A 72,089-nucleotide genomic window follows, 5' to 3' on the forward strand; every position below is an offset into this window, starting at 1 on the left:
GATTGCCTGTTTCTCTTACATAGACAACCGCCATTTGTAGAGTTCTCTTTTGCTTCACTTATATTTGTTAGAGCGTGGGCATATCTTTTGTAGAAAGAATTAAACTCTCGTGCTTCAGTTATATCTATTTAGAGAGATGACAGGAACTGGTCATTCACATGGTTAGTCATAAAATCCTACATAAAACTTGTAGATCACTGAATATGATATGTTTGATTCCTTGCAATAGTTTTGCGATATAAAGATGGTGATATTGGATTCATTCTAGTGGGTAGTTGTGGATTAGTAGAAATACTTGTGTTGAGGTTTGTGATTCCTGTAGCATGCACGTATGGTGAACTATTATGTAATGAAGTCGGAGCATGATTTATTTATTGATTGTCTTCCTTATGAGTGGCGGCCGGGGTTGAGCGATGGTCTTTTCCTACCAATCTATCCCCCTAGGAGCATGCGCGTAGTACTTTGTTTCGATGACTAATAGATTTTTGCAATAAGTATGTGAGTTCTTTATGACTAATGTTGAGTCCATGGATTATACGCACTCTCACCCTTCCATCATTGCTAGCCTCTTCTGTACCGTGCATTGCCCTTTCTCACCTCAAGAGTTGGTGCAAACTTCGCCGGTGCATCCAAACCCCATGATACGATACGCTCTGTCACACATAAGCCTCATTATATCTTCCTCAAAACAGCCACCATACCTACCTATCATGGCATTTCCATATCCATTCCGAGATATATTGCCATGCAACTTCCATCATCATCATATACATGACTTGAGCATTTATTGTCATATTTCTTTGCATGATCGTAAGATAGCTAGCATGATATTTTCATGGCTTGTTCGCTTTTTTTATATCTTTGCTACGCTAGATCATTGCACATCCCGGTACACCGCCGGAGGCATTCATATAGAGTCATATCTTTGTTCTAGATATCGAGTTGTAAGTAAATAAAAGTGTGATGATCATCATTATTAGAGCATTGCCCTAGTGAGGAAAGGATGATGGCGACGATGCTTCCCCCACAAGTCGGGATGAGACTCCGGACTTTATGAAAAATAAAAAGAGGCCAAAGAAGCCCAAATAAAAAAAGAGGCCAAAGAAGCCCACAAAAAAATTAAAAAAATAATAAAAAATGAGAGTACAAGAGAGAAGGGGCAATGTTACTATCCTTTTACCACACTTGTGCTTCAGAGTAGCACCATGTTCTTCATAGAGAGAGTATCATATGCTTTCACTTTCATATACTAGTGGGAATTTTCATTATAGAACTTGGCTTGTATATTCGTATGATGGGCTTCCTCAAACGCCCAAGGTCTTCATGAGCAAGCAAGTTGGATGCACACCCACTTAGTTTCCAGTTTGAGCTTTCATACACTTATAGCTCTTAGTGCATCCGTTGCATGGCAATCCCTACTCACTCACATTGGTATCTATTAATGGGCATCTCCATAGCCCATTGATACGCCTAGTTGATGTGAGACTTTCTCCTTTTTTGTCTTCTCCACATAACCCCCACCATCATATTCTATTCCACCTATAGTGCTATGTCCATGGCTCACGCTCATGTATTGCGTGAAAGTTGAAAAGGTTTGAGAACGTCAAAAGTATGAAACAATTGCTTGGCTTGTCATCGGGGTTGTGCATGATTTGAATATATTGTGTGGTGAAGATGGAGCATAGCCAGACTATATGATTTTGTACGGATAACTTTCTTTGGCCATGTTATTTTGAAAAGACATGATTGCTTTATTAGTAGGCTTGAAGTATTGTTGTTTTTATGTCAAATGATAGACTATTGCTTTGAATCACTCGTGTCTTAATATTCATGCCATGATTAGGCATACGATAAGATTATGCTAGGTAGCATTCCACATCAAAAATTATCTTTTTTACCATTTACCCACTCGAGGACGAGCAGGAATTAACCTTGGGGATGTTGATATGTCTCCGTCGTATCTATAATTTTTGATTGTTCCATGCCAATATTATTCAACTTTCATATACTTTTTGGCAACTTTTTATAGTATTTTTGGGACTAACATATTGATCCAGTGCCCAATGCCAGTTCCTGTGTGTTGCATGTTTTATGTTTCGCAGAATATCCATATCAAACGAAATTCAAACGGGATAAAAACGGAGGGAGCTTATTTTTGGAATATTTGGAAAATCCCGTAAGAAGAATCAACGCGAGACGGTGCCCGAGGTGGCCATGATGCAGGGGGCGCGCCTACCCCCCCTGGGCGCGCACCTGACCGTCGTGGGCCACCCGTAAGGCGGTTGATGCCCTTCTTCGGCCGCAAGAAAGCTAATTTTTGGTAAAAAAAATCACGGCGAAGGTTTCAGTCCAATCGGTGTTACGGATCTCCATATATATACGAAACGGTGAAAGGGCACCAGACGAGACCGCAGAAACAGAGAGAGACAGAGAAATAGATCCACTCTCGGAGGGGCTCTCGCCCCTCCCACGCCATGTAGGCCAAGGACCAGAGGGGAAACCCTTCTCCCATCTAGCGAGGAGCTCAAGGCAGAAGAAGACGAAGGGGCCCCCTCTCCCCTTCTCTTCCGGTGGCGCCGAAACGCTGCCGTGGCCATCAACATCACCGCAATCTTCACCGCCATCATCACCAACTCTTCCCCCCTCTATGCAGCGGTGTAACCTCTTTCTTACCCGCTGTAATCTCTACTTAAACATGGTTCTCAACGCTATATATTATTTCCCAATGATGTATGGCTATCCTATGATGTTTGAGTAGATCCGTTTTGACCTATGGGCTATTTGGTGATCGTGATTGGTTTGAGTTGCATGTTTTATTATTGGTGCTGTCCTATAGTGCTCTCCGTGTCGCGCAAGCGTGAGGGATCCCCGCTGTAGGGTTTGCAATATGTTCATGATTTGATTATGGTGGGTGGCGTGAGTGACAGAAGCACAGACCCGAGTAAGTAGGTTGTTTGCGTATGGGATAAAGAGGACTTGATGCTTTAATGCTATGGTTGGGTTTTACCTTAGTGATCTTTAGTAGTTGCAGATGCTTGCTAGAGTTCCAATCATAAGTGCATATGATCCAAGTAGAGAAAGTATGTTAGCTTATGCCTCTCCCTCAAATAAAATTGCAATAATGATTACCGGTCTAGTTATCGATTGCCTAGGGACAAATAACTTTCTCGTAACAAAAAGCTCTCTACTAAAACTAATTTAGTTGTGTCTTTATTTAAACAGCCCCTAGCTTTTACTTACGCTCTCTTTATATTCTTGCAAACCTATCCAAAAACACCTACAAAGTACTTCTAGTTTCATACTCGTTCTAGGTAAAGCAAACGTCGAGCGTGCGTAGAGTTGTATCGGTGGTCGATAGAACTTGAGGGAATATTTGTTCTACCTTTAGCTCCTCGTTGGGTTCGACACTCTTACTTATCAAAATAGGCTACAATTGATCCCCTATACTTGTGGGTTATCAAGGGCCTATCCCCGACGATTTCTGGGTCGTGTGGGAAGGACCCCCCTATCGCCCACACTCACTTGACGACGGTTCCAAATGCCGTCGCGGAAAGGGGTTAAAAGCCGTTTGTAGAGCACCGACGTGTACCAGTGTGTGTACACCACAGATTCTTGGTTAACCAACAATTTATAGGTCAAATTATGGAGATCATCCTTAAGGATCTTATGGCATTTCATAGCATCAAAGTCTAAATCTACGTGGGTAAAATAGGGTCATAGGGCAAAGGTGAAACACCGAGCTCTCTTGCTAAACATGTGGCATAAATTCCACCATAGAAATAGCCACTATTAGAGTTGTGTTGCAACCTGCGTGCAACAATCGCTCCAAGATTATAACTTCTGTCACCGGTGAGAGCAGTGAGTATGAGGCTCAATTCTGGAGCACAAAGTGTACTACAATCTTGTTTGCCTACTATACATTTTCCATTAAATAATGCAAAGTACTGAATTGCGGGAAAACGAATGCTCTTTATTCTACCTTGTGTCACTCCCCTAGTCTCACCATAGCAAAGGCTAGTAAAAAATGCTTGAAACTCAAACCTTGGTGGTTCGTCGAGCGAACCCCAGAATGGGATTTTGCAGTGGTGAGCAAATCCCTCTAGTGATATGGTAAATGAATTTTCATACAATTTAAATGACACCCTAGACTCACGGGGATGGAATTTAAATCCCTTGATAAACGATTCAGTGAGAGTGTGGTGTTGGTTGCACTTATCTGAAATATAGGGACCGAGACCGGCATTGTGAACATATTGCTCAAATTCCTCCTTAATGCCCACACGCACCATATAATCGTCGCATGGCCATAGGCATGTTTTGGTGGTGGCATCTCGTATGGAACTTTCACTTGGTTCAACATAAGAGCGATGAACGGAGCTGTCACTACAAGATGCCTCCAAAGATGTCCTCTTCGAACACCTCCTTCCAAAGAGGTTCATCATATTCGCATACAATTTTCTGAAAAGTTTTGGGTGACAAAAATTTATCAACAAAACTTTACAAGATTGATAACAACTACTCATAGGGATGCCTAGAGGCCATAGCAAGCATTCAACATGCAAGCTCATCTATAGATGCACCAAGAGTAGCTAATTATTCAAAATATAAACCATTAAAAGGAAAAACTAATTGGAAAAAGGGAGGAGTCACATACCAAGAAACAATCCCCCGAAATAGTTTAGAAAATGGAGCTTCAAGCAAAGAGATCGAAATCCGCGGGTTTGAGAGCAAGAACACGAGAGAGAGAGAGCAATGGTGATTTTTTTCTGGAGGTAGGGGATGATGTGGTATGAAGAGACAAGTGAGGGGGCCCACGTGGGGACCACAACCAATGAGGGCGCTCTTGGGGGTCCTGGCACGCCCAGGTGGGTTGTGCCCACCTGGTGCACCTCCCTCTGATGTTATTTTCACCAACAATTCTTAAATATTCAGAAAAAACTTGTATTAAATTTTCAGATCATTATGAGAACTTCTATTTTTGGGTCATTTTTTTATTGCATGGGAAATTCAGAAAACAGACAAAACATGGCATTTTATTTTATTTAACTAATAAAAATAGAAAACAAAAAGTAGGGACAGAAGGTAGTGCTTACTAAATTCATCAACTTCATACCTCTAAAAAATGATACATTAATAAGGTAGATCCAGTCTTATTAACAACCACTTTCGATTAGCATGAAACCGAAGAACTTTCGTAAATCACTAAGTTACCTCAATGGGGATATGAATATCCCCTACAATAAGCGTTTCATATTTCTTTTTAACAGTAGGTAGAGGTAGTTGAAAACTTTAGTGATTGTCGGAGATTTCTCAATAACATTAATACCATTCACTTGGAATTGTTTCTTTGGAAAGTGCACTGTATGCTCATTACCATTGATATGAAAAGTGACCTTTCTTTTATTGCAATCAATAACAGCCCCTGCAGTATTCAAGAAGGGTCTACCAAGCATAATCGACATGCTGTCGTCCTCGGGCATCTCAAGTATAACAAAGTCAGTCAAAATAGTAACATTAGCAACAACAATGGGCACATCCTCACAAATACTGATAGGTATGGTAGTTGATTTGTCAGCCATTTGCAAAGATATTTTAGTAGGTGTGAGTTTATTCAAATCAAGTCTTTTATATAACAAAGTTTTCAAATAATTTCTTTTGATGGTGCAAGGTATAGTTCGTGTTCCCGGATCTCCAAGTTTTTTAGGTACTCCATCTTCAAAAGTATAATTAGCAATCATAGTGGAGATTTAGGCTTCCGGTATTTTTCTCTTATTGATGATGTCTTTCATGTACTTTGCAAAAGGAGCTGGCATTCTTAAGATATCAGTCAAGCGAGTACGCAAAAAGACTGGCCTCAGCATTTCAGCAAAGCGTTCAAATTCTTCATCATCTTTCTTTTCAGTTGACTTAGGTGGAAAGGGCATATGTTTTTGAACCCGCGGTTCTCTTTCTTTACCGTGTTTTCTAGCAATAAATTCTCTTTTATCATATCGTGTATTCCTTGGTTGTGGGTTATCAAGATCAACTGCATGTTCTATCTCAACATCATTGTCTGCTTCTTTACTATTTGTTTGAGTGTTTTCACGAGCCTCATCATTATCTTTTTCATTATCAGAGTGTGAGTGTTCATTACCAGACTGAGTTTCAGCATCAGAGTTAGAAATTTCATTATCATTATCAGGAGGTTTTTCTACTGCAGGTTCACTACAGGCATGCAAAGTCCTATCATTTTTTTCTTCTTTTTCTTTTTAGAAGGACTACGTGCATTCGTGTTAACTCTTTGAGAGTCTTGTTCAATTCTTTTTGGATGTGCCTCAGGATAAAGTGGTTCCAGAGTCATTTTACCTCCTCTAGTTGCTACTCTAATAGCAAAGTCACTTATATTATTATTCATTTCATCAAGCAACTCTCTTTGATATTTAGCAACTTGTTCTAACTGAGTCTGAACCATAGAAGCATGCTTCCCCACACCTCTAACATCTTTTGAGATTCTAAATAACAAGTCACTCAAGCGAGTAATCATATCAGAATTGTATTTCAATTGTTTCATAACATTTGCATTGAAGTGATCTTGTTTTCTAATGTAGTTTTCAAACTCATAAAGGCATTGGCTAGGGTGCATATTGTGAGGATTGTCATTATCATTGAATTCCATTAGAGAATTTACCTCTATCATCTTAGGTGGTGGTGGTGTATCAAGCCCATGTATTTCTTCAATAGGGGGTAAATTTTTTACATCCTCAGCTTTAATACCTTTTTCCTTCATAGATTTCTTTGCCTCTTGCATATCTTCAGGATTGAGATATAATATACCCCTGTTCTTCGGAGTGGGTTTAGGCGGTGGTTCAGGAAGAGTCCAATCATCATAATTTTTCAATATTTTATTCAATAATTCTTCAGCTTGCCCAATAGTTCGTTCCTTGAAAACACAACCAGCACAACTCTCTAGGAAATTCTTAGAAGCATCGGTTAGTCCATTATAGAAGATATCAAGTATTTCATTTTCCTTAAGAGGATGATCAGGCAAAGAATTAAGTAATTGGCAAAGCCTCCCCCAAGCTTGTGGGAGACTCTCTTCTTCAATTTGCACAAAGTTAAATATTTCTTGTAAAGCAGCTTGTTTCTTATGAGCAGGGAAATATGTTTCAAAGAAGTAATAAATCATGCCCTGGGGACTACGGACACAACCAGGAGCAAGAGTATTGTACCAAGCTTTAGCATAACCCTTAAACGAGAACGGAAATAATCTGATAATATAGTAATAGCGAGTTTTCTCATCACGAGTAAAAAGGGTGGCTATGTCATTCAACTTAGTAATATGTGCTAGAACAGTTTCATTTTCATAACCATGGAAAGGACCAGATTCAACCAAAGTAATTAACTCTGGGTCGACAGAGAATTCATAATCCTTATCATCAATAAAGATAGGTGAGGTAGCAAACTTAGGATCGTATTGCATTCTACCATTCAAGGATTTTTCTTTATACTTGCATAATAATTTCTCTAGATCATCTCTATCCTTACAAGCAAGAATATCTCTAGTTGTCTCCTCATTCATAACATAACCTTCTGGTACTTTTGGCCATTCATATCTAGGAGGGCTAGTTATAGTAGGTGTTTCAAGATTTTCAGTTTCAAGCTCATCATCTGTTTCAACAATATCATGTTGTCTTATTCTAGCAATTTGTTCATCAAGAAAGTCACCTAATGGCACATCATCATCAAGCAAGGTACTAGCATCATCATAAGTATCATTCATAGCAGAAGTAGCATCATCAACAACTTGCAACATATCAGGATTAATAGCATGTGGTGGTGTTGCAAGTTTACTTATAACAGAAGGTGAATCTAAAGTAGAGCTAGATGGCAGTTCCTTACCTCCCCTCGTCTTAGAGGGATAAATCTTAGTCTTAGCATCCTTCAGATTATTCATAGTGATAAATTGATAATATCCCAAGTGACTCAACAAATATAGCTATGGTCCCCAGCAATGGCACTAGAAAAAGGTCTTGATAACCCGCAAGTATAGGGGATCACAACAGTTTTCGAGGGTAGAGTATTCAACCCAAATTTATAGATTCGACACAAGGGGGGCCAAAGAATATTTGCAAGTATTAACAGCTGAGTTGTCAATTCAACCACACCTGGAGATTAATTATCTGCAACAAAGTGATTAGTAGCAAAGTAATTAACTCTGGGTCGACAGAGAACTTGCATGAAATATTTTGTCCTACCCTCCGGTGGCAGCGGGGTCCAATTGGAAACTAAGGGATATTAAGGCCTCCTTTTAATAGAGAACCGGAACAAAGCATTAACACACGATGACTACATGAACTCCTCAAACTACGGTCATCACCAGGAGTGGTCCGACTATTGTCACTCCGGGGTTGTCGGATCATAACACATAGTAGGTGACTATAACTTCCAAGACCGGATCTAGAACATGGATCTAATGGTGATAACATAAACGGTTCAGATCTGAAATCATGGCACCCGGGCCCAAAGTGACAAGCATTAAGCATGGCAAAGTCATAGCAACATCAATCTCAGAACATAGAGGATAGTAGGGATCAAGCCCTAACAAAACTAACTAGATTACATGATTAATCTCATCCAACTCCTCACCGACCAGCGAGCCTACAAAGGAATTACTCACTCCCGGTGGGGAGCATCATGGAATTGGCGATGGAGAAGGGTTGGTGATGACGAAGATCGAAGATCCCCCTCTCTGGAGCCCCAAACAGACTCCAGATCTGGCCTCCCGATGAAGAACAGGAGGTGACGGCGGCTCCGTCTTGTGAAATGCGATAATTCTTTCTCTCTGATTTATTTCTGAAAAAATTTGATTTTATAAGGTCGGTGTCAGGGTCTGCGCGCCAACAGGTGGGGACAACCCACCTGGGCGTGCCTTGGTGGCAGGCGCGCCCTGGTGGGTTGTGCCCACACAGGTGCCCCCTCGATGGTTCTTGGCTCCAGAAATTCTAATATATTGCATAAAAATTCCTCGCGAAGTTTCGTTCCATTCCGAGAACTTTTATTTCTGCACAAAAACAACACCATGGTAGTTCTGCTGAAAACAGCGACAGTCCGGGGTTAGTTTCATTAAAATCATGCAAATTAGAGTCCAAAATAAGAGGAAAAGTGTTAGGAAAAGTAGATACGTTGGAGACGTATCAGCAGGCCCTGCCACCGGGGAGTGAAATTACCTCAGTGGCATGCCTGATGCAACCGTTTAAATCCTCAAAAATTTGTACGATGCCAGAATTCTTCTAGAGCTGGCAGGGTGTCAGCACACGGGCCTTGTAGGGGTAAAAGTTTGGGTGCACTTTGAATAAGGCTCCCCGGAGGCCGCTTGTAAACCGCATCATCTCCGATCCAGTCTTCGGGTGTCAAGAGGGAACTTATCTGGTTTGTGCAGCAAGTGCTGGTCCTGTTGCTCTATTAGCCTTGAAACTTGTCGTGCTCTCGAAGGAGGCCATCACATGACGCGTGTCAACCCCCCGGATTTGTTGGACTTGCATCCAATACTTGAGACATTTATTGCTTTGCTAGTGTTTCAGCACTGGAAATTACAGATCTGCAAGGCGACAAATGAAATCATGCATCCAATACTAGACATTTATTCCTATGTGATGTCCTTGCGACATGTGTAGGCCTTGTGTAGATGAGGAAGGGGTAGGCCCTACCACCGGGGCCGAAATTACCTCAGTGGCATGCCTGGTCCAACTGTTTAAATCCTTGAAAAATTGTAAGAAGCCGGAATTCCTCGAGAGCTGGCACAGTGTCATCACACGGCCCCTGTAGGGTGTGGTAAAAGTTTGGGTGCATTTCGAATAAGCCTCATCAGAGGGCGCTTGTGAACCGCACCATCTCCGAGCTAGTATCTGGGTATCGAAAGGGAATGTAGCCGGTTTGTGCAGGAAGTGCGGGTCCTATTGCTCCGTTGGCCCTGAAACCTCTCGTGCTCTCAAAGGAGGCCAACGCATGAAACGTGTCAGGCTCCGCATTATTGGACCCGCGTGCAATATTTGAGACATTTTTTGCTCTGTTAGGGTTTCAGCGCTGGAAATTAGATATCTGCAAGGCGGCACATGAAATCATGCCCGGAAGCGGCATCGAAACTCCTATGTGATGCAGGGTTAGATGAAAGAGGCACAAATGATGCTAACCACTCATTTTGCTGAGAGTAGCACTCGATACAGATCTCGTCTCCGAGTGGGGCACTTGGTAAAAGAGAAAACCTAGATCTAATTGAAGACCTTTTCTATGAGTTCCTCTTTGTCAGATTTGTATTTTCCGAGTGTGGCTCTTAGTAAAAATGAAAACCTAGATCTAGCTTGACCTCCTTTTTCGAGAGCCGCAACGACAGGCTCTCGGTAAAGATAGCGCCGGCCACTTAAGTGAATTCCCCTCTAGCTCTCTCCTTTTCATTTCTTCTTCGCCCCTCCCACTCCTCTACTCCCAGACACTCCCCCCCCCCCTCAGCTGCGCCCACCGACCGGCTCCCCTATGGCGTTCTCCCCCATGGGCGCCCCCAACAGTCGACGCCCCCACCCCGCGAGCGCCCCCACCCCACGGGCACCCCCACTCCCCCGAGCTCCTCCCCTCTAGTCTACTTGCTAAGCTCCCGCCCGGCTGCTATATGTATAGTTGCATAGATGGATGGATGAATAGATGTATGGATGGATAGATGGGTGGAAGCTATATAGATAAATTTTCATGATGTTGTATGGATGGATGCGATGGGCGGATGTATTTATGGATTTTGTTGTTTATATCTAGTAGTTATTATGTAGTAATTTTTATCTAGTAGTTTTTATGTATTAGTTTTTTTTCTAGTAGTTTTTTAGTAGTTTTTATCTTGAGCAAGTGTTGGCCATATTTGACAGATGAGATATGTTTTTAGAGGAATGGAACCGACAGTTATTGTAAGGGGTCGCGCTTCCTCTGCTCCTGCTCTGTGATCTTATTAAAGCAGCAGGAGGAAAGGAAGAGCGAGCACCATCGATAGTCGATAAGAGTTGTTCTTGGAGGAAAAGAAATCGAATTTTGATGATGGTTGTCAATCTAGGTGAGTTCGTCTTATGATATACCTTTGTCACGCACGATGGACTCGCACAGCTTGACTGTCACCGAAAGTCAAAATACCCGTGAGACAGTGTCCACCATATATAGAAGCACCAGAGAGAGTGTCCACCATATTTGACAGATGATAGATGTTACCGAATGTTGTCGTAAGGGGGTCTCTCTTCCTCTGCTCCTCCTCTGAGATCGTGGTAAAGTAGTAGGAGCAGAGAAAGAGTGACCATCACCGATAGTCGATGAGAGCTATTCCTGGAGGAAAGAAATCGACTTTGGACGACGACAGTCAATCTGCGTGATCTCGTCCTGTTATACCTTGATAACGCATGATGAGCTTGACCATCACGGAAAGTTGAAATACCCTTGAGAGTGTGTCCACCATATATACAACCACCAGAGAGAGTATCCACCATATTTGACAAATGAGAGCTGTTTCCGACTGTTGTTGTAGGGGGTCGCTCTTCCTCTGTTCTTCCTTTGAGATCTTGGTAAAGCAAGAGTAGAAGAGAAAGAGTGGCCATCACCGACAGTCGATGAGAGTTGTTCTCAGAGGAAGTAAATCGAATTTTGACAATGATAGTCGATCCGGGTGAGCTCTTCCTGTTATGTGTTGATGATGCACGATGGACTCATCCATCTTGACGATTACGGAAAGTTGAAATATCCGTGAGAGTGTCCACCATGATAAATTTTCTTAGAAGTAATCTTTGTTGTTAGATTCTTATGTTATTTTCATTGTGTGATGAAACGTGTTAGCACTGATCGATTTCGCGGTTATGGCTTCCTCCGACGATGCAGCTTCCATTAGGGTTGACTCCTCAGTCAAGGAGAAGCACATCGAGGACCGCTTGATGGTGCTCATTGAGGAGAACATGTGGTTGATCCTAATAAAGTATTTGGCGGATCTGGCCAATAAAAATCAGCCAACTAAGGAGAGCAAGGCCCCACCACGTAAGGAGAGTGACGACCCGGTGCCATTGAGTCCACCGACCATCATTCCCAACGACGCTTGGTCCTCCACTGTCGGGGATGCCCCCATGTGCTCTAACTCCACGATCACTGGTTTCACCAAGTATACCTTGGAGTAGTCCAGCTAGATAGCTTGACATTGATTGAGTGATATAGTTATGTAGCTGCTGAGGTGGACTTGGATTGCCACTTGCGATGCTTTTGGGCATATGAGTGATGAATGCTTACGTGGATTATGCACAATCTGTTATTTTAACCTTGTATTCCTTCTTTGACTCTTTTTCTTTTCTTTGTAGATGAAGCGGTATGCGGTGTACAGAGGTAGGGGTCCAGGAGTCTACTAATCATGGTCTACAGGCAATGAACAACTTCTTTGTTACCCAGGAATCTCCCACGACTCGTTCAATGGTAGAGAGGAGGCAAAGAATTACTACAATCAGTATGTGCTTTACCTAGTGTTTTTTATCATGTGGTTGCATGTAGACATGCCACTTTGTTGTTTTGTAAGTAGTCGCGTCACATGTGCTAAAGAACTACTTTGTGACTTCAAATGAAGCTAGTGTGGACTATTTATATAATGCTTATGTGAGTTTGTTGTTAGGCTTGAGTGGACCATATATAAGCCCTTTATGAGATTGTTGTTAACAATGTGACTTTATATAAAGCTTGTGTATTGTATATCTGTTTTTGCTGCAGCGGTCAATGAAAAAGAGGGAGAAACAATATTGGCAACGAATCTTTACCGAGAGCAGCACTGGGAAGACCTACCTTTACCGAGAGTGACACTCGCAAAGTGGCAGGCACTGGCAATTTGGTTGTGACTTTGCCGAGAATGACACTCGGTAAAAGGGAGGTGCTGGAACTTGTCTGTTATAGTTAAGCCGAGCGAGACACTCGGCAAAGACCTGATGGAACCAGCGGTCGTGAAAACGCTTTATTTTGCCCAGACGCACTGTTTGGCTCTCGGCAAAGTTCTGTTTTCCTGAGAGGTGTACGCCATGTGGTATTTGCCAAGAACAATCCTTTGTAAAGGCTTTGTCGAGTGTTTTAGGCCCTTTGTCGAGTATTTCTGGCACTCGGCACAGGGTTTGACTCCAGTAGTGCTTACAAGAACATCTCCCATTTCCCCTACTATTCTGGTTTTCCCATGTGTAACTAGATAGCAGAGAGATAAAATGAAGAGCTACCAAAATCGACTCACTCTAAGATGATTTGAGGGTGTCACTAGTGATGGTAATACCAGAGGCCTTGGCTTGCCATGGGTCATGGACCGAGGATATTAAGCTAGCAAATGTGAGTTGCATTGATAGCGTTGTCCAACCGCTAGGCGAACTGATGTACCATCTAACTTGTGTATATGGCAAGCCAAGGCTAGAAAAATGTCATCTTATGTGGACCTTGTTCTGGTATATAGCACGACACAGTGATCTCCAATTATTCAATTTAGAAGATAAAGACGATGATGACGAGTCGGAGGTAGAACTTGATTCCCTTGGCTCGTTTTTTGTACATATTATTGACAATGACTATTATCAGGATGAAGCGGAGGCCAGCAGTGCAGATGATGTAGAGGTAATTATTCTTTCCTCCGGCTCAGAAACTTTGCCAATACAGAAAACCCGACAAGCAAGCCGGAAAGTAAGATTTTCTCACCCTTTAGCTCACTTTGATCCCAAATTTCTTTTGAAGAAACAGCAACATGAAGCTCGCTGCACAACTCGACATAGTGGTGGTGAAATTTTATCTTCCGGCTTACCGAACACCCCAGCAATTCGCAAACATCGACTGGAGGTTTCAAAATTTTCTGACTTAAATTATCCCAAGGCGGGTCTTTTTCATCAACCTCTTAATCCGTCTGATTCAAATTATCAGGGAACATCTCATTCCTCCTCCGGCGACTCAACGGGAACTCAGATCCCAACTTTCAAGACTATGCCTAGGTAAGGGTATATTCAATCATTCAAACTTCATGCCTGATCAATATGCTGATATGTTTGTGTTTTTTGTTTTTTCAGTGGTATGGCCATGCCTAGCAAGAAGGCGAGACTGAATAAGCTGGTCGACGACTCCAACCCGTCTGAGCCAGAAAAACAACAGCCAGAATCCTCTCATCCAATTGCTGAGGCCACCATTGATGACCCGCCACCATAAGACTATGAAGTCTCCATAGACCATATGGATGTTGAGCCGGCTATTTCTAAGCCGCCAAGCCTAGCTAAGCCCGTTGAAGAGAAGACTGACGATGTCGTTGTGACCGGGTTTGGTTACACAGCACTGGGTAACCACACTTTCTTATCTAAGCACAGCGCCAAGGAAGAAATTTCCAGTGATGATAAAGGCAAGTGGAAGGTAGAGTTAGAGAGCTACGCCCAGTTCAATGCCCACGAAATCCACTCTGGTTATTTGAACCATCGATACACCAGCCGTGATTTTGAAGCCGGCTTAGTCAATTTGATGAAGGAACGCTATGAGCTAATCCAATCACTATTCTCTTCATAATTATACGTCTATCAACCGCCATGTCTATAGGATATGATAGAATTGAATATGCTGTAGACTTTCCAATAGCCAAAAAAACTGCACAGCATCACTAGTAGCCCCCAAGGGCCGGCTTAAATTATCAAGTTAAGCCGGGACTTTAAGTAGCTGTAATGAACTTCGCATCCATAGCCCCCAAGGATCGATTTAACTAGCATAGTTAAACCAGGACTTACCAACATTATTAAGTCAGCACTTCAATATGTAACCTTGGTAAACCGGAGCATATCATTCTACCCAAGTCATCGGATAAATTCGTCTTTGAAAAGAGCAATAGGCATTAGCCCCCAAGTGCCAAGGATAATACTTCTATTGTGCTTGGGACTTCCAAAAAGTTCTTAAGAGCAATAGACATTAGCCCCCAAGTGCCAAGGATAATACTTGTATTATGCTTGGGACTTCACAGATAATCATATTCATAATGCCTTCCATGTTTGTTTATGTCACAGGCTGAACTGATTGAGAAGGATTCGCAACTCAATGATCTGAAGGCCAACATTAAAACTCAGCAATCTGAGACATCCAAGGCCAAGTCAGAACTGAAGACGACATTAGAAAATATTGAGCATCTTAAAAAAAACTTCAACACTGATAAAAACGGCTGGGAGACCGAAAAGGCGGCTCTATTGAAGAGAGCAGAGGATGCTGAAGCCGCACTTAAACCGGTGACTGACGAGTTGTCCGGCTTAAGGCAATAGATCAATAACATTTCGTCAGCCATCTTCGATAAGTAGGAAACATGACTCCCTTGCATCTTAATAAACATATTATAAACATCTACCGGCTTATCAAAAAATGTACTGGTACAGGTTCTCGGAGCGCCAAGTTGGGCCCAGATATGCGCATCTGGCTTAAAGCTGTCTAAACCCTTGTAGAACAGTTATACACTGGCACCCAATGTACCATTGCTACTGCTATGCACAAGAAATCTCCACCCACTCTCATAAAGGATACACTTGAGAGGCTATCAGTGCTGCCCCAAAGGATTGATGATTTAAAACGAGCCTCTGCCAGAGCCGGCGCATTGACTGCCTTAAGTCGGGCAAAGGCATGGCAAGAAGATCTGGATCCAGAAGACTTGGCCAATGGTTGCCCCAGTGTCAAATAGAACGGATCTACCTTCAGTGCTGATGACTTCGCAGAAATAGCAAGAGCAATGCATCCATTAGCAAGTAAGTTGGCTGAAGAAACCAATCTATCCACATACCAGGCGGCTTATGACGCAGAGAACAAGAAAGTGAAGGCGCCGGTTCATCAGGAGACGAATCTCATCCCGCCGATTCGTAAGCACACCTTCGCTCCTGACATTGATCCATCCAACCTTATTGATGATGAAGCTGTGTTTAGAGCGTTGACCGGTATCAACTGTGCTACGCCTAACTTCCAGCTGATGGATAATCAAGGAGCTGGAGAAGAAGAAGAGGCGCAGGATGATTCGGAGGCTTCAACCCGCCAGGAGTCATGAGCCGTTTTATTAATCATAGCACTTTGTTGTTGACGTCTCAAAAACACTTATCCTATTTGGGCCATGGGATGCCTTGTAATAGGCTAATTAAACTCTGATCTGTCGTGCCATCGTGCACGTTTTGTTTGCATAACATTACTTCTCCGTCAATTGAAGATCTACCACTTATGCTCATGATATCATCAAGTATGCATATCAGATTTATTATTTTTCCTGCACACAAACAGATCACAAGGGCCCTGGCGGTTTACCCCAGGGCGGGTCACAATACCCCATATAAAAACCACTAGTGACTATAACAGTCCATAAGCAGGGCCGGTTTAATCACAACCTTATATACTCTTAACAAAATATCATACCTGTGATATTCACTCACACTGCCGGCTTATCATACCCATGCAGTAAGGGTTATAACCCAAAGATTAAGAGCACGACACCTTGTTCAATTGATTTATACCGCCGGCTTACAACGCCGCATGCAGCAAGGGGTAATATCCCAAAACTTAGAGCACAGCACTCTAAGCACATAAAATTATCATACACTGGCGACTTAAAGTCCAAAGCCAGGCCGGGTTGACAAACGCCGGATAAATTCATATATGAACCATAAGGCAACATAGCCCTCATCGGTTTTCAACAATGTATTAACATGTCATAAGAAATGAATCTCAAAAAAATGTTTAAATCAAATACAACTCAAAAAACAAAACAAGGCTTTCATAGGCTGCCAAGCCTTCAAGTCAAGTGCTTTTCAAGGGCCGCACAGCCACTGAGTTAAACCGTCATTCAACCTTGTAAGCCGGGCCTCACATGACCAATCGCCGTTTTAACTTTGACATGTTCAGGGTCTGTATAAGATTGACTGTCAAGAGTACGGCGAGTCATTTCAGGATTACCTGGGCGGAGTGGCAGACTCAAAAAGGCACGATAACCCATATTTTTTGGTGAATACACCTGGCGTCCAAGCCCATTACAAGGGTCAACAAAGCTCTTGTTCATTAACAAAGAGCCCCCAAGTAATGTTTCATTTCAGGCGTACAAGCCGGATCAACAGGATAGTCATAGCTATGCTCGATGAGCAGGAAGCCCCCAAGTATGGCGTACAAGCCGGAGCAAAAGGGTAGTCATAGCTATCCTCAATGAGCAGGAAGCCCCCAAGTGATCATATGAAGTGACAATAAAGACTCATTATTCTCATAAATGAAACAACAGAGGCCCTGAATTATCAGGGATGCTAGCTTTATTATATTCATCATAATATATACATTGTCAAAATATGTAGATCACAAGAGCTAGTGGCTCAGGTGTAATAAGGCCGGAGATGAGCAATATTCCACGACCGGCCGGTCTCCTCCTCCGACGTGCGTGAGTCCTTGTGGTCTCGAACATCGATAAGGAGGTATGACCCATTGTTCAGATTTTTGCGGACCACAAAGGGTCCTTTCCAAGGTGGGGATAGTTTGTGCATATCAGTTCGATCCTGGATAAGCTGGAGCACCAAATCGCCTTCTTGAAAGGTCCTGGTTTTAACCCGGCGGCTGTGATAACGGCGCAGATCTTGCTGGTAAATTGCCGAACGAGTTGCCGCAAGGTCACGCTCCTCATCCAATAGGTCAATAGCATCCTGACGTGTTTTTTCATTATCAGCTTCAACGTAAGCCGCCAAACGAGGCGAGTTGTGATGGATGTCACTAGGGAGAACCGCCTCTGCTCCGTAAACCATGAAGAAAGGGGTGTAACCCGTAGATCTGTTGGGGGTGGTATTGATGCTCCATAACACTGAGGGTAATTCCTCCACCCAACAACCCGGCGTCCTCTGCAGAGGGACCATAAGCCGGGGCTTGATGCCTCTCAAGATTTCTTGATTGGCTCTCTCAGCTTGACCACTGGAGTGGGGGTGAGCCATGATGTCTACTACGCAACCTTCTCCTTGTAGACATTGTTGGGCCTCCAAGTGCAGAGGTTTGTAGGATAGTAGCAAATTTCCCTCAAGTGGATGACCTAAGGTTTATAAATCCATGGGAGGTGTAGGATGAAGATGGTCTCTCTCAAACAACCCTGCAACCAAATAACATAGAGTCTCTTGTGTCCCCAACACATCCAATACAATGGTAAATTGTATAGGTGCACTAGTTCGGCGAAGAGATGATGATACAAGTGCAATATGGATGATAGATTTGAGTATTTGTAATCTGAAAATATAAAAACAGCAAGGTAACAAGTGGTAAAAGTGAGCGTAAATGGTATTGCAATGCTAGGAAACAAGGCCTAATGTTCATACTTTCACTAGTGCAAGTTCTCTCAACAATAATAACATAACTGGATCATATAACTATCCCTCAACATGCAACAAAGAGTCATTCCAAAGTCACTAATAGCAGAGAACAAATGAAGAGATTATGGTAGGGTACGAAACCACCTCAAAGTTATTCTTTCTGGTCGATCTATTCAAAAGTCCGTAGTAAAATAACACGAAGCTATTCTTTCTATTCGATCTATCCTAGAGTTCGTACTAGAATAACACCTTAAGACACAAATCAACCAAAACCCTAATGTCACCTAGATACTCCAATGTCACCTCAAGTATTCGTGGGTATGATTATATGATCTGCATCACACAATCTCAGATTCATGTAATTGTGTTATGATCATCTATATAAAGAGACGTGAGGCTGGATGTTAGCCACCCACGCAAAACCCTAAACCTACCTCTTCAATTGGTATCAACCAGGTCGGGCCGCCGCCGCCCGATCCCATCTTCCGCGTTGCCGCCGCTGCTTGCTAGCTAGCTACCGCATAGCCGCCGCTGCTTGCTAGCTAGCTACGCACATACGCAGGATCCATCCAGCTGCTTGCTAGCTAGCCACAGGGCCGCCAGGCGAACACTATGCGCCGGCCGATCCATCTGCCGCCGCCGCCGCCGCGAGTTTCTTCTCCGCCGTTATGCGCTGTCCTCCTCTGCGCCGCCATGATGTCATCCGCCGCCCTTTCGCTCTCCAACAATGCCGGCACCATCACCTCGCCCGCGGCTGCCACCATTCCCGCCGCCCTCGCCATCCCGGAGATCTATGTTCGCCTTGGCCGCCACAACTTCATGCTGTGGGGAGGCATCGCCGGCACCGTCTTAGCCGGCGCCAACCTCCATGGCTACCTGGATGGCACCACGGCGGCACCCGACAAGACCATCGCCGTCGGGACTGGCGACGCCGCGACGACCACCGCTAATCCGGCGTACCATCATTGGTGGACTCAGGATCAGAAGGTCAAGGGCCTCCTTCTTACCTCCATGGACGAGGACATCGCATGTCAGCTCATCAGCTGCAAGACGACGCAGGCGGTATGGACGGCCGTCGGTGCCATGTACGACGCGCAGAGTGGCGCCAACATCCGTCACATCCGGCGTCAACACCCGTCACATCCGGCGTCAACTCCAGATATTGCGGTAGGAGGAGATGTCCACGGCTGAGTACATGCACAAGATGAAGGCCCTCGCCGACACCATGGCTGCCGCCGGCTCTCTGATTTGTGGTGACGAGCTCATTGATCACATCCTCACGAGACTCGGCTCCGCCTACAACTCCATCGCCGCCTCCCCCGGTGTGAGTAACGCACCAATGCCCTACTCCAGCTTCTACTCGCCCGTCTTGTCGTTCGAAGCGTTGCAGGCTCAGCAGAGTGCGTTGGAGGGGTGGACTCCCTCCGCCAACGCCATGACTCGCTCGGGCCCCTACGGCCAGGGCAGGCGTTCCCTACTCGGAGCCCTACCCCTCCCAAGGTGGGGGTCGCTCGGCCGATGGCAACGGCCAGCCCGGACACGGCCGCCAAGGCGGCCCCAATGGTGGCCGTGACCGCAACCCCTCCTACGCTGGCAATGGTCGGCAAAGTGGTGGGGGTAACGGCGGCAACAACGAAGGTGGTGCCGTCGCAACAATCGGTGGCGCCCCCGGTGTCAAATTTGCAAAAACTGGGGGCATGAGGCCGATGAGTGTCGCAAGCGCTATGACCAGGACCACAACACTCGCTCCGCCAACTCGGCCTCCACCAACACTGTCGACTATCCTTGGGTACTGGACACCGGGGCTACGGATCACCTGACGAGTGATCTGGAATGTCTCCAGGTTCACGAGCGCTATGGTGGCAAGGACCAGGTTCAGGTGGCCAATGGTGCAGGTTTGTCTATTTCACACATTGGTCATTCCCGTTTACCCGGTTCATCTCTTAAACTGTGCAACATACTTCATGTTCCACACATCAGAGAGCATCTCCTTTCTGTCTACCGTCTTGTTTGTGATAATGAAGTGTTTGTTGAGTTTCACCGTCATATTTTCTTTGTTAAGGACAAAGCAACCAGGCCCGTCATTCTTCAAGGTAGCAGTCGCGGGGGGGGGGGGGGGGTCTACCCGATTCCTTTTGCTCGTGTGTCGTCCTCGTCATCTCGCCATGCTTCCTCCAGTGTTCGCTTTTCGTCGTCGCAATGGCATCAACGTCTAGGTCACCCTACCAATAATGTGGTCACCTCCATTGTTCGGAGCCATGACCTTCCTTGTTCTAGTTCAAATAATTCACCATTAGTGTGTGATGCATGTCAGCATGCTAAGAGTCATCAACTACCGTATTCTACGTCTTATCATGTCACTACTGTACCTCTTGAATTAATTCATTCAGATGTTTGGGGTCCCGCTATTGCGTCTTCGGGGGGGTACAAGTATTATGTTAGTTTTGTTGATGACCACACGCGCTTCACTTGGATGTATTTGCTTAAACATAAGTCTGATGTTGAGCAAGTCTTTTATAACTTTCAGGCTCATGTCGAACGCCTTCTAGATTGCAAAATCAAGGTTGTTCAGTCTGACTGGGGTGGTGAATTCCACAAGCTTGATCGCTACTTTCAACGCACGGGCATCTCCCACCGTGTGTCGTGTCCACATACGTCTCAGCAGAACGGTATTGCCGAGTGCAAACACCATCACCTGGTCGAGACCGGCCTCGCCTTACTGGCATATTCGTCTCTCCCACTCCGGTTTTGGGATGAGGCCTTTCTTACGGCATGTTATCTCATCAACCATATGCCCACTCCGGTTCTCAACAAGGACACGCCCCTGCTCCGTCTATTTCATGTTCAGCCCAACTATTCCTCTCTTAGGATTTTTTGGGTGTGCTTGCTGGCCTAGTCTCCGCAAGTATAATGCTCACAAGCTGGAGTTCCGCTCCAAGATATGTGTTTTCCTTGGTTATAGTTCTCTGCATAAGGGCTATAAGTGTCTTGATCGCACCTCGGGTAGGATCTACATTTCTCGTGATGTTGTTTTCGACGAGTCAGTTTTCCCTTACTCCAGCCCGGGTGTCTCGGTTGATATTGCTTCTATTGAGCACGCCCTCACTTTTCCATCTAATGAACCGGTTTTGGATGTCCATGTGCGGAAATACGACCTGTCATATTTGTCACCTGACCTGTTTTTTGCATATGCTGCTCTAATTTAATTTCTTCTCAGGAAACCATCGCCGCACCTGCATCCGCCGGCGTGATCGACGTGCATGCCCCGTCTCCCGAGGCTGCCTCATCGGCCTCGCCTGCTGGCACGACCGTGGGCCTGACTACGTCGCCCGCTGCGTCTCCCGTCTCGCCCGGGTCGGCCCAGCCCGCCTCTCCTGCGTCGGGCGTCGCCGGGTCGCCAGCTGCATCCCCTGGGCTGCCGTCCCCACCTGGCTTCCCCTCGTCGTCTAGTTCGGCCCAGCCCGACGTGTCTCCCCGGCCCGTGTCGCCTGTTGCTGAATATGGTTCAGCCGCGACACCACCGGTCGGGTTCCCGTCATCGCCGCCACCATCTACCGACGATGCAGCTCCCGGGCACACTATGGTCACTCATCACCACGATCATACGCGTAAGGCCAAGACTAACATGGATGGCACGGTGCGGTACGACACTCGTCGACGTGCATTCTTTGCCGCACCCACTTCTCATCGTGATGCTCTTGGTGAACCGGCTTGGCGTGCCGCCATGTCTGCGGAATTTGTTGCCCTTTGTCACACGAACACATGGGTGTTGGTGCCTCAACCTCCTGGTGTTAATGTTGTGAGCTGCAAATGGATATTTAAGACAAAGCATCGTCCGGATGGCTCTGTTGACAAGCACAACGCTCGCCTTGTTGCTCGTGGTTTTACTCAATAGCAAGGGATCGACTATGGAGATACTTTCAGCCCCGTGGTGAAGCCTGCCACGGTTCGTCTGGTCCTCTCTCTTGATGTCTCCCGCGGGTGGAGTCTTCGATAGATTGATGTGAGTAATGCTTTTCTCCGTGGTTTTCTGGCCGAAGATGTCTACATGCAGCAGCCCCCTGGTTTTGAGGATGCTCATTATCCCTCTCATGTCTGCAAACTCCAGAGGTCCATCTTTTCACGTGGTGCTATTCAGATATACATGCTGGTGTATGTTGATGATATTGTGATTGTTGGTTCTACACCTACTGCGGTGGATCGCCTTGTGCAGTCCTTGTCTATGAGTTTTCCAATCAAAGACTTGGGCCGGTTGGAGTACTTCCTTGGTTTGGAAGCGTCCTTTCATTCAGGGGGCATGACATTGACGCCGAAGAAGTATGCACTTGATCTCCTTCATCACGTCAACAAGGAGAACTGCAAGTCCACTTCCACTCCACTTGCTACATCCGAGAGCCTTTCGCGTCACAGTGGTGCATTGCTGAGAACTGAAGACTCTTTTAGGTATCGCAGTGTAGTTGGAGCACTTCAGTATCTGACACTCACTTGTCCGGATATCTCCTTTGCCGTGAACAAAGTGTGCCAGTTCCTGTCTCAGCCTATGGAGGTTCATTGGAGAGCAGTTAAGCGTATTCCGAGGTATGTCAAAGGTACGCTAGACATGGGACTACGGATTCATAAGTCCAGATTTACTGGAGTCAGTATATTCACCGATGCAGACTGGGCAGGCTGTGTTGATGACAGGTGTTCTACTGGTGGCTTTGCTATATTTGTTGGACCCAATCCTATATCTTGGAGTTCCAAGAAGCAGCCTACGGTCTCGAGGTCTAGCATAAGGCATTGGCCAATGGCGCGGCTGAAGCCATTGGATAGACACAGTTCTCATAGAATTTGGAGTCACACGGCAGCGCACAGCCATATTATGGTGTGATAACTTAGGGGCAACTTACCTGACGGCGAATCCAGTGTTTCATGCCCGGACCAAACACATTGAGATTGATTTCCATTTCGTGAGGAACGAGTAGCTGTTGGTAAACTGGAAGTCAGGTTTTTCTGAACTGATGATCAGCTAGCGGATGTATTTACTAAACCCCCTACTCGACAGATGCTAGACCGCTTTAGAACCAATCTGAATCTTGTATGTAGTTCAGATTGAGGGGGCATGTAAAATAGGGTCTAGCATATTGTACATGTACACGTATTTGTATACGTATGTAATTGTATTATAATCATCTATATAAAAAGACGTGAGGCTGGATGTTAGCCACCCACGCAAAACCCTAAACCTACCTCTTCAACTCGGCTCGCGATCTTTGAGATTTTGTCCAGCTTCAGCTCTGCGCCTCCTCTCTAGAACCCGATCTGCGATCAGGAGAGCTAAGGCATCTCTCTTCCTGTCCCCGCCTTCCTCGTTATGTGCTCTATTTCTGCGCTCCTCTCCTCCGTTCTGAACTTCCGATGTACAATACGTGTTGGCTTGTTGCTGTCATATGCTCTGCATGCTTTAATCCTTGTGCTAGTGGCCTCACCGTATGGTATTTTGATCTCTTCTCAGTAAATTATTGCTTTGTCTTCATTGCGTGCTATTAATTTATTGTTTATATGTATACTTGTCGTATCGCCATATTAGTGTTTCCAAACATCACCGTATTCTGTGTCACTGTATCTATATGGCCGTGTCGGTGTCCCGCTATCGGTGCTTCATAGGTCCGCTATTGGTGTTCTGTTTGTTTTGTCTGATAGCGTACATGATTCAACTTTGGAGGTTTTAGTCCAGTTTCCAAAATGGTGAAGCTAGTGATCACTCTTTGAGTCATGCAGAAATTATGACATACAGCCTCGTTAGTTTTTCTGAATTAATAGTATAAATTTGTTTGACTGATGGCATACCTCGATTGCTCCGCTGGTACATGGAGATGCAGAGATGGTTTCTTGGGTGTTGGCTCCTCCATTTTGTGTGCCCGTGGAAATTGGACCTCAATGTTACATGCACTAGTGAACGCGGTGATGTTGATTGTTGAACTTTATCTGATTCTGGCAAATATATGTTGAATGTTGTACTGTATCTGCCTGCTAGTGTTACTTTCCTTTTCTTTTCCTTTGGGATATGGTGACCGAAAGAAGAGTGTAAGCTCTGGTTCCTGTTGCTCTGAAACCAGTTGCCTGTGCTGTGTAATCAACTTCTACGTGCCACCCTAGAAGACAGTGTCCGTCCCTGTTTGTTTTGTTGTTAGGCAATGCTTGTTTCTTTGCTGCAAATCATTGTCGTGATGTTAGAGGCCATGTATGCTTCCATGCTGCAAATTGTTGGTGCACTATTGTTGGACTTGTTTCTATGGTGCAAATTGTTGCTGTATTGTCATGCAATGTCTATCTTTCCATGTGTCATTTGTTCGTTATCATCTGAGAAAAAAGTGTCATCCCACCGGGAAGATTCATCTGTTTGAAATGCTTAGCCCTACGTCGCGCTCCTGGCTGCTCGAAGCCCGTGTTCAAAGCCTCTGTGTTGATGAACTGCAAAAAGACCTGCCTTGTTCTTCCTCAGATCGCAAGCCTCGGTGGTGGCCAGAAGTGCAAATTTGGAGGTGGCGACAAAGGTGTGCGCGAGAGCACTCTGTTGGGCAACCCGTACAGGTTATCACAAGACACAATCATCCAGTTGAGGTTGTGAGCTAGCTGGCTGGTGGTGAGCTCTAACTTCTCCATCAAACGTTGCTGCTGCGCTGCTAGAGTGGTGCCGCCTTAAACACGTGTTGGTTGTCAACATAGGGCCTTTACGATACCTAAACCATTTTTAGGCCATTTGCATCTATGGCTTAACTGGGCCTGGCTGACTAGATAGAGGCTTTGGGTCATGTCCTGCAAGTAGTTTGGGTGCTTGCATCGTGCCGTAGAACTATTTTGTCTGCTATTTGTACGCTTGCATGTGTGGTTTAGGGGTGAACAGATGCAAGCCACACTTGTTTGGTTGCGTGCAATGTGTTGTTCTACTCACCCCTTTAAAAATCGGTGAAATTACCATTACAATGCACCACACTTCAAAAGCAAGGTACAATAAGCCAATAACACACAAACACGAAACATGCACACAATTAGCACAACAACACCTACATTGCCACTTCGACCACATCATCGGTTCAACTTACATGAGTTTAAAAATAGCAGGGGCATCTCGTGCTCCTACACAACATCAGAATGTTGTACTTCTACACAACATCAGAGTGTTGTACCCTGATCAGAATATGGACATTTTAATAGCAAAACATAAAGATCGGACTTCAAACCACTACTAACTAAATTTAGAACATCATATGGCCTAGGCCAGGTCAGAGGCACTTGACACATGCTTATGGCATTTGTAGCGGCAGATGGTGGAGTTCTTCATGTTGAAGATCTAGCCCTTCAGGCCTAGGTCGGAGAGCTTCATCGCTACAATGTCACCGGGCTTGATTTTGTGCTTTCGAGAGAAGTACTACCATCCTCGCCGCAACACGAGCTCATCGTTGAAGTCCTCTTGACCTACACGAAGAACTCACATCACTTGTTGGTGGGGAGCTTGACAACGCGTGAAAGGCAGATGTACATCCACCTTCACATTGTCGGCTGAAAAACCCGTAGGGACGAAAGCATGACTTGATCTTCAGCGTCCCAGATCTGCCGCTTCTACAACGCATGCCAAGTCCTCGGCGGGCAGAGGCTTCGCTGCCTTCTCCCTCGTCCTTGGCAAGTCGATCCTTGCTAGCCACCATTAATCGGGCATGAAGACCTCGATGCCCTTCGTGCCATCCACGACCTGACCCCAGCACTGACTCGATCCCACTCGGTCTTTATCACCTTGTCAGTTCAGAAGACAAGGATGAGTAACATCGTTGCATCGCACAACTATGCATTAATCGGTGCAATGCCTAATGCTACGATCTGTGCACTAATCATAACAATGGCCATCACCTTTGATCAGTGCAATGATCACAGTCATGCGCGGCCTTGGTCATCACACTAATCAGAGCAATGTCCATTGCTATGATCAGTGCACTAACCTAGGAAATGTGCACGACTATGATCAGTGCACTAAGCATAGCACTGGGCATTGCCATGTTAGTGCACTAATCATAGCAATGTGCATTGCCTTGATTAATGCACTAATCATCGCAATGGTCATTGCCTTGATCAGTGGGGAAGCAAACACAACATTCCTAGTAATCATGCAAACATAGCAAGCACAATGGACAAGCATACCATTCCTAGTAATCCTAACATTGGCGCTGACACATTTAGCAAGCACATTCAGGATTACTACACATTTAGCGGGAACACACAAATAGCCAGCACATTCAGCATGAACACGTTTCTAGGCTAGCATTCATAGTAATCGTACGTAATATTGTCACAGACACATTATAAGCACATAGCACAAATAAATTATAAGCGCGTAGCATGGTTCAAACCAATTTGACATGAATCAAAATCAATCAACTCGAACCGAATCAAATTGAATCTAATCAATTCGGATCAAAGCAACTCCCCAAAAAACCAAACTGCCCCAAAATTTGGATATGTAGACAAGAGATTTACTTATCGCATTCACCGCTGGTGCCGCCGAAGGTGGAGGTGGAGCAGACCACATGTGGAGGTGGAGGGGACAACGCCAGACCAAACCTGGATGGGAACATTGGCCCAACCCACCTCATACATGGTGACAACTGAAGCCGATAACCCCGCCATTGCCGCAACCCTCATCACCATGCTACATTGGAGGTCAGGCCGCTGTAGTCGAGATACCGACCAAAATGACGGTAGAAAACCCTGGCATGGGAATGAAAATCACCGCCGCGTCCACGACCGAGGTGTCGGCACCCGCAACATCCATCAAAAACATCGCCGCCTCAACAAAAGAACTACCGGCGGCCGCTTGCACACGACCAAAGCCTGACAAGAGCGATGGCCCCGGACCGTGACCTCCTACAAAAGGGGGACGAGGACATGATAGCCGCCAACAACCAATCGTGGTCAATGTCATCTACCATTAGGAATTCTAGCGCCTATGATTCTCGGGTCGGCGCAAATGGGATTGGAGTGGCACATTGGTGGGGTGGTCATCGGAGACACCAAAGCAGGTATGAGAGAGTGAGGTTTGAATGGGTTCGAGTAGTGAGGGAAGAGAGGAGTTGGAGGTAATGTGTGTTCAAGACGACATGAACTGTCTCCAGCACTTACCCAGGCGTGCAGGGGAGAGATACACGTGGCTTGCCAGGGCCTAGCTCTGGAAAATAGCCAATTCGGTCATTCCCCATCATCCTAGAACGGGAGTGCTTTAAACATCACGCGTGCCAGGAGAAAAATGCAGCCCAGGCAACCAAACAATCTTTTTTTGAACCGTGCAGGCCTGGTGGGGCTTCATACATGCTAACAAGGGCATCCATACATGCTAGCCTAATCTCGATAGGAGACAGAGAGCCGTCTGCCTTCTTCTAGGTTCACCATCATTTCCAGGTAATCACTCACCACCTGCAACATTGTGCGTTTCAGAGCCATTACCAAGGATAACGCCCACTATGTGCCATTGCTTCCGTGTCAACGACGTATGTTCCTTTCTTTGGGAAAATACTTGTATTACTCATGTAACAGCACTACGATCAATATTAAAAAAATTGATGGCTTCATTAGGGCCAGATCATAGCCACACGGGAACATGTCCCATACTCCTACCAAAGTTTTCCATAAATTGAATTACAGACATGAGTACATTTAATGTGAGTAATACTAGAATTTTGTTGTTCCCTGAGTGAACTAATCTCATGAACTCTAAAACAATTTCTCAATTTGCCCACATTCCCGTTCTTTATCAAATTCATAGCTTGTATGCAAATATCAATGGCAAGAGGTAATTGACTCCATTGAGAAGCAAACATAAAACTTTCTTTATAGCTAGCAGTTTAGGTTCCAAAGCATCATGGCAGTTGAAAAAAATGACGGCAACCAGAAAAACAATTGCTCCAGAATGTTTCCACAAAATCATACCACCGCTAGTAGTCATTAGCTTCCACAAAAGAGTCATCAGTCTTGAGCACGACCCATCCATTATCAGGTGCTAACCATCGATCATGAGTTGCATCTTGCAAACTGGATACGACTAGCTTGGAAGGACTAGTGCCTCGTCAACAATCACTTTTCCTTTAAGTCGATCCTTCTCAGGAGCTTGGACCAGCGCCAAAATGGACTTCACATAAATAGATAGGAAACTCTTGGAAACTTCTAGTGAAGGCCCGGGCTTAAAATGTACAATTTTGACATACCAAATCCTGCAAAGCAACATCGAGAAGTGAAGACGAAGTCATTCTGGCATAATACATGTGACTTCTGGTAACCATTCAGACCCTGTGTTGCGCATATCGCTGACTTCATGTGTATCTTACCTTGGATGTTTGGAGATGACATGTATGATGTGAACCTTGTTTGAGTAGTTTTCCTCTTTTGTGTCCCACTTTATGTTCTTTTTGTTCTTCATGATTTCCCCCAAATCCACCTCCAATCGTGAATATCGGGCCACACCTTAGGGTTTTCCCTACATCATCACCCGCTAGACAAATATACGAACCTTCGGTGGTGCTGGGGACTCCAGATAGCAGACCACGTAGTATGATTTCCATCTAGTGAGCTACTCTTGATGAACATTGCACTGATTGATGCAACTCCTCAAAGGCAAGCTTGTATGCATGGCGGACAGAAAAGACTCCTGATGATTCACCCACGCCTAGGTAATAAAATCCTCATGGTTCCATGCCGAAAGTTTGTTTTTTAGAATTTCTGAAGCTTGAAGTGGGAGATATTGCTGAACTATAGTAGCATCCAAATTACCATAAATATCTAGGAGCTCAGAGTCCATCTTAACTAGCATCGACCCTTAAGTGAAATTACTTTGAGTGAGGGCTTCCTCGATATCCACCTATCCCACCAGATATGAACCTGGGATCCATTCTCAATCCTCCAAATAAGCCATTTCTTGAGGCGGTCAAGACCATGCTTTATACCTTGCCAAGAAGCAGGGTTAGCTAAGAATATAGTATCCTCCAGCGACTATTTGGCTAGTCTTTGCACATAGCACATGAGCACCCAAGCTGTCAGATATGGTCAACATGTACCAAGCTTGGTGTGCAAGAAGCGCTTGGTTAAATAACCAGAAGTCCCGGAAACTAATTCCCACAATTCATTTTGGATTAATGATATCATCCCACGATCTCCAGTGACTTTCCTTTTGCCCTTCTAAGAGCCCCCAAGAAATTCCTAATCATTTGATTTAAGTCACGACACAACCTGAGAGGAAGCTTGAAGATACTCATACTATAAGTGGGAATGTACTGCACAATGGAATTAATGAGAACTTCTTACCACCTTGTGATGGGAAGCCCCATGACATCATGAGCATGGATAACTTGGACTGAATATATTGAAATTCCCCTTTTGTCATTCGACCATCCGGAGTGGGGATTCTCAAATAGTTTTTCCCCAAACTTATTATTTGTTTGAAGCACAAAATAAACATTAATTTGCTGGAAGGTAGGGCAAGGGCCTCCAAAAAGAATAGAATACTTTGCAAGATTGAGCAGCTGACCACTGGCAGATGCATAAGAATCCAAAATAGTTTTTTTACTTGAATTGACTGGTTTTAGTTCCAAGAACATCAAAGTATCATCAACTATTAGCAAGTGGGAGATCCCCGGGGCTCTTCGTCATACCTTAATGGGAGTAACATTACCAAGTGCAATTCCTCTATGGAAAAGAGCAGAAAGGCCATCAACAACGAAAAAGGAATAAATAGGTGGATAATGCATGGGTCACCTTTCCATAGCCCACACGACGGTGCAAATGAATCCAAGATAGTTCTATTTGTGAGCGAAACTCATATTTTGCATCACCTCCCTAAGGTAATTCTAGTGCACCTCATCCTATGCTTCGGACAAAACAAGCTTATAAGCGCAGAAACTTTTTGTGGGATCGTTTTCTTGCTTAATATAATGAGCAAGCTGTTGGGACCCCGATTCCAAGTCACATCGATCTAGCCTGTAACACCTCATATCACTTTGCGGCCTCACGCATGGTACTCCCACGGGTGTCGCCTTACCATGGCCCGGGACCGTTTGCGCCTTTTGGCTCACGTATATGACAATGTCGCTAGCATCCATATGACAGAGAACCCGGACCGACATGGCTAGTCGTGAACCCAAAGCGGCACTAACGTATGGGGACAGGCATACATGAATCAACATCGAACGTGTCGGTCCGCAGCGTGCGAATCCGGGCTGTAGCACTGGGCTAACAAGACTCCGGGAACCCGGGCTGTAGCAGGCTAGGCAGGACTCCGGATGTCACCGCGTGACATTTCCCCGAAGGGACAGACATAGGAACGATATGAAACACATGCCGGCCAGTCAAGTGTCCAGAGCAGTAGTGTTGGGCTAGCAGGACTCCGGTGAACCGGGCTGTAGCGGACTACTATGGCTCAAGGAGGCTCTAGACTACATTTCCCCATAAAAGAGGCTGCTAAGGATAGACAACTAGATTGTCGGATCCCACACATACCAAGCATTTCAATCATACACACGATATGCTCGATATATGCAAATACAACATGGCATCACAACAAGACTCTACGACTCAGAGTATTTATTCATTAGGCTCCGAAGAGCTGGATATTACAAACATGGGTCTCATGACCCAACATTCAGAGCATACAAGTCAAAGCACATGCGGAAGCTTAACATGTCTGAGTACAGACATCTACAAATGAAAAAGGCTGAGAAGCCTGACTATCTACCAGATCCTGCCGAGGGCACAAGATCGTAGCTGAGGTAACAAGCTAAACGTCGAAGTCCACACGGAACTACTAGCGAGACTGACGTCTCTCCGCAAAACATAAAATAAGCAAACGTGAGTACAAATGTACCCAGCAACACTTACATCAGAACTAGCTACATATGCATCGGTATCAACAAAGGGGGTAGTGGAGTTTAACTGCAGCAAGCCAGCTTTGACTCGGTGGCTATCCTGAACTACGACTGCAAGTAACTCTTTTGAGGTGGCGCACACGAGTCCACATATTCACCATATCAATACACCACTATGGATCCGCTCCCGTCTCCCTACGAGAACGCCATCCATAGCACTCACGCTTATCTTGCGCATTTTAGAGTATCCACTTTCACTTGTCTATGAACTGTTATAGGCAACCCAGAAGTCCTTTACCGCAGACACGGCTATTCGAATAGATCATATTAACCCTGCAGGGGTGTACTTCGTCACACACGCTCTCGCCACTTACCACCATGTACACGTCGTGTACCTTGGCAACCTTCAAGCGGAAGCCTGGCGAGGGAGTCGGCCACGACCTGACTAACCACACAAGTCTCTCGTTCGGGTTTATCGCCTATTCGGGTTCCATCCGCAAGGTGATCCGGCCGGGGTGTCGCTCACGGCCCCAAACGATGTGTGCAGGGTTCCCGAGCCCACCATCCGGGTGCCACTCGGTACACCAGGCCACGTGTGCCTAGTCTGTCCCAAGCCCACCTGTACCGGGTGCCACTTGGTAGACTACTAACACTACGTACAAACACCAGAAACTAGTTGCAACTCCTGGACAGAGATCAAGTTGACTAATAAGTCGAGAGGGGCACTTAAGCATTCCAATGTGTGGTAGTAACTGTTCATGGATCACAAACACAGAACTCAGTTCCTGAGGACGGTTTCAATGAGACAACCCACCATGTACTCCTACATGGCCTCTCACCGCTACCTTTACCAAACCGTGTTCACACACTTAGCTCTCAACAGTAAGACATGTTCACCACATTCCAATTCATTCCCAATGAATCAGACCTGACACAACTCTAAGCAATAGCAGGCAAGACAAACAAGCATGAATGAGTAGGCACATCAGGGCTCAAACAACTCCTACTCATGCTAGTGGGTTTCATCTATTTACTGTGACAATGACAGGTCATGCAGAGGAAAGGGGTTCAACTACCGCAGCAAGTAATAGATGAAACGTTGTTTCCCTAATGCAGTAAAATAGAGCAGGAGCGAGAGAGTGGGATTGTATCGGAATGAACAAGGGGGTTTTGCTTGCCTGACACTTCCGAAGATAGTATAGCTCTTCCTTGGTGTCATCGATCGCATCGTCGAAGCAACGTCTACTGAGAGGGGACAATACCGGCAAACAGAGAAGAAACACGATCAATGCAATGCACAATATGATGCATGCTATGACATGGCAATATGAATGTGTTTTGAGCTAATGCAACTAGCAACATATTAAATGGAGTTGGTTTGAATCCAAGATTCAAATTCAAACTCCATATGTGGAAATTCAAATGCCATTTACATGATTTGTCCTAAACAGCAAGGTTAAGTTGCTCTAACATGCATGAAACCAGTGCAGATGGATAGATTGGATTTTTCTGATCATTTTTCATATATAATTTGTTTCATTTGGAGCTACGGTTGAATTTCTATGAATTTTAGAAGTTTAGGGCATTTTCTGGAATTTCCTGAATTAAATTTAATCCAGAAAATGACTAATTGCATCAGCACTACGTCAGGATGACGTCAGCAAGTCAACAGCGGCTGGTCCAGGTCAAACCTGACCAGTGGGGTCCACTGGTCAGTCACACAGGGCTAATCCCGGTCAAACCCATCATTGACTGGGGTTTGACCAGTGGTTGGGCCCATTGTCAGTGCCTATTAGGGCGTGCTTAACTGGTAGCGGTTAGCACTAATGATGTCCACGTTGGTACGCCGGAGTTGGGTCGCCGGCAACCATCCAGTGCGGCGGCGACTCGCTGGGGTGGCGCTAGGGGCAGCGGCTGGTTGCGCTGAGGGCACCAGGAGGGAGCCCGTGCTCGACCGCATCCAACCGAAGAAGTTGGAGGGCGCGGGGTGGCCGGAAACTCGCCGGAGACGAGCTATGGCGGCGGCCGGAGATCGGGTGGGTGCGGGGTTAGCACTGCGGCATGCAAACGAGCTGGCTGTCGCGCTAGTGTTGCTCCACGGGGCGTTGCGAGTGCAACGGACGCACGCGCGGGGCCATTTGGTCACCGGGGCTTCGCCGGCGAAGAGACCGTGCGGCGATGGCTATGGTAAGCAAGGGGGCGACGGCTACGGCGACCGAACAAGGGCAGGGTTAGGGGGGAAATGACCGGGGGCTCACCGCAGTCACGAAGAGCTTCTCGCCGAGCTCGGGAAGGCACGGACGGCGTCGAATCGACGGTGGGGTTGCCGGCGGCCGAAGCTCGAAGACGATGACGATGTAGTCGTTGCATGGCGTCCGGAGTGGCTTCTCTCGGTGGAGAGGCGTAGCGCGAGATGGCGGAGCTGCTGGGCATCCTAGCTAGGCGAGGGGGGGCTCGGTGGCCACGGCAACGGCGAGTGGCGTCGACGAGCTCCACTCGGGCAAAGAGGGAGAGAGAGCAGAGGGCGAGGGAGAGAGCAGAGAGTGAGGGAGAGGAGCGAGGGGATCGAGGGGAGGTGCGTGGCGTTCACAGCCGCGTCGGGGAAGCGGCGGGAAGCAGGAGGTGGCGCGGGCGCGTGCCGGCGTGCGGCGAACACACGCCCAGCGTCCCTCTGGCGTCCTTCTGGCGCGAGGTGGGAGACGGTGGCGGCTCTGGTGGGCTGGGCCAGCTCCTGGGCCATGGTGGGGCGCCAGGTAAGTCCAGGTGAGGGGCCAGGTGAGTCCTTCTCTCTCTCTCCTTTCTAATTCTGTTTCTGCTTTCTATTTCTTTGATCTGTTTTGAATAGTAGAAATACTAACTCATTTTGGAAACTCCTGAAATAATTGTGGGCACTATTAGAATTATTTCCAACTGCCCCCAATTGCTTTCATAAGTATTGAAGCATTTAAAATATTTATAGGCATTAAATGCTTCAATTCAAATACAATATGATTTAACTAAAAATCCATAAATGGCCAAGAAATATGCTCATCATTTTTGGCAGAGGTTTTCACCTTTATCAGAAATCATGAACATTTTCAAAGGCATTTTGGGTTCTTTGAAAAAGATTTTATTTGAGCCTATTTGAGTTCTTTCTGGTGCTAGGGTTTGATCAATCCCCATTTCAGTTTTAAATAAAATTTAAACATGCTTTAACAGACATGTGCTAGCCTAGTGCAAGGTAAGGCTAGGGATGTGACAACTCACCCCCACTAAAACAAGAATCTCGTCCCGAGATTCAAGCATAGGGTAAGAGGAAAAGGGGACACAAAAGCTAACACAATCTTCTCGATCCAATACCCTCATCGAAGATGTTGACTCATTGCTTCAAATTGATCTTGTCGTCTTTGCTTTCGGGATCTTCATCCAACATGATGACGACAGAAGAAACTCTATAGGAATCGATCTTCTCGAAGATTGAGCATCTCACGATGAACTCACGGAATAGGACATAGTAACATCCCTTGAGCTGAGGCACAAATCATACATCCAGAGGGATGGAGTGAAACAGATGACGAAGGTTCACTGGGTAGGCAACAATTCCACACTTACGAAGGTGGTGAACGGTTGTCAACGTAGTGAGGAGTTGAGTTGCCATGATACCATAACGAGACATATTAAGGAAGATGACTCGCAGAATATCCCCTTAAGTGGCAAAAAGAATTACTTTTGATTCAAAGATCATTGAAACTCTTTAAACCAGCTTAAGGCAATCACAAACGATCGTGTGAACGAATTCGAAAGAATGGCATACTCATACCAGAAGGAATGATGTGGACTACCTTGTTGAAGACAACACCATGGATGATTTTGCTTATTGGGGATGGATGGGACCCATAGTAGGACCACTTTTGAAGCTGATCCTAAACAGTAATTACTGAGATGCAAGCTGGGAACAGAATGCAAATGATGGGAATGATTCTAGTAACTGGGGAGAAACCCAACAGTAGAGAGTGATTCCACTATTGGAAAGGTTATAACATAACCGAGGAAATTGGGGCCAATCCCAGTTAGTGCCGATGATGACACCTAATGCTTGCGCGTGCTCTCAAGAACTTGAGCATTTCCATGTTCATCAAGTTTTACCAATATCCGTGCCGAGGATCCTGGCATCATATCTTACTACCATGATGAATAGTGATGGACAATGCGGATACAAAGGAAGATAACATCTTGTCAGACTTCCCCTTAGCGAGGCTAAGGAAACAGAATCTGGATGATCGACCGAGAGACATTTAGCACTCCGCTTCTAATGCTCTCCTTGATGTGCTAGTGCAACCCATTTATTAAAATGGTTTGGTACATAGAACATCAAGTAAGAGGTCGGACTTCGGGAGCGCAAGAATCCATAAGGAATAACTACTGGACTAAATCCTGCGAAATCCTTATGGGGAGGTAGCCAACTTCCTCAATCAAAACAATACAATAATAGGTCCTCCAGCTGGGTGTGTCGGCCACGGCATCCACTTTACCGGTTACAGAGAGACCAATATTATAGTTCTTGGGAAACGTTCCAACCATCATATCTGCCTGAGATTCAGATCTGGTTGGTGTCAAGATATTCCAGACTCATCAAGTCTGGAGAGAAAAATGAAAGTTTGCAACACAAGTCGACGAGATTCTCGGGAAATGAGCTACGGTAGCAAGCTCCAAAACATGAGCTGGTTCTGCTACATACATGTGAGCACGCTGTCCCAGAAAAGCATGACCACATAGTAGTCTTACAATGAAACACTACCGAGTTCTAGTTGGGAACCATCATTGAGGATAACGAAGTCTTTACGCAAGCCCATGGATTAGATCCCAAGCATAGACTTCTCTTCATTGAACAAATCAGTCAGTGGCTTGGTGTGCTAGGGAATACATATGGAATGGAGATGATCAGTCTATCAAACCACAGAATACTTTGCACATGCTTGGCTGACTTGGGATGATTCCAGAGGGAGCAAAACAAACTTTCTTGAATTCACGGCGGCAACTTGCTTCAAATGCACATGAACTAGAGGAAGTCACTTCTTTCATCCAAACATATACTTCATGAGCTAGCATGAAGAGATGCTTTCAAAGTTTCCAACACTAGCTTAATGCTCAACATGAATCATGGACAAGATGAAAATATTGCCGATGGGCTCAACAACGGGTCATCCAAATTTCCATGAAGATGGAATTCCACAACTATGTGAACAAAGCGATAGAATTGGTCAAACCCAAAGAATATAATGGTGTATGCTCGAGGAAACAACCACGTAAGACAACATTACGAATATCGTTGGTTATGATTTGATTTGAGGATAGCCCATACTCAAATCAAAGATTGGATAAGGTGATAGCTCCATTAACTGATCACGAGGGTTAATCGATGAAAATACCATCTTTCTTCAACACCCATACAAGATATCCCTTAAGATGAACTAGGTGGGACAAGCTTTTATCTTCCAACTCTCCAAGTTGTTGTTTGGCTTAACCAACTAGCTCAGGGGTATCCAACACGGATTCCTGGAGAAGGGGTGGTTTATAGGAAAACCATTTGATTACGAGCTCAACATAGCGGTCGGGTGACAACCTGGTGATACTTCTGAGAAGATATTCGGAAAATCACGAACCACCGATATGTTACTAAGCTCGAGAACAATCTTGCTTTTCAGGGCAAGACGATATGATCTACTGAGCAAGGGTTTGACAAAAATCCTAACTCATTGATTGAAGAGTGCACCAAAAATAAGGACCAGGTAGCACGATCAATCTTAGGATGATGATTCAATAACCAGCACGCTAAGAATGAGAGTATTGCCATTAACTACCAAGCAACGAGTTGCTCAGAGTATTGATTTCACACATCACGGTTCACTTGTCGGTATTCCGGTTGTGACAACACGGAACCGAGGAATGAGCAATGATGGCGAGAAGTATCACTGCGTTAAGAATTCGTGAGAGATGGTGCAATTCTCATGACAATTCTGACATAAAGGGGGTAATACTCCGAGGTAGAACAGAACAAAAGCTGGTTAGGCATTTGATCTGCGGAAAACAACTACTTTGACCCAATCCCAGAGATGGACGAGGTACTGGAGTTTGTTTCTCCTAGTCATTCCGGATTAGAATGGCTTGACAGACCACAAGAATAATAGGCATCGATAACACAAATGCACAATTACCCCTGACTATCAATTGATAGACGAGGGCCAGAAAATAACTAAAGAGGGACAACCCAAAAGAACATATGATTATCTGAGTTGTGGATGCATGGATTAGTATGTCGAACAAGTTCAACGTATTTCTTCCGGATAACCCATGCAGAAGGAGAAGGACTGGTAGATTCACAATGTGAATGGAGAACTCGTCAAGAGCACTCTGGTTGTGATCTTTCGGTTCAAGAGAACTTCTGCCATAAGCAGTTCATGGTATTTGAAGAACGATATACCACAGACCTCGAGGACTATCGCAAAGGTTACTAATATCCTAAGGGAATTAGCAAACACTACCTACACGAATTAAGTAGAGTGAATCTTGGGTTCAAGAACCCAGGAGTAGAATACCTACTACTAAATAGCATCATACGGGATCCTTTCGAGAATAATGGCCAGAATCATCACACTGGGAACACAAAACATGGCTAGATTATTAGGTGATCCTCTAAGACACCTAGGGTCGTAATAATAACTCCAACATATATGTCGAGGCAACAGAGTGCCTCAACGCACCGGTAGTGTGCTTAATCTGGCCCAAAGGGACGCAAAAACAGAGGGAAAGGATTTTGCAAATGCATCAGATTGTTTAGAAACCTGGGATGACTCGGACAGCATAACGGCTGTGAATGCTCAAAATGATTTGAGACATCCTGCAAAAATGGTGGCATAACCATTCAGAATCACAATATCGAGGTTCCGAGACCAACTATGAACATACAGAAGTAGTAGGAACTGAACTGAGGCTTAAATCGGTCAATCCTATAAGTCTACAGAGTAGCAACACGTGATCCTGATAGAAAGATGAGAAGCCTAGTTCTTAATCCCCGTAGAAGAGAAGAGGATGACTCAGATCAGAAGGGCATAAGGTATAAGGAGTAAAAAGAGCCTTACGTTCCCTTCCACAATCAATTCCCTTACATAACTAAAGCATTTCTAGACTCGACTTCGACCAGTTTGGCTAGGTAATCCTACAGGCAGTCAGGCTCTGATACCAAAGCTGTCGGGACCCCGATTCCAAGTCACACCGATCTAGCCTGTAACACCTCATATCACTTTGCGGCCTCACGCACGGTACTCCCACGGGTGTCGCCTTACCATGGCCCGGGACCGTTTGCGCCTTTTGGCTCACGTATATGACAATGTCGCTAGCATCCATATGACAGAGAACCCGGGCCGACATGGCTAGTCGTGAACCCAAAGCGGCACTAACGTATGGGGACAGGCATACATGAATCAACATCGAACGTGTCGGTCCGCAGCGTGCGAATCCGGGCTATAGCACCGGGCTAACAGGACTCCGGGAACCCAGGCTGTAGCAGGCTAGGCAGGACTCCGGATGTCACCGCGTGACATTTCCCCGAAGGGACAGACACAGGAACGATATGAAACACATGCCGGCCAGTCAAGTGTCCAGAGTAGTAGTGCTGGGCTAGCAGGACTCCGGTGAACCGGGCTGTAGCGGACTACTATGGCTCAAGGAGGCTCTAGACTACATTTCCCCATAAGAGAGGCTGCTAAGGATAGACAACTAGATTGTTGGATCCCACACATACCAAGCATTTCAATCATACACACAATATGCTCGATATGTGCAAATACAACATGGCATCACAACAAGACTCTACGACTCAGAGTATTTATTCATTAGGCTCCGAAGAGCCGGATATTACAAACATGGGTCTCATGACCCAACATTCAGAGCATACAAGTCAAAGCACATGCGGAAGCTTAACATGTCTGAGTACAGACATCTACAAATGAAAAAGGCTGAGAAGCCTGACTATCTACCAGATCCTGCCGAGGGCACAAGATCGTAGCTGAGGTATCAAGCTAAACGTCGAAGTCCACACGGAACTACTAGCGAGACTGACGTCTCTCTGCAAAACATAAAATAAGCAAACGTGAGTACAAATGTACCCAGCAACACTTACATCAGAACTAGCTACATATGCATCGGTATCAACAAAGGGGGTAGTGGATTTTAACTGCAGCAAGCCAGCTTTGACTCGGTGGCTATCCTGAACTACGACTGCAAGTAACTCTTTTGAGGTGGCGCACACGAGTCCACATATTCACCATATCAATACACCACTATGGATCCGCTCCCGTCTCCCTACGAGAACGCCATCCATAGCACTCACGCTTATCTTGCGCATTTTAGAGTATCCACTTTCACTTGTCTATGAACTGTTATAGGCAACCCAGAAGTCCTTTACCGCGGACACGGCTATTCGAATAGATCATATTAACCCTGTAGGGGTGTACTTCGTCACACACGCTCTCGCCACTTACCACCATGTACACGTCGTGTACCTCGGCAACCTTCAAGCGGAAGCCTGGCGAGGGAGTCGGCCACGACCTGACTAACCACACAAGTCTCTGGTCCAGGTTTATCGCCTATTCGGGTTCCATCCGCAAGGAGATCCGGCCGGGGTGTCGCTCACGGCCCCAAACGATGTGTGCAGGGTTCCCGAGCCCACCATCCGGGTGCCACTCGGTACACCAGGCCACGTGTGCCTAGTCTGTCCCAAGCCCACCTGTACCGGGTGCCACTTGGTAGACTACTAACACTACCTACAAACACCAGAAACTAGTTGCAACTCCTGGACAGAGATCAAGTTGATTAATAAGTCGAGAGGGGCACTTAAGCATTCCAATGTGTGGTAGTAACTGTTCATGGATCACAAACACAGAACTCAGTTCCCGAGGACGGTTTCAATGAGACAACCCACCATGTACTCCTACATGGCCTCTCACCGCTACCTTTACCTAATCGTGTTCACACACTTAGCTCTCAACAGTAAGACATGTTCACCACATTCCAATTCATTCCCGATGAATTAGACCTGACACAACTCTAAGCAATAGCAGGCAAGACAAACAAGCATGAATGAGTAGGCACATCAGGGCTCAAACAACTCCTACTCATGCTAGTGGTTTCATCTATTTACTGTGACAATGACAGGTCATGCAGAAGAAAGGGGTTCAACTACCGCAGCAAGTAACAGATGAAACGTTGTTTTCCTAATGCAGTAAAATAGAGCAGGAGCGAGAGAGTGGGATTGTATCGGAATGAACAAGGGGTTATGCTTGCCTGACACTTCCGAAGATAGTATAGCTCTTCATCGGTGTCATCGATCGCATCGTCGAAGCAACGTCTACTGAGAGGGGACAATACCGGCAAACAGAGAAGAAACACGATCAATGCAATGCACAATATGATGCATGCTATGACATGGCAATATGAATGTGTTTTGAGCTAATGCAACTAGCAACATATTAAATGGAGTTGGTTTGAATCCAAGATTCAAATTCAAACTCCATATGTGGAAATTCAAATGCCATTTACATGATTTGTCCTAAACAGCAAGGTTAAGTTGCTCCAACATGCATGAAACCAGTGCAGATGGATAGATTGGATTTTTCTGATCATTTTTCATATATAATTTGTTTCATTTGGAGCTACGGTTGAATTTCTATGAATTTTAGAAGTTTAGGGCATTTTCTGGAATTTCCTGAATTAAATTTAATCCAGAAAATGACTAATTGCGTCAGCACTACGTCAGGATGACGTCAGCAAGTCAACAGCGGCTGGTCCAGGTCAAACCTGACCAGTGGGGTCCACTGGTCAGTCACACAGGGCTAATCCCGGTCAAACCCATCATTGACTAGGGTTTGACTAGTGGTTGGGCCCACTTTCAGTGCCTATTAGGGGGTGCATAGCTGGTAGCGGTTAGCACTAATGATGTCCACGTCGGTACGCCGGAGTTGGGTCGCCGGCAACCATCCAGTGCGGCGGCGACTCGCTGGGGTGGCGCTAGGGGCAGCGGCTGGTTGCGCTGAGGGCACCAGGAGGGAGCCCGTGCTCGACCGCATCCAACCGAAGTTGGAGGGCGCGGGGTGGCCGGAAACTCGCCAGAGACGAGCTATGGCGGCGGCCGGAGATCGGGTGGGTGCGGGGTTAGCGCTGCGGCATGCAAACGAGTTGGCTGTCGCGCTAGTGTTGCTCCACGGGGCGTTGCGAGTGCAACGGACGCACGCGCGGGGCCATTTGGTCACCGGGGCTTCGCCGGCGACGAGACCGTGCGGCGATGGCTATGGTAAGCAAGGGGGCGACGGCTACGGCGACCGAACGGGGGCAGGGTTAGGGGGGAAATGACCGGGGGCTCACCGCGGTCACGAAGAGCTTCTCGCCGAGCTCGGGAAGGCACGGACGGCGTCGAATCGACGGTGGGGTTGCCGGCGGCCGAAGCTCGAAGACGATGACGATGCAGTCGTTGCAGGGCGTCTGGAGTGGCTTCTTTCGGTGGAGAGGCGTAGCGCGAGGTGGCGGAGCTGCTGGGCATCCTAGCTAGGCGAGGGGGGGGCTCGGTGGCCACGGCAACGGCGAGCGGCGTCGACGAGCTCCACTCGGGCAGAGAGGGAGAGAGAGCAGAGGGCGAGGGAGAGAGCAGAGAGTGAGGGAGAGGAGCGAGGGGGTCGAGGGGTGGTGCGTGGCGTTCACAGCCGCATCGGCGAAGCGGCGGGAAGCAGGAGGTGGCGCGGGCGCGAGCCGGCGTGCGGCGAACACACGCCCGGCGTCCCTCTGGCGTTCTTCTGGCGCGAGGTTGGAGACGGTGGCGGCTCTGGTGGGCTGGGCCAGCTCCTGAGCCGTGGTGGGGCGCCAGGTAAGTCCAGGTGAGGGGCCCAGGTGAGTCCTTCTCTCTCTCTCCTTTCTAATTCTGTTTGTGCTTTCTATTTATTTGATCTGTTTTGTATTAGTAGAAATACTAACTCATTTTGAAAATTCCTGAAGATAATTGTGGGCACTATTAGAATTATTTCCAACTGCCCCCAATTGCTTTCATAAGTATTGAAGCATTTAAAATATTTATAGGCATTAAATGCTTCAATTCAAATACAATATGATTTAACTAAAAATCCATAAATGGCCAAGAAATATGCTCATCATTTTTGGCAGAGGTTTTCACCTTTATCAGAAATCATGAACATTTTCAAAGGCATTTTGGGTTCTTTGAAAAAGATTTTATTTGAACCTATTTGAGTTCTTTCTGGTGCTAGGGTTTGATCAATCCCCATTTCAGTTTTAAATAAAATTTAAACATGCTGCAACAGACATGTGCTAGCCTAGTGCAAGGTAAGGCTAGGGATGTGACACACACTCGGTGTGGGTGAGATAATGCCATCCAATCGTGGTCGGAGTCTTCTTACAAGGAACTTAGCCCCACCTTGTAAGTAACGTTAGAGAGACTTATTGGGCAGAAATCTTTCCGGGTTTGGGATATTTAGGATACAAAAATCATTAACATTATCAGGCATAACTCCCTTAAGAATAATTCCCTCACCACGCAGTTACCTCATCTCGAATGAGAACCCAATTTCTTTTGACATGTCAGTATTCATGTTCATGGGCCCCTCTAGGCTTGACGATCATGCAAGGAAACCATCACGGCTTGACGATCTCAACGGCCCCATTTGGAATAGGACATCTCCAATTTCCTGCGCAAAGAAGACACCCCACAAAGAAGCATTAATTTCATCATTAACTCTTCGCTAGATGGAGATCAATGATTGCAGAGGGGTCAAGCGTATCATCAGTAGGGAAAATTGTTTCAAAATATGTGTTTGATACTTCATGTTCTCACCCACGTGCTCAATCCCATTCACATCCATCAACTTCTTAATGTTGTCGTTCTGGCTCTCCAATTTGTCCTTGGAGCAAAAAAATACTTTGTGTTACGATCACCTTCTTCCAACCACTAGGTCTGCGACCTTTGTAGCCACACCATTTCCTCACAGGTAGAGCAATTAATTTAATTTATCCTCTTCTTTCCGCAATTTTGACATGTCAGCATTCATGTTCATGAGCCCCTCTAGTTTAGTTATGCACTTGTCAATATAACAAGTCACATTACCAAACTTTGTATGGCTCCACTCATGCAAATAATTCATTCCCAGAGCAGTACAAAATCACCCAGATTAAGCTTCTATGCACCCTCACCCCATGCCGTTGAGATCATCTCCCGGAGTACCAATTCCCTCTCCCACAGGATCTGGTACTGGTGGCACTTGACTTTCGGCCTTGATCAGAAACAACATCACCTTTGACTAACAACAGATATTGGTCGGACCTTGGTGAAACAAGATGTTTTAACATTGCAACAGGAAAAAGCTTCCGGCAGCCCATATCAGCTGCAGCCAGGGGCGGATCTAGGAATTGAACTTAGCCAGGGTGAAACATTTGAGGTGTAAAATTTTTGATTGACAATTGCAAGACGGCTGAACCAAATCTCATAAAATTCAAATATGAATCTTGACGCACTCGAAAATTAACATAACCAATGATTTAGAACAGTTCAAGATTCCTGACAACTGAGTGATGTAACAACCAAAAATGACAAAATCTAACATGAACGTCACAGAGAACTACTAACATGGATTCCAATGATTGAATCATTCATTCCATACCTCAGAATGTCCAACTCCATGACTAATAGATGCCTACAGCAGGTGAACAGTCTAGATACCAATATATGTCTTAGAACAAGTAAGCAAATAGTTTGAAACCTGCTGATTGCGCTTGCTGATTTTGCAAGCTGTAGTTCCGCTTTTGCACGAGCTAGATGCTCTGCTGCCGCTGCCTCCTCCCACACAGGCCACGCTCGGGACATATTGTTTTGGTTTGCCCATCCGTGGACGGTGGATTTGGATCAGGTGCCGGCCGGGCGACCTGGGGCCGGGCGAGGCGGAGCTCTGTGGCACCGTGCCAGCGCCGGCTGGTTAGTCTCGCTAGGCGCTGTACCTGGGACTGCCTTTGTACCTGTTCGGGGGATTGAGTTGTGGCCGGGCTAAAGATTGGGCTATGGGCTGCTATTGGGCGTGGGTGTGACAGCGCAGTCCAGTGCAAATCCCCACTTGTATCGGCCCATGTAGAAAATGAACCGTATTTTTCGTATACGGGATTTCGGCTACCCAGGGCGGCCGACCATAGTCGCCCCTACCGTGGCGCCGCCACTGGCTGCAGCCTTGTCAAGACGCACCTTGACATTTGCATTACAACATCTTCTATAATCATATGTATACAGAAGGCCAATGAAGGCCAGGTTAGTGAATTCACAAGTCTCCAACGCATCTCAAAAGGTACTCATCTGACCGGATGCCCTAGGCGTATTTGAGAAGCGTCCACAATCCCATAATGCTTCATTTAAGATCACCAACCACAATGCCATGTGTTGGGGATATCACTATTGGGTATGGGCCGCACAGGAGGGGCCGGGTCATACCACTCGCGACTCATCAATAAATATGGCGGATCATACAAGCCCGTTGACGGCCCAAGACCCAGAGGCGACTTGAGGCCCAAGAGGATGAACCACCATATGTATATGACTTGTTTTGTAAGGCAAGCATAGATAGTCACCGAGCCGGACACTTGTGTATGAGGTGGCCGGGACTCCATGAGCCACCGGGCGTCAACCTGTGTATGTATAGGGACGACCCGGCAGCGGTTTAGGGCAAGAAACAAGAGATCGAGAACTAGGTCAAGCGTATTCGCTTCCTGGTAATCGAAACCCTAGGAATACGGCCTCAAACTGGATTAGGCTTTTCCCTTCACCATATGGGGCCGAACCAGTATAAAGTCTCTGTGTCCTTTTTCCCGATTAACCCCTTTAAGCTAACCTAGTTGCGATGGCTCCACGACTAAGTCCTTCCGCTAGGACATCTTCCGTGACAATTCCACGACAGTTGGCGCCCATCGTGGGGCGAGCACAAAGTGGTTTCGAGTTCTGGATGGGCAGCTTTGAAGGGATCAAGGGATACGCTGTGGGCCGGATGACCAAGAGTCGTCGCGCAAACTCTACATAGACGATGCAGGCTGGGGCCCCGAGACCGGCTCAATGGAGTACGGGTACCGGGTCCCCTTCGGCGGAATCCACGTCTTCATCGGCAAGATCGGCGAACCGGGCCCTGAGCCGGACGTCTGCACCGACATCATCGAGACGGCTCAGCGTGCACGACCCGCCCGAGTTCAACCCGCCGTGTAGCGTGCCTTTGTTGGTTTCATCCATGGGGCAGAAGTTGAAGAAGGATATGTGTCTGGTGGTGAGACGGCCATCTACTCTGATGGTGAATCATCCACAGGCGAGACTAATTCACTGTATCAACTGCAAGACGGTCGGCTTGGGGGCTGTTCCGATGGTGACAGTATTTCGGACCCCTATGAGCCGACGAATAGGGTCACGATCTTCCTTGCCGGCACACAGCCGGCGCTTGGTTCAACAACCGCTGCGGCTATGACCTCCAGCTCAACGGCCGCGGCGGTGGCTGGTGCTAGCGGCGCGGCACGCCCGCCGGCTCAAGCTTTGACAGAGTCATTGGAGGCTTTGGCGACTCTGATGGGGGTGGAGGTAACCCCGGAAATCCAAGAACAACACAAGGTGGTTGTGGCAAGGCTACGTGATGAGATAGCTCAAGCCAAGGAAGAGCTGGCGGCTGAGAATGCTAGGATGGCTGCAGAGCGGGCTGCTTTGGACGCCCAGGCACAACGGATTCAGGCAGAGTCCTTCCAGCTCATATTAGATCAGAATGCTTCAAAATGAGATCATGAGGAGGAGGCACCAGAGTCATCTACCCCCGGTTTATGAGCCAAGGAACCTCTTCAACACACCTGGAGCAGGGACCAGTGACCCACCGGTGGTGAACCGGGCGGTCAAAGTGCCTGGGACTGGAACGCTGGTTCAGCCACGTGCGATGGACCCGCCACGTTTGAATAATACTCCACCTCAATATGGTCCGACACCTCCGGGTCATTATTCTAACCCTTTGGATAATATGATTGTTGCGGCAACGCGATTGGCGGCTCTACCAGTTGAAGGTGAGTCTCCAACGGCGATAGAGACACGGAGGGCCAGAGAGCTTCTTCAGACAGCTGTGGCTCAACAGGCGGCTTATTCTTACAACCGCGAGCGGATTCACTCAACCCCTCGTCCAAGCCGGAGTTATAGCAGGCACATTGACTCACCGGTTGTTTCAAGCAGTGAACAGCTTCGTAACCAACCTCGTGGGCATGACCCGGCACGTGGTGGTGCCGATGCTCAGACTTTGGTGGATCAGGGCAGAGCGCGTCGGGAGGCCGATCTGGCGGCTCAGCAAGCGGCTCATCAACATTCTCCGGTTTATCCGTCAGCTTCGGTGGAGGCAGGCGTGACCTCTAGAACCTTGGGTGTGCCATGTTTAGTGCCGGCTCTGCGTAACGAGCGTTTGCCCAAGGATTTCAAGGGTCCTCGTAAAGTGCCTAATTACACATCAGATCAACCCCCCTGAAGCTTGGATTGAGAGTTATGAGATGGCAATGGAGATGCTGGATGTTGGCGATGCTGCATGCCCTAAGTATTTCACCATGATGTTGGATGGGACGGCTCATACTTGGTTGAAAGGGCTGCCTGCAACCTCCATTAGATCATGGGCCGAGTTAAAAGCCCCTTTTATCCAGAATTTTAAAGACACGTGTAAGCAGCCTATGTCAATCGTGGATTTGGACTCTTGTGTCCAAGGTGAGGGCAAGTCAACAACCCATTGGGTGCGCCGGTTTCAGCCATCCTACACTCATCGGATGGTATCAATGCCGGTTCAGCAGTCCTGATGTTGGAGAAAAATTGTCGTTTCATGCCCCTTAAGCAGAAACTGGGGCAGCTTAAACGCCACTACAATGACATGGGGAGGCTAATGGCGGCTCTCGTCAAGTATGCTGACTCTGATAGTACCAAGTGTTGGAAATATGCCCTAGAGGCAATAATAAATGGTTATTATTATATTTCTGTGTTCATGATAATAGTCTTTTATTCATGCTATAATTGTATTGTCCGGAAATCGTAATACATGTGTGAATACATAGACCACAACCTGTCCCTAGTAAGCCTCTAGTTGACTAGCTCGTTGATCAACAGATAGTCATGGTTTCCTGACTATGGACATAGGATGTCATTGATAACAGGATCACATCATTAGGAGAATGATGTGATGGACAAGACCCAACTTAAGCATAGCATAAAAGATCGTGTAGTTTCGTTTGCTAGAGCTTTTCCAATGTCAAGTATCTTTTCCTTAGACCATGAGATCGTGCAACTCCCGGATACCGTAGGAGTGCTTTGGGTGTGCCAAACGTCACAACGTAACTGGGTGACTATAAAGGTGCATTACGGGTATCTCCGAAAGTGTCTGTTGGGTTGGCACGGATCGAGACTGGGATTTGTCACTCCGTGTAAACGGAGAGGTATCTCTGGGCCCACTCGGTAATGCATCATCATAATGAGCTCAATGTGACTAAGGCGTTAGTCACGGGATCATGCATTGCGGTACGAGTAAAGAGACTTGCCGGTAACGAGATTGAACAAGGTATTGGGATACCGACGATCGAATCTCGGGCAAGTAACATACCGATTGACAAAGGGAATTGCATACGGATTGATTGAATCCTCGACACCGTGGTTCACCCGATGATATCATCGTGGAACATGTGGGAGCCAACATGGGTATCCAGATCCCGCTGTTGGTTATTGACCGGAGAGGCGTCTCGGTCATGTCTGCATGTCTCCCGAACCCGTAGGGTCTACACACTTAAGGTCCGGTGACGCTAGGGTTGTAGAGATATATGTATGCGGAAACCCGAAAGTTGTTCGGAGTCCCGGATGAGATCCCGGACGTCACGAGAGGTTCCGGAATGGTCCGGAGGTGAAGAATTATATATAGGAAGTCCAGTTTTGGCCACCGGGAAAGTTTCGGGGGTTATCGGTATTGTACCGGGACCACCGGAAGGGTCCCGGGGGTCCACCGGGTGGGGCCACCTGTCCCGGAGGGCCCCGTGGGCTGAAAGTGGAGGGGAACCAGCCCCTAATGGGCTGGGGCGCCACTTTGGGCCTCCCCCCCATGCGCCTAGGGTTGGGAACCCTAGTGGGGGAGTTTCCCCTTGCCTTGGGGGGCAAGGCAACCCCTTCCCCCCTTGGCCGCCGCCCCCCCTTGGAGATCCCATCTCCAAGGGCTGCGCACCCCCCTTGGGGGCCTATATAAAGGGGGGGGAGGGAGGGCAGCACACTACAGCCTTTGGCGCCTCCCTCCTCCCCTGCAACACCTCTCTCTCTCGCGCAGAAGCTCGGTGAAGCCCTGCCGGAGAGCCGCTACATCCACCACCACGCCGTCGTGCTGTTGGATCTCCATCAACCTCTCCTCCCCCCTTGCTGGATCAAGAAAGGAGGAGACGTCGCTGCACCGTACGTGTGTTGAACGCGGAGGTGCCGTCCGTTCGGCACTCGGTCATCGGTGATTTGGATCACGGCGAGTACGACTCCGTCATCCACGTTCATTGGAACGCTTCCGCTCGCGATCTACAAGGGTATGTAGATCCACTCCTTTCCCCTCGTTGCTAGTAGACTCCATAGATGCATCTTGGTGAGCGTAGGAAAATTTTAAATTATGCTACGATTCCCAACAGTGGCATCATGAGCCAGGCCTATGCGTAGTTACTATGCACGAGTAGAACACAAAGAAGTTGTGGGCGTTGATGTTGCCAATTCTTCTTGCCGCTACTAGTCGTTTCTTGTTTCGGCGGCATTGTAGGATGAAGCGGCCCGGACCGACCTTACACGTACGCTTACGTGAGACAGGTTCCACCGACTGACATGCACTAGTTGCATAAGGTGGCTAGCGGGTGTCTGTCTCTCCTACTTTAGTCGGAACGGATTCGATGAAAAGGGTCCTTATGAAGGGTAAATAGAAATTGGCAAATCACGTTGTGGTCATACGTAGGTAAGAAATCGTTCTTGCTAGAAACCTACAAACCACGTAAAAACTTGCAACAACAATTAGAGGACGTCTAACTTGTTTTTGCAGCAAGTGATATATGTGATATGATATGGCCAGAAGATGTGATGAATGATATATGTGATGTATGAGATTGATCATATTCTTGTAATAGGAATCACGACTTGCATGTCGATGAGTATGACAACCGGCAGGAGCCATAGGAGTTGTCTTTATTATTTTGCATGACCTGCGTGTCATTGAATAACGCCATGTAATTTACTTTACTTTGTTGCTAAACGGTTAGCCATAGAAGTAGAAGTAATCGTTGGCGTGACAACTTCATGAAGACACAATGATGGAGATCATGATGATGGAGATCATGGTGTCATGCCGGTGACGAAGATGATCATGGTGCCCCGAAGATGGAGATCAAAGGAGCATGATGATATTGGCCATATCATGTCACTATTTGATTGCATGTGATGTTTATCATGTTTTTGCATCTTATTTGCTTAGAACGACGGTAGCAAGTAGGATGATCCCTTATAATAATTTCAAGAAAGTGTTCACCCTAACTGTGCACCGTTGCGAAGGTTCGTCGTTTCGAAGCACCACGTGATGATCGGGTGTGATAGATTCTTACGTTCGCATACAACGGGTGTTGACGAGCCTAGCATGTACAGACATGGCCTCGGAACACACGCAATACACTTAGGTTGACTTGACGAGCCTAGCATGTACAGACATGGCCTCGGAACACGGAGGACCGAAAGGTCGAGCATGAGTCGTATAGAAGATACGATCAACATGGAGATGTTCACCGATCTTGACTAGTCCGTCTCACGTGATGATCGGACACGGCCTAGTTGAGTTCGGATCATGTTTCACTTAGATAACTAGAGGGATGTCTATCTGAGTGGGAGTTCATTAAATAATTTGATTATATGAACTTAATTATCATGAACTTAGTCTAAAAATCTTTACACTATGTATTGTAGATCAAATGGCCCACGTTGTCCTCAATTTCAACGCGTTCCTAGAGAAAACCAAGCTGAAAGATGATGGCAGCAACTATACGGACTGGGTCCGGAACCTGAGGCTCATCCTCATAGTTGCCAAGAAAGATTATGTCTTAGAAGCACCGCTAGGTGAAGCACCAATCCCTGAGAACCAAGACGTTATGAACGCTTGGCAGCAGCGTGCTGATGATTACTCCCTCGTTCAGTGCGGCATGCTTTACAGCTTAGAACCGGGTCTCCAAAAGCGTTTTGAGAAACATGGAGCATACGAGATGTTCGAGGAGCTGAAACTGGTTTTTCAAGCTCATGCCCGGGTCGAGAGATATGATGTCTCCGACAAGTTCTTCAGCTGTAAAATGGAGGAGAACAGTTCTGTTAGTGAGCACATACTCAGAATGTCTGGGTTGCACAACCGCTTGTCTCAGCTGGGAGTTAATCTCCCGGATGACGCGGTCATTGACAGAATCCTCCAGTCGCTTCCACCAAGCTACAAGAGCTTTGTGATGAACTACAATATGCAGGGGATGGAAAAGACCATTCCCGAGGTATATTCAATGCTAAAATCAGCGGAAGGGGAGATCAAAAAGGAACATCAAGTGTTGATGGTGAATAAAACCACTAAGTTCAAGAAGGGCAAGGGTAAGAAGAACTTCAAGAAGGACGGCAAGGGAATTGCCGCGCCCGGTAAGCCAGTTACCGGGAAGAAGTCAAAGAATGGACCCAAGCCCGAGACTGAGTGCTTTTATTGCAAGGGAAGTGGTCACTGGAAGCGGAACTGCCCCAAATATTTAGCGGACAAGAAGAAGGCCGGCAACACCCAAGGTATATGTGATATACAAGTAATTGATGTGTACCTTACCAGTACTCGTAGTAGCTCCTGGGTATTTGATACCGGTGCGGTTGCTCATATTTGTAACTCAAATCAGGAACTACGGAATAAACGGAGACTGGCAAAAGACGAGGTGACGATGCGCGTCGGGAATGGTTCCAAGGTCGATGTGATCGCCGTCGGCACGCTACCTCTGCATCTACCCACGGGATTAGTTATAAACCTCAATAATTGTTATTTAGTGCCAGCTTTGAGCATGAACATTGTATCTGGATCTCGTTTAATTCGAGATGGCTACTCATTTAAATCTGAGAATAATGGTTGTTCTATTTATTTGAGAGATATGTTTTATGGTCATGCCCCGCTGGTCAATGGTTTATTCTTGATGAATCTCGAACGTGATGCTACACATGTTCATAGTGTGAATACCAAAAGATGTAAAGTTGATAACGATAGTCCCACATACTTGTGGCACTGCCGCCTTGGTCACATTGGTGTCAAGCGCATGAAGAAGCTCCATGCAGATGGACTTTTGGAGTCTCTTGATTACGAATCATTTGACACGTGCGAACCATGCCTCATGGGTAAGATGACCAAGACTCCGTTCTCCGGAACAATGGAGCGAGCAACCAACTTATTGGAAATCATACATACCGATGTGTGCGGTCCAATGAGTGTTGAGGCTCGCGGAGGATATCGTTATGTTCTCACTCTCACTGATGATTTAAGTAGATATGGGTATGTCTACCTAATGAAACACAAGTCTGAAACCTTTGAAAAGTTCAAGGAATTTCAGAGTGAAGTCGAGAATCAACGTGACAGGAAAATAAAATTCTTACGATCAGATCGTGGTGGAGAATATTTAAGTCACGAATTTGGTACACACTTAAGGAAATGTGGAATAGTTTCACAACTCACGCCGCCTGGAACACCTCAGAGAAATGGTGTGTCCGAACGTCGTAATCGCACTCTATTGGATATGGTGCGATCTATGATGTCTCTTACCGATTTACCGCTCTCATTTTGGGGTTATGCTTTAGAGACTGCCGCATTCACTTTAAATAGGGCACCGTCTAAATCCGTTGAGACGACACCGTATGAATTATGGTTTGGGAAGAAACCTAAGCTGTCGTTTCTAAAAGTTTGGGGATGCGATGCTTATGTCAAGAAACTTCAACCTGAAAAGCTCGAACCCAAATCGGAAAAATGCGTCTTCATAGGATACCCTAAGGAAACTATTGGGTACACCTTCTACCTCAGATCCGAAGGCAAGATCTTCGTTGCCAAGAACGGGTCCTTTCTAGAGAAGGAGTTTCTCTCGAAAGAATTGAGTGGGAGGAAAGTGGAACTTGATGAGGTGATAGTCACCCCTTCCGAGTCGGAAAGTAGCGCAGCGCGGGAAAATGTTCCTGTGGTGCCTACACCGACTGGGGAGGAAGTTAATGATGATGATCATGAAGCTTCGGATCAAGTTGCACTGAACTTCGTAGGTCCACAAGGACACGTTCCGCACCAGAGTGGTACGGCAACCCTGTCCTGGAAATCATGTTGTTAGACAACGGTGAACCTTCGAACTATGAAGAAGCGATGGCGGGCCCGGATTCCGACAAATGGCTAGAAGCCATGAAATCCGAGATAGAATCCATGTATGAAAACAAAGTATGGACTTTGACTGACTTGCCCGATGAGCGGCGAGCCATAGAAAACAAATGGATCTTTAAGAAGAAGACGGACGCAGATGGTAATGTGACCATCTACAAAGCTCGACTTGTCGCTAAGGGTTATCGACAAGTTCAAGGGGTTGACTACGATGAGACTTTCTCACCCGTAGCGAAGCTGAAGTCCGTCCGAATCATGTTAGCAATTGCCGCATACTATGATTATGAGATATGGCAGATGGACGTCAAAACGGCATTCCTTAACGGCTTCCTTAAGGAAGAGTTGTATATGATGCAGCCGGAAGGTTTTGTCGATCCTAAGAATGCTAACAAAGTATGCAAGCTCCAGCGCTCAATCTATGGGCTGGTGCAAGCATCTCGGAGTTGGAACATTCGCTTTGATGAGATGATCAAAGCGTTTGGGTTTACACAGACTTATGGAGAAGCCTGTGTTTACAAGAAAGTGAGTGGGAGCTCTGTAGCATTTCTCATATTATATGTGGATGACATATTATTGATGGGAAATGATATAGAATTCTTGGAAAGTATAAAGGCCTATTTGAATAAATGTTTTTCAATGAAGGACCTTGGAGAAGCTGCTTATATATTAGGCATCAAGATCTATAGAGATAGATCAAGACGCCTCATTGGTCTTTCACAGAGTACATACCTTGACAAGATATTGAAGAAGTTCAGTATGGATCAGTCCAAGAAGGGGTTCTTGCCTGTATTGCAAGGTGTGCAATTGAGCACGGCTCAATGCCCGACCACGGCAGAAGATATAGAAGAGATGAGTGTCATCCCCTATGCCTCGGCCATAGGGTCTATTATGTATGCCATGCTGTGTACCAGACCTGATGTAAACCTTGCCGTAAGTTTGGTAGGAAGGTACCAAAGTAATCCCGGCAAGGAACACTGGACAGCGGTCAAGAATATCCTGAAGTACCTGAAGAGGACTAAGGATATGTTTCTCGTTTATGGAGGTGACGAAGAGCTCGTCGTAAAGGGTTACGTCGACGCTAGCTTCGACACAGATCCGGATGACTCGAAGTCACAGACCGGATACGTGTATATTTTGAATAGAGGAGCAGTAAGCTGGTGCAGTTGCAAGCAAAGCGTCGTGGCGGGATCTACATGTGAAGCGGAATACATGGCAGCCTCGGAGGCAGCACAGGAAGCAGTCTGGATGAAGGAGTTCATTACCGACCTAGGGGTGATTCCCAATGCGTCGGGCCCAATGACTCTCTTCTGTGACAACACTGGAGCTATTGCCCTTGCGAAGGAGCCCAGGTTTCACAGGAAGACCAGGCATATCAAGCGTCGCTTCAACTCCATTCGTGAAAGTGTTCAAAATGGAGACATAGATATTTGTAAAGTACACACGGACCTGAATGTAGCAGATCCGTTGACTAAACCTCTCCCTAGGGCAAAACATGATCAACACCAGGACGCAATGGGTGTTCGATTCATCACAATGTAACTAGATTATTGACTCTAGTGCAAGTGGGAGACTGTTGGAAATATGCCCTAGAGGCAATAATAAATGGTTATTATTATATTTCTGTGTTCATGATAATAGTCTTTTATTCATGCTATAATTGTATTGTCCGGAAATCGTAATACATGTGTGAATACATAGACCACAACCTGTCCCTAGTAAGCCTCTAGTTGACTAGCTCGTTGATCAACAGATAGTCATGGTTTCCTGACTATGGACATAGGATGTCATTGATAACGGGATCACATCATTAGGAGAATGATGTGATGGACAAGACCCAACTTAAGCATAGCATAAAAGATCGTGTAGTTTCGTTTGCTAGAGCTTTTCCAATGTCAAGTATCTTTTCCTTAGACCATGAGATCGTGCAACTCCCGGATACCGTAGGAGTGCTTTGGGTGTGCCAAACGTCACAACGTAACTGGGTGACTATAAAGGTGCATTACGGGTATCTCCGAAAGTGTCTGTTGGGTTGGCACGGATCGAGACTGGGATTTGTCACTCCGTGTAAACGGAGAGGTATCTCTGGGCCCACTCGGTAATGCATCATCATAATGAGCTCAATGTGACTAAGGCGTTAGTCACGGGATCATGCATTGCGGTACGAGTAAAGAGACTTGCCGGTAACGAGATTGAACAAGGTATTGGGATACCGACGATCGAATCTCGGGCAAGTAACATACCGATTGACAAAGGGAATTGCATACGGATTGATTGAATCCTCGACACCGTGGTTCACCCGATGATATCATCGTGGAACATGTGGGAGCCAACATGGGTATCCAGATCCCGCTGTTGGTTATTGACCGGAGAGGCGTCTCGGTCATGTCTGCATGTCTCCCGAACCCGTAGGGTCTACACACTTAAGGTCCGGTGACGCTAGGGTTGTAGAGATATATGTATGCGGAAACCCGAAAGTTGTTCGGAGTCCCGGATGAGATCCCGGACGTCACGAGAGGTTCCGGAATGGTCCGGAGGTGAAGAATTATATATAGGAAGTCCAGTTTTGGCCACCGGGAAAGTTTCGGGGGTTATCGGTATTGTACCGGGACCACCGGAAGGGTCCCGGGGGTCCACCGGGTGGGGCCACCTGTCCCGGAGGGCCCCGTGGGCTGAAAGTGGAGGGGAACCAGCCCCTAATGGGCTGGGGCGCCACTTTGGGCCTCCCCCCCATGCGCCTAGGGTTGGGAACCCTAGGGGGGGGAGTTTCCCCTTGCCTTGGGGGGCAAGGCAACCCCTTCCCCCCTTGGCCGCCGCCCCCCCCTTGGAGATCCCATCTCCAAGGGCTGCGCACCCCCCTTGGGGGCCTATATAAAGGGGGGGGAGGGAGGGCAGCACACTACAGCCTTTGGCGCCTCCCTCCTCCCCTGCAACACCTCTCTCTCTCGCGCAGAAGCTCGGCGAAGCCCTGCCGGAGAGCCGCTACATCCACCACCACACCGTCGTGCTGTTGGATCTCCATCAACCTCTCCTCCCCCCTTGCTGGATCAAGAAAGGAGGAGACGTCGCTGCACCGTACGTGTGTTGAACGCGGAGGTGCCGTCCGTTCGGCACTCGGTCATCGGTGATTTGGATCACGGCGAGTACGACTCCGTCATCCACGTTCATTGGAACGCTTCCGCTCGCGATCTACAAGGGTATGTAGATCCACTCCTTTCCCCTCGTTGCTAGTAGACTCCATAGATGCATCTTGGTGAGCGTAGGAAAATTTTAAATTATGCTACGATTCCCAACACCAAGGACCCCGAGTCTAATGATAAAAATCTGGGTAAGGGAAAGAAGAGCAGCAACACGAAAGGGCAGCAGCATAACCCGACAAGTCAGGGCGGCAACGTTAAGCGCAAGGCTGATGGTAATTTGGATTTTATGGCCAACACCAATACGCAGAATAATAGTCAGCGCTGCAAGGGAAAGCCGCCCCCTTAGTTTGGAGGGCCAAAATTCAATCTTGAGGCGATGATGAATCAGCCTTGCCCGAAGCATGATACGCGGGAGAAGCCGGCCACTCACCTCTGGAAGGATTGCTTCGTTATGAGGGAATATAGAAATTCCATTTTTTTCTAGAACAATCATGGGCTGGACGGCGGCACAGGATCGGGCTCTCCCGGTCCTGGTTATGGTGGTGGAGGTTCTAATTCCGGTTTACAGGGCCAAGGCAATCGAGGTGGTTTTAATCAACAGTCCGGTCAAGGGAATCAGCAACAGCAGTCTGGTTATCAGAGTAACCCGAAGCAGTTGAATAGTGGACAGTACCATGTTTTCACCACGAGTTTATGCAAGTGGGATCAGAAGCTCCATAAAAGGGTAGTGAATGAAGTTGAGTCGGCGATTCCCCGTTACTTGCGATGGTCTAAACACCCTATTCTCTGGAGTCGTGAGGATCACTCGCCCCGGGTTGATAATCCGGGCCACTTGGCTTTGGTGGTCATGCCTCAGGTTGGAGATACATATTTACTAAAGTTCTCATGGATGGGGGCAGCAGCATCAATATTCTGTATTATGAACCTTTTCATCACATGAGCTTGACTGGCAAAGATTTTAAGCCGTCAAACACTGTTTTTCACGGCGTGGTGCCTGGTAAGTCGGCATATCCAGTGGGAAAAATATCTTTGGAAGTTGCCTTTGGAGATGATCATGATTCCAGATCTGATACATTGACTTTTGAGGTGGTTAAAATCAAGAGCCCTTATCATGCTCTGTTTGGGCGGCCGGTTTGTGCTAAGTTCATGGCCAGGCCTTGTTATGTTTATTTGCAACTTAAGATGTCGGGTCACAAGGGCACCATCATAGTGCATGCAAGCCGGAAGAGAGCCTTGGAATGTGAAGAAGGCGATGTTGCTTATTCTGAGTCTGTCTGTGCAACAGAAGAATTGAAATTTTACAAGGATAATGTTGACCCGGTAGATATGACATCTTTGAAGAAGCCAACCACAGAGCATGTCCCACTGTTAAAATTTAAGTCGACGGATGACACTAAGCTAGTTGACTTCGTTCCTGGTGATTCATCCAAGTAGTTCAGCATCAGAGCTAATCTAGATCAGAAATAGGAAAGCACGCTCATCGAGTTCATCCGTGAGAACCGGGACATCTTTGCATGGAAACCTTCAGACATGCCAGGTGTACCAAGGGAACTCACTGAGCACACTCTCAATATTGATCCAAAGTTTAAACCGGTCAAGCAATTCCTTCAATGTTTCAATGAAGAGAGGCGCAAGGCCATTGGCGAAGAAGTGGCCCGGCTCTTGGCGGTGTAGGAGATATGCCCTAGAGGCAATAATAAATGATATTATTTATCTCCGAGTTCATATTATGTTTATGTTCCATGCTATAACTGCAATGATTCTCGAGTCTACAATATCCACGAGGCTCGGCGGAAGACTCATATGCACGTGTGGAATAATAAACGGTAAGCAGTATTCCTAGTCTGGCCTCTAAGACTAGCTCAAGTGTTGCATGATGGTTCTGTTTTCCTGATCATGGGCATGTCTATGCCAGCAACTTTGAGGGCAAAATGTTAAGAGAACATTTGTGTTGAATCGACCCGGATTGATGTTATGCTATGAGATTCATTCATCACAAATTAATGGTACATAACACAGAGATGGTTAACGTTTGCATGATTCCTTAGACCATGAGAGTATCGAGTTTCTTCATGCTTGCTTCATGAACTTTGGGGTTTGTTAAACGTCATCCGTAAATGGGTGGCTATTACGGCGGCTTACGGGTTCATGGAAAAGTGTGTCAAGTAACTTGATAGCTCAAGATTGGGATTTGCTCCTCCGACGATGGAGAGATATCTCTGGGCCCTCTCGGTGTTACGGTATCCATCATCGTCTGGCCAGACACTTTGTGATTTGATCACGGGGATGCCGGAACACGATAACGAGAAAAGAGAACAATACCGGTAACGAGGTAACTAGCATAGTGGACAAGTTGTTGATCCACGGGAATGCCAACATGTCTCACCTCGGGTATTTGTAACATATCGCGAAGCAACAGGAATAGCACACGGCAACTGGAGGTTCACTCGAATATTTATTCGTGTGGGTATAGGGGTCAATATGGGTGTCCACGGCTCCGATGTTGATCATTGATCGGAAAGGGTTCCAGTCATGTCTATACTTCACCGAACCTATAGGGTCACACGCTTAAGGGTCATCTATCTGCTGAATACTAGACAAGGAGTCTGAGAGAAAATCACCGAAAAAGTTTCGGACACCGGAAAAGTTTCGGACAGCGGAAAAGGTTCCGCAGAAAGAGGTCATCGGATGAGTTTCGATGAAACTGAAAAGTTGTTTCAGGGGATACCATAAAGTCAAATTGGTTTCGGCACATGCCTGATAATTCTTGGAGGGTGCCAGAATCATTCTGGAAGCTTTCTGGAATTTTCCGGGATAATAACCGGATATGCTCCGGAGCTGCCGGAACCACTTCAGATGCTTTTCGCAGATGAAAATCACTAAACCGGAATTGTTTCGGAACGCGTTGAAAATAATTTTGGTGGGTACTGGAAATGTTCTAAGCCCACACAAATATTTTCAGTTCGAACGGACGCTGAAAAATGTCGTCATGAATAGTGAAAGTGCTTTTTGGGATATTTTATGGAAAGCCACCTTTTGGGGCTTTACTCAAAAGATCTAGGGATGACATGGATGGATTGGGAGGCCCTCATGGGGGCCCCCCAAGGGGTTTGGCCGGCCACACTTGGGGCTCCACCTTGGAGCCCCTCTTGTTCCTTGGTTTCACTCTTATGCCCTTGAGGAAGGACTTCATTCATGTGCATTTTGGGTTTTTGTGTTAAACTACCCTACCCCTTGGGATTTCCTATAAATAGAGGTGGAGGGGCAGCCCTCCACACTCATCCCTTCTCACATACAAGTACCATGAATGATCTGTCTTCTCTCTCCCTCCCAGCGAAATATTTTCGTAGAGCCGAAAGGCTGTCTGGGTTCCGGTGGGAACTAGTTCTGGACGGAAAAGCCTTGCCGGATAGATGACACCGTATGTGTGCAACTCTGTAGGGAGATCGTAGTTTCGGTCTTAGTTCGTGAGTGCCTCCCGAAGGGCTGTCCGTGTGACCGTCCGAGTTTCGAAGGTCCTCCCGAAGGGCTGTCCGCGACACCGTCCGGGGGGGCTGTTCGACCGCCTCCCGGAGGGCTGTCTGAGGAGCAGATGAGGGTATACATCCTCGCGGTTGGGAGGTTGTAAATCCTAGCTGCGGGGATCTGCACCACCGATCGTCATCGACTCTACTTCCCGCTGCGCTACAAGTCGGTAACGAAAAAGATCAAACCTTGTATGCAGTCTCCATAGTGGTCCTGGGCTGGTGCGTAGGTCGGAAATTTTTTGTTTTCTGCTGCGTTACCCTACAGTGGCATCATGAGCCGTGCTATGCGTAGATGCAGGTTGCGATGTAGAATACATAGAGATGTATGGGTATTGCATATTATAATTAGGTAGTAGATGAGATCTATTGCTGAAAATTATTTATGCGGGTGACAGATGAAATATGTTACCCGATGTTCTTGTTGCTTCCCTAGAAGTTGCGTTTTGCTCAATCTCGAGACAGCATGGTGGAATTTGACAAAGTTCTGGCAATCTGTGATCCTGATTGATCATGGAAGTGCTATCAGTTCTTTGGGTTCTGCCATAGTCAAAAGAAAGATGAAATTCGCAGACGACAGGGCAATGCAGATATGATCTGCACAGGGGTCATGCGTATGACGAAGTTTAGTATGGGGTTCGAGATTTTATTGTCTCGTGCTTCATACACCCTGCAAAGTTAATCTAGCGACATGAACTATCATACTTGATGATGAACGTTGGTCGCTGCGGTTTAAGTCAAAACCTTAGAAGCCACGTAAAATAAATTTTGCATAAACCGATTAGAGGCGTCTAACTTGGTTTTGCAGGATGTGCATGTGATGTGGTATAGCAGTGCTCATACTAATTCGATTATGTATGAGATGACTATATGATGTAATTTGATTAACATGACATGCATGTCATGATTCGGCATGATGGCTGGAGCCATATGATTGCACTTTAATGACCTGCGTGTCAACCTTAAGTAATGCATTAATTTTATACGCTATGGAGATAGCAATATTATCTGGTGCATCGACAAGGTGGTGGCAATCTTCGCGAAGGTGAACACCAACACGAATGCCGAAGACGAAGAAATGAAATACTTCTCCGTCAGAAAGGGCTATACCATATCATGCTATTATGAATTGCCTGAGATGTTTATCCCTTATGATGCACCCTTCTTGATTGCGCGGTAGTCGCTTTTTATTAGGGTGATCTCTCACAAAAATACAAAGTAGTTAGTGTTCTCCCAAGTGTAGCACCGTCACGGCACCTATGTTTTCGGGGTGCGCCGTGTCACACGGGTACGAACGATTAGAGAAGTGTGAGGCGGGTGAGTTGAGACCTCGCAGCGAGATCACTTGGTTGTCTTGACGTTCAGGCATGACCGTCATGAGCTCGGAACACACGCATCGAAAGATGAACAAGAGTCACATAGAGATGTGATTGGCAAGTTGGCCTACCGGTCGAGATTTTTCGTCATCAGCGGTGTTACACCAATGGCGAACAATTGAAATGTGGGCCTTGTATCACTCACAATCAACTTTGAGAGATATTGATTTGAGTGGGAGCGCACTGTTGAATTAACATGTTTAATTCTTAGTGCAATTAATTATGAACATTGTCTAAGTGTTATATGCAAAATAGTTGTAGAATAATGGCTCGCATTTCCACCTTCCCTATTAAAATTGAATAGCTCTTAAATATCTGGTTAAAACTTTACGATTGGTAACATAATATGAGGATTGTCCTCAAAAGTGCCGAGAAGGACTTTGTCCTATCGCATGCTTTCCGTATCCTCCCGCTAATGCTATGGATCATGTGACTCTCGTCCTTCGATCCAAAAGCTAGAATTCTGTTACGGTCAAGTGAAATATGTTTGCTTCCATGAAACTCGAACTTCGAAAGTTTGGGATAGTTATGTGATATTCATGGAACTGGAAATTAATTTTCAGATACAAACAAAGGCTGAAAGATATGAAATATCCAAAGCAATGTTTGATTGCAAATTATTAGTAAAGTGTTTACTATGCATTAGACTGATAAGAGAGGGATCCAGAAGAACACCTGTCATATAATGAAAGGTGAATAAAACAACAACTTAAAGGGAAAGGAAGTGTCCAAAGGGTGTTAGTATGACTTACACGCCTAGGAAGTCCAGGGCTAACACCACTCTTAAGTTGGGTGCTTCTTTTGCGAGTAGGAGAAATACTAAAAGTTAAACTGTTAGAAGTATAAAGGCAGAAAGATAGAAGACTGGAATATCCAGCTCATGTATGAATGTCATACAAGTTTCTGATGTATAGTAGGCTGGTCAAAGATATAGTTCTTGGGAATTATGGTTAAACATGTTAATCACTAATTCTTGGGTATTGTGAGTTAATCACAAAGATACCCACTCGATTGCATTCTGTAACGAATCAATGTAAGAGCTACTATGGCCTAAAAGGCTAGCCAGAAATGAGGTTGAGGTATACACAGGAAACATAGTAAATGTTACTATACCTTCCATCGGTGTATTGCCATCTGTATTTATTTTCATAATTCATTTCGAGTTTTACAAACTCTATCCCATTGCATAAGGTATCTTGCAAGAAGGTTGTTCATAAGAGAACTTTTTATGTTCGATGTTATGAATAACACAAGGGCCATACTTTCATTATGAATGAGATGTATGTTATGAATATTGATAATAATACAATACCTCTGGGTTTACTTTCATAATTCATTTTACAGTTTCATACACTCTAGCCCATTGCACAATGTTTGTTGCATAAGAGTTGTTCATAAAAACAACAATTGTTGTTAAGTATTATGAATAACATGAAGGGCCATGCTTCCATCCAAGATGGATGTATGTTATTAATATTGATGTTAATATCAGACATCCATAACACTGACGCTAAATGTCGCAAGACTATGAGAATACCACACATGTGTGGCACTGTATTTGGTCACATTGGAGAAACCCGCATGGAAAAATTCCATTGTGATGGATTTTGAAGTCATTTGATTTTGAATCATCTGACACTTGCAACTTTTCTCCGAAAAGTGTAGTGACTGAAATACCGTTCACAGTCCATAAGGAACGAGCAACAAACTTATTGGTGATCATACATTTTGATGTGTGTAGTTCAATAAATGTTGTTGCAAGTAGTGGACTTATATATCTTCAGAAATGACTCAAGTAGATATATGGATATTTGCTTGATGAGACGTAAGTCTGGATCTTTTGAAATCATTCGAAAGGTTTTCAAAAATGAAGTAGAAGTTATTGTAACAAGAAAATTATGTTTCTGCAATTTGTTTGCACAAAGGAATATTTGAGTTACATGTTTAGCGAATGTCTGATGAGTTGTGAAAGGGGTTTCATAACTTGCACCTCCCGGAACACCACTGCAAGTGAAAAGTCCGTGGATATGTAATCTAACCATTTATGACATGGTAAGGTCAAAGATGACATAAATAAATTTGCCATTATCGTTTTTAAAGTGATGCTTTAGAGACTGTGGCTTTTACACTGAAAAGAGCTACATCGGGTCTGTTGAAATGAAGCCATGGTATGGTACTCCCAACCATGTTATATCTTTTCTTAACATTTGGAATATGGGGCTTCTGTAAAAGGTTACAAACCTATTCCAAATCAGACAAGTTCTACTTTGGAGGTTATACCAAAATGTTGGGTATTCCTCCCTCACTATACCGAGGCAAATAGTTTTGCCGCGAAACGGTGTGCTTTTAAAGAGAATGGTTCTTTCAAAAAGGTGAGTGGGAGAATAGTGCAACTCGTCGAGATAAACAGTATCTTCGTCATCAGATCAAAGGAAGGAGACCTTGGAAGTAATTCCAGAGTTTCCTATTGCGACTGATACGGAAGTCTCTACAATAAAATGTATGAACTTCGGTCGAACTTGTAGCTGAACCACGTAGGCAAGGCTCGTGCAAACCTCTCAGGTGCGCAAACGAGATATTGTTGTTAGACAACATTATACCTACGACACACAAGGAAGCGTTGATGGGCCCTGACTCCGGAATTGGCTAAATGCCAATACAACCCGAGTTAGTTTCCATATAAGTGATTCATGATTAAAACCTTGATACACCATTCGGAAGACTTAGAGTCTAACAAATATTTATGGAACTTAAAACTGATACGGATAAAAATGTTTTATCCATAAAGCTCTCTTGTTGAAATAACAAGTTCAAGAGTTGACTACGATGAGGTTGTTTTCATCGTAGCGATGCTTAAAGTCAGTTCGGGTTGAACTAGCAATTAATACATATTTCAATCATGAGATATGAAACATGGATGACAATAGGATTTCCATCTGATGGAAATGAAACCAAGGACTTGCATCTGTTACAGTCCAAGGCATTTTGTCTATCCAGAGGATGCTAGTAAGGGTGCAAACTTCAGAGTTCCAGCGATGGACAGAAGAGAGCAAAATGGAGTTGGAATCTTCGTGCTTTGATGAAATGGTCAAAGGGGTTTGACTTCATCAATGGGTAACGAAGATGCTTGTATTTCAATAAAGTAGGTGGGAGTGTAATAATATTTCTAAAAACCTTGTGTGCTTGACACATTGTTAATTGGAAATAAATTTCTTGACACAAATTAGGACTTCATTTGAAAATAGTTTTTTGATGAAGTGCTTAGGCTAAATAGCCTCAATATTAGGCATAATGATCTGTGGAGATAGATTTACCTAATAGGGCTAAGCAATGAATACATATTGACAAGGTGCTAAAACCTTTTAGCATTTAAAACCGCCAGGGAGTGATTCTTGCCGGAGTCACATAGAAGAGTTTTTTGCAAGACTCGGTGTCCCAAAACACTGATGACCAAAATACATGATGCAGATTCCACACACTTTTCTGTTTGGATTAATCATGTATTCCATGGTATGTAAAACAACCAGATACGTCCGATACTCCCAAGGTGTTGCGAGTATGGATACTAATGTGATCAAAGTACTAATCATGGGACAACAGTGAAAGATGTCATTGAGTACTAGAGTAAGTACTGATGATATGTTTTCTCGCAAGCGGAGATCATGAAGAGTTCGTTGTAAAATGTTACATCAATACAGTCTTCATCTTTTCTCCATGCGATTTTCGATTTAAGTTAAGAGTTTTGTGTAATACACAATATGGTGGCACGTTAGTTGGAAATGGTTCCAAACAAGTTACTGTGGCGAATTCTATAACAGAGGCGAAGTATGTTGCCGCTTTAGAAGCGACAAAGGCAAAGATGTTGAATCATATAGTTCATTCATGAACTTAGTATGGTTCCAAGAAGGCTTTGGTCAATGGGACACTATTGCAGATAGTTGCTCCATAACTCAGTCTGAGGAATCAGGTTTCGACCAATGATTCACATATATACAAAGCCAAGTCCACACAAAATATGAATTTTGTGAAAGCATGAAAATGTGAGGATATGCAGAGATACACATGGAGCTGAAGTTGTCAGATCCGATGGACATCAGGCTATACCACATGGGAAGCATTTTTTTACACCAGTATGCCATAGGTGTAAAGTGCATTAGCATTAACTAGATTATTGACTCTAGTGCAAGTGGGAGTTTGTAGGAGATATGCCCTAGAGGCAATAATAAATTGTATTATTTATCTCCGAGTTCATATTATGTTTATGTTCCATGCTATAACTGCAATGATTCTTGAGTCTACAATATCCACGAGGCTCGGAGGAAGACTCATATGCACGTGTGGAATAATAAACGGTAAGAAGTATTCCTAGTCTGGCCTCTAAGACTAGCTCAAGTGTTGCATGATGGTTCTGTTTTCCTGATCATGGGCATGTCTATGCCAGCAACTTTGAGGGCAAAATGTTAAGAGAACATTTGTGTTGAGTCGACCCGGATTGATGTTATGCTATGAGATTCATTCATCACAAGTTAATGGTACATAACACAGAGATGGTTAACGTTTGCATGATTCCTTAGACCATGAGAGTATCGAGTTTCTTCATGCTTGCTTCATGAACTTTGGGGTTTGTTAAACGTCATCCGTAAATGGGTGGCTATTACGGCGGCTTACGGGTTCATGGAAAAGTGTGTCAAGTAACTTGATAGCTCAAGATTGGGATTTGCTCCTCCGACGATGGAGAGATATCTCTGGGCCCTCTCGGTGTTACGGTATCCATCATCGTCTGGCCAGACACTTTGTGATTTGATCACGGGGATGCCGGAGCAAGATAACGAGAAAAGGGAACAATACCGGTAACGAGGTAACTAGCATGGTGGACAAGTTGTTGATCCACGGGAATGCCAACATGTCTCACCTCGGGTATTTGTAACATATCGCGAAGCAACAGGAATAGCACACGGCAACTGGAGGTTCACTCGAATATTTATTCGTGTGGGTATAGGGGTCAATATGGGTGTCCACGGCTCCGATGTTGATCATTGATCGGAAAGGGTTCCAGTCATGTCTATATTTCACCAAACCTAAAGGGTCACACGCTTAAGGGTCATCTATCTGCTAAATACTAGACAAGGAGTCTGAGAGAGAATCACCGAAAAAGTTTCGGACACCAGAAAAGTTTCGGACAGCGGAAAAGGTTCCGCGGAAAGAGGTCATCGCATGAGTTTTGATGAAACTGAAAAGTTGTTTCAGGGGATACCATAAAGTCAAATTGGTTTCGGCACATGCCTGATAATTCTTGGAGGGTGCCAGAATTATTCTGGAAGCTTTCTGGAATTTTCTGGGATAATAACCGGATATGCTCCGGAGCTACCGGAACCACTTCAGATGCTTTTCGCGGATGAAAATCACTAAACCAGAATTGTTTTGGAACACGTTGAAAATAATTTTGGTGGGTACTGGAAATGTTCTAAGCCCACACAAATATTTTCAGTTCGAACGGACGCTGAAAAATGTCGTCATGAATAGTGAAAGTGCTTTTTGGGTTTTTGTGTTAAACTACCCTACCCCTTGGGATTTCCTATAAATAGAGGTGGAGGGGCAGCCCTCCACACTCATCCCTTCTCACATACAAGTGCCATGAATGATCTGGCTTCTCTCTCCCTCCCAGCGAAATAGTTTCGTAGAGCCGAAAGGCTGTCTGGGTTCCGGTGGGAACTAGTTCTGGACGGAAAAGCCCTACCGGATAGATGACACCGTATGTGTGCAAATCTGTAGAGAGATCGTAGTTTCGGTCTTAGTTCGTGAGTGCCTCCCGAAGGGCTGTCCGTGTGACCATCCGAGTTTCGAAGGTCGTCCCGAAGGGCTGTCCGCGACACCGTCCGGGGAGTTGTTCGACCGCCTCCCGGAGGGCTGTCTGAGGAGCAGATGAGGGTATACATCCTCGTGGTTGGGAGGTTGTAAATCCTAGCTGCGGGGATATGCACCGCCGATCGTCATCGACTCTACTTCCCGCTGCGCTACGAGTCGGTAACGAAAAACATCAAACCTTGTATGCAGTCTCCATAGTGGTTCTGGGCTGGTGCGTAGGATGGAAAAAAAATTGTTTTCTTCTGCGTTACCCTACAGGCGTCTGGGTTTATTGTTGAAGTTTTTCATCCTAAGTGGTTGGCTAATCCGGTGCTGGTATTTAGGAAAAACGGCACTTGGCGCATGTGTGTGGATTATATGGATCTTAACAAGGCTTGCCCGGCTGATCCTTTTGCTCTCCCCGTATTGACCAGATCATTGATGCTACGGCGAGTTGTGAGCGTTTGAGCTTTTTGGATGCTTATTCTGGTTATCATCAGATCAAGATGGCAGTTAAGGACCAGGAGAAGACAACTTTCATCACTCCTTTTGGAGCCTTCTGTTATGTGTATTTGCCTTTTGGGCTCAAGAGTGCCCAGGTGACTTACCAGCGGTGTGTGCAAAATTGCCTTCATGATCAGATTGGGCGCAATGTTCATGCTTATGTGGATGATATTGTGGTGAAATCCAGGAAGAAGGAAACCTTTCTAGATGATTTGAAAGAGACCTTTGACAATCTTTGGGTCTACAAGATGATGCTTAACCCGAAAAAATGTGTCGTCGGCGTACCAGTAGGCAAGCTCTTAGGCTTTCTGGTTTCTGAACGGGGTATTGTAGCTAACCCGCAGAAAATAAAGGCTACACTTCCCTGGCTAAACCAACGTGTATCAGTGATGTTCAGTGTCTGGAGGGTCGTATTGCAGCCTTAAGCCGGTTCATAAGCCGGCTAGGCGAAAAGGCTAACCCTCTATACCATATGATGAAGAAGATAGATCGCTTTGTCTGGAGTGATGCTGCTGATCAGGCTTTTGAGGCCTTGAAGAAATAGTTAGCTGAGACGTCGGTTCTTGTTGCTCCCATTGATAAAGAGCCTTTGTTGCTATATGTGGCTTCCAACAGCCGAGCTGTCAGCGTGGCAATTGTGGTGGAAAGAAGGAGTCAGGCAAGGAATATCCGGTTCACCGGCCGGTTTATTACATCAGTGAGGTGCTCATTGAGTCCAAGCAGAGGTATTCGCATTAGTAGAAGCTTGTATATGGGGTGTTCATGGCTAGTCGAAAGCTCAAGCAATATTCTCTGGGTCATCCCATCATTGTGGTTAGTTCTGCTCCCTTAGGGGATATTATTCAAAACAGAGAAGCCATAGGTCGGGTAGCCAAGTGGGCCATTGAGCTTGGACCCCATGGTTTGAAAAATGTGCCTCGCACAGCCATCAAGTCTCAAGCACTTGTGGACTTCATAAATGATTGGACAGAGCTACAGATGCCTGAGGAGAATCCGGATAGCACATATTGGACTATTCACTTCGATGGATCCAGGCAGTTGGAAGGCTCGGGGGCTGGAGTTATCTTGACTTCCCCACGAGGTGATAAATTTTGTTATGTTCTAAGGTTGAGGTTCCCTTGTACTAACAATGCAGCTGAGTATGAGGCCTTGCTCCATGGTCTTCAGATGGCTAAGGACATGAACTTAAGCTGGGTGAGGTGTTTTGGTGACTCAGATTTGGTACCTCAGCATGTTTTTGGCACTTGGGATTCTAAGGACCCACTCATGGCGGCTTATCGCTGAGAGGTTGCTGCTATTATTGGTCACTTCAAGGGCTATCAAGTGGAGCATGTTGATCGAAGGAAAAATGAGGCGGCTGATGCTTTAAGCCGGTTGGGATCCCAGCGTAAACTGGTGCCACCCAATATTTTCCTTGATATTCTGCATAATCCTTCAGTCAAACTGCCTACAGAGGAAGATCTTGCTATTCCTAACCCGGAGGCACAACTGGTGGCGGCTCTTCATGCTATTCCTTATTGGACAGTTCCATATTTGGCGTATATGACCCGGGGCGAGTTACCTGAAGATGAAACTTTGGCCAGGCAGATAACCCGGTGGGCTAAGTCAATGACTATTGTCAATGGAGAGTTGCATCATCGCAGTGTTACGGGGGAATTTCAATGTTGTGTCTCTCCTGAAGAAGGTCATGAGATCCTACGAGAGATTCATCAAGGAGATTGTGGTCATCATGCCGGCTCTAAGTCTCTCGTGGCCAAGGCTTTTCGTCATGGATTTTATTGGCTGACGGCTCATGCTGATGCAGAGGATTTGGTTAGTAAATGTGATAGTTGTCAGAAATTCTCAAGACGAGCTCACGTACCGAGGATGATTCCAATTGCTTCGCCATTTGCAGTCTGGGGGCTTGATATGGTTGGACCCTTCAAAAGGTCCAAGGATAAAAAGACCCACCTTTTGGTGGCGGTTGGCAAATTCACAAAGTGGGTTGAAGCAGAGCCGGTTAGTAAGTGTGACGCTGCGACAGCGGTTCAATTCATCAAAAAGGTGATTTTCCATTTTGGTTTTCCCCATAGCATTATAACTGATAATGGCACTAATCAGTCCAATGGTGCTATGAAAGAGTTTTGTCAACGAGAGCATATTTGACATGATGTATCATCAGTGGCTTGATACGACTCCAACGTATCTATAATTTTTTATTGTTCCATGCTTATATATTATCCATCTAGGATGTTTTATATGCTATTTTATATGATTTTTGGGACTAACCTATTAACCTAGAGCACAGTGCCAGCTTCTGTTTTTTTCCTTGTTTTTTAGTTTTAAAGAAAAGGAATACCAAACGGAGTGCAATGGACGTGCCAATTTTTGATGATTTTTTATGGACCAAAAGAATACCCCTGAGTAAAAGAGTTGGGCCGGAAGAGTCCCGGTCCATCCACGAGGGTGGGGGGCGCGCCCACCTCCCCCCCCCCCACCGGCGCGCCGGCCTATCTCGTGGATGACTCGGGCATCTCCCTGACTTGTTCCCGACGCCAAAAATTCCTATAAAAACTAAAACCTCCAGAACATAACCTGGATCGGGAGTTCCGCCGCCACAAGCCTCTGTAGCCACCAAAAACCAATCGGGGCCCTGTTCCAGCACCCTGCCGGAGGGGGGATCCCTCACCGGTGGCCATCTTCATCCTCCCGGCGATCTCCATGACGAGGAGGGAGTAGTTCACCCTCGGGGCTGAGGGTATGTACCAGTAGCTATGTGTATGATCTCTCTCTCTCTCTCGTGTTCTTGATTCGGCACGATCTTGATGTATCGCGAGATTTGCTATTTTAGTTGGATCTTATGATGTTTCTCCCCCTCTACTCTCTTGTAATGGATTGAGTTTTCCCTTTGAAGTTATCTTATCGGATTGAGTATTTAAGGATTTGAGAACACTCGATGTATGTCTTGCATGTGCTTATCTGTGGTGACAATGGGATATTCACGTGATCTACTTGATGTATGTTTTGGTGATCAACTTGTGGGTTCAGTGACCTTGTGAACTTATGCATAGGGGTTGGCACACGTTTTCGTCTGGACTCTCCGGTAGAAACTTTGGGGCACCCTTTGATGTTCTTTGTGTTAGTTGAATAGATGAATCTTAGATTGTGTGATGCATATCGTATAATCATACCCACAGTTACTTGAGGTGACATTGGTTGATTTGTGTCTTAAGGTGTTATTCTAGTACGAACTCTAGGATAGATCGAACGGAAAGAATAGCTTCGTGTTATTTTACTACAGACTCTTGAATAGATCGATCAGAAAGAATAACTTTGAGGTGGTTTCGTACCCTACCATAATCTCTTCGTTTGTTCTCCGCTATTAGTGACATTGGAGTGACTCTTATTTGCATGTTGAGGGATAGTTATATGATCCAGTTATGTTATTATTGTTGAGATAACTTGCACTAGTGAAGGTATGAACCTTAGGCCTTGTTTCCAAGCATTGCAATACCATTTACGCTCACTTTTACCACTTGTTACCTTGCTGTTTTCATATTTTCAGATTACAAATACTCATATCTATCATCCATATTGCACTTGTATGATCATCTCTTCGCCGAACTAGTGCACCTATACAATTTACCATGTATTGGGTGTGTTGGGGACACAAGAGACTCTTTGTTATTTGGTTGCAGGGTTGTTTGAGAGAGACCATCTTCATCCTATACCTCCCACGGATTGATAAACCTTAGGTCATCCACTTGAGGGAAATTTGCTACTGTCCTACAAACCTCTGCACTTGGAGGCCCAACAACGTCTACAAGGAGAAGGTTGCGTAGTGGACATCAAGCTCTTTTCTGGCGCCGTTGCCGGGGAGATGAGTGCTTGAAGGTATATCTTTAGATCTTGCAATCGAATCTTTTAGTTTCTTGTTTTATCACTAGTTTAGTCTGTAAAAGAAAACTACAAAAAAATGGAATTAAGGTTGCCTCATATGCTTCATCTTTTTAATGTCTTTCGTGAAAATGATGGGAAGGAAAATTGTGCTCAAGTACTAGAAGAAGAATTACATAGAATGCTTGGCATAAAATATGTGAATGATGAGCATGATTGTAATGTTGTTAGTACGAATTCTTTGAATACCCATGATGCTAATGGTATGCAAAGCCACAAGCTTGGGGAAGCTATGTTTGATAAAGATGATATTTTTTGTCCCCCAAGTTTTGATGAGAAAATTTAATATGATAAAAGCATGCCTCCTATTTATGATGATTATTTTGATGACATGTATGCTATAAAGAATAAAGATAACCATGAAATTTGTCATCATGATTTTAATTTCCAATTGGATTATGCTTCACATGATAGTTATTTTGTTGAGTTCGCTCCCACTACTATTGACGAGAATAAATTTGCTTATGTGGAGAGTAGTAAAATTTCTATGCTTGTGCATCATGAAAATAATGCTTTATGTGATAGTTATATTGTTGAATTCATTCATGATGCTACTGAAAATTATTATGAGGGAGGAACGTATGCTTGTAGGAATTGCAATAATATCAAGTTTCCTCTCTATGTGCTTAAAGTTTTGAAGTTATGCTTGTTTTGCCTTTCTATGCTAGTTGATTATTATTCCCATAAGTTGTTTGCCCACAAAATCCCTATGCATAGGAAGTGGATTAGACTTAAATGTGCTAGTCATATTCTTCATGACGCTCCCATTATGTTTCAATTCTTATCTTTTATGTGAGCATCATTGAAATCATCATGCCTAGCTAAAAAGGCATTAAAGAAAAGCGCTTGTTGGGAGACAACCCAATATTCACCCTTACTGTTTTTGTGTGTTCACAAGATTATGCTACTGTAGTAATCATGTTTTATAAAAAAAATTAAATAAAGTGCCAAGTAAGACCTTTAGGATAGCTTACAGTGATAGTTGTGTTGATCCTGCTGAAAATCAGAAACTTTTGCGCCCAGTAAATTAGTTTTGATAATTCTCAGAAACGTGCTTTTGATCTGATTCTTTTTGCTCTGGATTG

This window comes from Triticum aestivum, chromosome 6D (assembly GCF_018294505.1).
Source record: "Triticum aestivum cultivar Chinese Spring chromosome 6D, IWGSC CS RefSeq v2.1, whole genome shotgun sequence".
NCBI lineage: Eukaryota > Viridiplantae > Streptophyta > Magnoliopsida > Poales > Poaceae > Triticum > Triticum aestivum.